Source organism: Urocampus carinirostris, chromosome 6, assembly GCF_059441175.1.
Source record: "Urocampus carinirostris isolate Australia breed hairy pipefish chromosome 6, RoL_Ucar_1.0, whole genome shotgun sequence".
NCBI lineage: Eukaryota > Metazoa > Chordata > Actinopteri > Syngnathiformes > Syngnathidae > Urocampus > Urocampus carinirostris.
Genome location: NC_142354.1, coordinates 18197287 through 18269375, shown reverse-complemented (window position 1 = coordinate 18269375; position 72089 = coordinate 18197287). Strand labels below are relative to the sequence as shown.

The following is a 72089-nucleotide window of genomic DNA, read 5'->3' as shown; positions in this document are numbered from 1 at the left end:
GTAGCGAGTGCAAAATATCCTGTAGCTTTCCTCTGAACATACCCTGAACCTCACACAAGATCTCTGGTCATTATTTTTTATCATATTCGCTTTATTTGTATTTCCCATCAGTATGTTAGGTACTTAAATTGTATATACAGTACATGCCAACCCAAATACAAAGCAGTCGATTATTTTTCTCGCACTCTATTACTACGCACGAAAAACACTGCGTTTCCAGAATATTAGAAAACAAAGATTGGCTTGTTTAAAACTGGAAGTGGCAAACTTTTAACAAACTGGAAATCGAATGCAATTGTTGGAGCGTTTTTTTATGCGCAAAGATTTAGAAGCTGTAGGCTAAATTGCTAGTTTCAAGTCCCACATTGTTATTGTATCCAGCATCTTTAATCCATCTTCAAAAATAGATGACCCTTTTTAAAATTAGTTACAGGGTTTGGTACGGGTCCTTAAAATGCTTGAAAATTCTGGTGTTTTAATGTTGTCTTTTCAAGGATTGAAAAGTACTTTCGGTTGAAGTGCTTGTTTATGCTTGAAATTGTTGCCGTGTTTCTCAACATATCTGTTTGAAAATGATACAGGCGCTGATCTCTGGTGGCTTTTTTTCCCCCATTGAATTTCTTCTGTCTGGATTAACGGCAGCCAACGTGAGTTTGAATGGCGCTGTACTATGAAGCGTCATCGCACCCCCTTACGGGGCACGTGCAGGTGCATGCTACACCTAAACAGGGCATTGTGAAATGTGTATTAGTGTAATGATGGGCAGCATGGCTGCGCAGTTGTTTGTCCGTGTGCGGCACAGTTCTGAGGTCATGAGATCAAACCCTGTGTTGAGTTTGCATGTTCTCCCCGTGCGTGGGTTTCCTCCGGGCACTCCGGTTTCCTCCCACGTTCCAAAAACATGCATGTTAGGTTAATTGGCCGGTCCAAATTGTCCCTAGGTGTAAATGAGCGAGCGAATAGTCTGTCCCTGTGTGCCCTGCGACTTGCTAGCAACCAGTTCAGGGTGTCCCCTACCCACAGCCTGAGGATGGCTGGGATAGGCTCCAGCAAGCGGGGCAGATAATGGATGGATGGATGCAATGATTATGAACATTTGTTATGGACCATTCAGAGAATTAAGGCAGTGTTTCCAAGTGGTACATTTCCTGCAACAAAAAACTTCATTTTTACCCAACACCTAAATAGGAAGGGTTTATATTTGCGATTTACTCAAGATCTCAAAATGATAAATGCCCATGCAAGATTAAAAATCTCATTTGTAAATCGCATATATATATTTGTGGCTCTGCAAAATACACAATTCACATCAGTTTTTTTTAATGGTACTGGAGAAACCAGAAAATTGGCTTTGAAAGTCCTTGAATAGTGCTTGAATTTGGCCATGAAAAAGGTGTATGAACCCTGTAGTTAGTGAAATGAAACTAGATCTGCTAGCTTTTTAATGCTAACCCTAAAAGTGAATTTAAACATGGCGGGGATAATCTTTTTAGTTTATCCAAGTGGTCAAATTTCCATTTTTGCTCTCAGTTATGAGAAAAGGTTGTTACACGGCTGTAGATGCTATTAACATGTGCTGATCCACCGTTAAAGCTCTGTTTTCTTGGGGCATTAGCAACAAGCAAATATTTTGCCTCCCGAACTCCAATTTCAATCGTGTTTCTTGCGTGAGGTTCAGTGTTTGCTATCAAAAACCAAACGAGTTTCGTCTATCGCTGGTTGTGAGCACGGTTGGTCTCAGCTGGCCTTCCAATCTTCGGAAAATACCGACTGTTTAACGTCTTTGTATCGAACTATTTTTACAAGACTTTTTGTGTAAAAGTAAAAATGATTTCTCGATAGACGATGCCACGGTCAACACGTTGTTGTCTTTGATACACTGCGTTACACCAGGATTAGTCTTTTTTTCGTAGAAAGACCTCAACTATTCTTTTGTACTTCTTCTGACGGAGGTCTGTCTTGTAATTGTATTTGTTCAATGACTGTCGCTTTTCCCAACTCAACTTTTTGTTCTTGTCTTATCAAAACAAAACCCTTACAAATTTCTCTTTGCATTTTGGTATTGGCAACATAGTTTAATTGGCCTATTTATTCAATGTTAAATAATTATATCGCGCTTTTTAAACTAACAAGGCTACCAAAGCGCTCTACTTTCAAGGAAGATAAACATTACCTTCCACTTGTTTCGAGATGGGAGAAGAACTATCCAAACGATTTCATTTTTACCCATTCGAGAGAATATAATCGAGCAGTTTTGTCTTGTTCAGTTTTCATTTGCTCTACGCTATTCCTGTGGCCTTTTAATGTAAATATACATACTATATTAATTGAACATGTTATGACTTTATATGCAAATGTTGTTCTACTACAGCACTAGAGTGGAAAATGGAACCCCAGACCCTTGAAAAACCCTTACTGGTGTCGGACTCTGTTTCAACAAGCAGCTTTCATTTTTTTGTAAAACGGTTGATTCCGAACTGCTTTTCTTGTGTTTTTCTTGTCTTTTCTTTTTTAAAATTTTATACAAAGTAACTAAAAAAACACGGACACATTGCCACATTGCGGGAACGGACGTTTCCATGTCTTCAACTTGTAGCCACATCTAGGTGTCAATGTGCTCAGGACGGGATGGACTATTAAGTGAATGATTTTTTTTAAAAAAGGGAAAAGGTTACCTCAATGAGGGAATTTTCAGGGATTTTCTTTCCGTTTTTTTGTTTTTTGTTTTTTTGGGGGGGACAATGCGTCTTTGAATCGTGTCGCGTTGAATGGTCGATTTGTATTGTGCTGTTTTTAACACAACATGCAAGGTGTGTGGGCGAAGACGGACTGGAAGGCACCTTGAAGGAAACAGCTTTGGCCCCATAGATTGTATTGTACAGTATACTCAAACCACACCACGCTTGTTTATACTGTAATAAATATTGACATATTTTTTCTTTACCGAATTGTTGGGCTCTTTTTTTCAAACAAGCTTCGAACAAAACTTACTTTGTCTTGTACCCTTATAAATGTTTTCATCGACTTCATATTGTGATTTAATTTCATTTATATTATGTACTAAGGCAGGAAGTGCTGTTTTGTCTGGTCATGCACAGTTAGATTTACAAATAAATGAAACTATATACCGAAACCATATACATCTAGTAGGAGATGGCTAGAGTCAAGAACACATTCACCAATCATTCATTCCCCATCGCTCTTCCCAACCTGACACCGAACATTAAGCCCACAGCACAACAAGGGGTGAATTGCTGTGCCATGCAATCGTTCATCAGCAGAGAGGCCCGGCAGCAAACCTTGGTGTGTCCCCCTTCCGCATGATGCCACCTCCGACTCTCCTGGCCCGAGCAGGCCAAGTTAGCCATTCACATTTATCCCTAGCACACATCCTTGCATCCATTAAATTAACTGGCAGACGAGCAAAGAATCAAAACCTCAGTACAGGGAAAAAAGAAACTCTGAGAAAGGGTCTCACAAGCGGTAATCCCCCTTCCAGGATGACCAGGCTGCAATAGATTTAGCACTGGGTAACGGTCCACAAAACAATAGGGAATATGTTGAAATTTGTCCAGAAAGTGTATGACAGCAACGACGCCTCAAGCCTGTAAAATGGTCCAAAAAGTCCATAACAGCAACGACACCGCTTCCTCTCTGCCGGCTGGTCGATGCAGGCGTTGACATGCTTCAGGTCCAGATGCTGATCCGCTGACTCATCTCAAATCATCCTCGGATCACCACCCGCCATGCAGTCGGAAAAAGACCGAAAAGAAAAGTGTGAGGTGGGCATCAATCATAAACTATTGAATAGAAGTGGGTCTTAAATCTAGATCTAAAAACCTCCACTGAGGTTGTAGATCTTATCTCCGGAGGCAGAGCATTCCACAGGACCGGGGCTCGGATGAAGAACTCTCTCGAGCCTGCAGACTTCTTCTTGGCCCTTGGAGTCACAAGTACACCGGCATTTCCCGAGCAGAGGCTTTGTGCAGGGACACGGGGCGAAATCAAATCTGAGAGATAAGAGGGCGCAAATCCATGCAAATATTACGTTAGTAAGAGAACCTTAAAGTCACATCTTAAGCGAACTAGGAGCCAGTGCAAGTTAGTCAAACTAGTAGCAATATGCACGTTTCACCCCCTCCATCAAACCACATTTGGGCCTTTCCTCTCATTCTATTTCCCACCACTTCTGTACTACACACTAGTCAAACGGCCTTCATACATTTTTTCCATTTGTCCAATTCATCTCAGAACATTTTCATCAACCCTCTCAGCCAGCTCTTCTAACCACACCTGTTCCTCTCCTTACTTCCTCATTCCTTAACCTATCCAGTCATGTCACTCCACACATACCACGCAAACATCTCATTTTAATGACATTTAATCTATCATCATCTAAATGGCAGAAACAGGAAGTACAGTATACACATGGTCATATAGAAACATTATTAATTTTCTTACCTTAACTTGTAAAATATGTCCAAGTGTTGCTTCTTTTGAATAAAGGCATTAATAGATAGCTATACTCCATTATGAAATAATCATTGTGCGGCTTGACTTAGAGTTAGTTTGCTAAAATACAAATTTTATTATTAGGGGCTCAGATGTGCTCAAAATTAGAGTCCTTGGTCTCACAATTGCCCTCTGAAATGAGGCAAGAGAATTGCATGTCTCACCCTGCAGATGCTCAGCACAGTAATACGTCACATACTAATTGTCTACTCATGACGAAACAAGAAACTTCTGCAAATTTGAAAAAATAAAATCCGAAAATTGTAAAAATTAAATGGTGAAAAAATAAGGACTGAATAATTAGAAGCATTTCATATTTGATCAAGATTTCAAACAAACATGAATTTAGAAGGGAGTGTCTAGTGCGAGTATTTAGTAAAAGCAGGCAAAATGCAATGGAAGCCAGAACCCAACATGTCTTTGTGCAGCCCTTAATTGCAGAGAACAATGCACAGACCACACTTACAATATACCTTGATCTAAAACCTACATGCGGGCAAGGAAAAAACTCAACAAACCTAGTAGGAGAGGTCGCTTTTCTGCACTATGTTTGGTTTCCTCTCTTTCTCTATCTCTCACCCTCGCTTGCCCTTACCTTAAAAGGTCATTCACATTCTGACTCCCCACACCTGGTGTCACTTGTCCTGATTAGCCTCCAATCACACCCCTCCCTCTTCACTATTTAAACACCCAGTCTCCTTGGCTCGGTGCTAGTTTGTGCCTACCTCGCCACATCCGAAACTCTCTTGTTACAGCCTTTTTGTTATTTCAGTGAGCTTATTACGAGTAATACCTGCTGAACACTTGGACTGTCACCTTTGCTGACTGAGTTTACCGGGAGCCAGACATCAGTAATTCATTAAAGTAATCGAGATAAGAAGTAACAAATACAAGAATTATTATCTCGGCATCAGATATTGATGGCATTAGGTGAATCTACAAATTGTTATTAATATGGAGAAAAGGTCTTCTAGTCTTATTTTTGTATTTTGTAACTGAAACAACTGATAATGATCAATTATGACACCTAGATTGTTGACAGTCACTCCGGGTGATTTTACATTTGTCAAGGTTCAGAGCAGTTATTGAGAATAAATCATTTTTAAATCATAAATAAATCAATATAAATCAATTTTTTTCCTGCGTTCAGGTGCCAAAAATTAAGTGATACCCACTTTTGAATGAAAAGCGGAATAATTCTGCCTTGTTTAGGTATGGTCTTCACTAATCCGCAAATTATATTTTAATTTCAACTGCTCATTCAAAGACATCATTGTTTTGTTATAACATACAGTAAATTTATTCATATGAGACTTTTCAAGGGAGCTCTGAAATGAAAAATACACATTAAGGCCTGAAGGGGTAAGTCAAAAACTATGTTCTTTGTTGACAATGGGTTGACTTATGAATTCAGCACAGGAAATGAGGAACAAACAGTCAAGTTGAGTCAGCAGTCCAACCCAGGACTCCTTAATTTAGTCATTGTTGGTCATCTTTCTTCCTGTTTGTGTGCTCACCCGAAGATATTTCGCAATCTATTTGGCCATGATTGCAATATAGGCGTTATAGTGGTTAGCGCGTCAGGGGCACAGTTCTGAGGTCATGGGATCAAATCCTCCTGTGCCGAGTTTGCATGCTCTCCCCGTGCTTGCCTGGGTTTCCTCTGGGCACTCCGGTTTCCTCCCACATTCAAAAAACATGCATGTCAGGTTAATTGGCCGGTCCAAATTATCCCGAGGTGTGACTGATCGAGTGAGTTGTCTGTCTCTGTGTGCCCTGCGACTGGCTGGCAACCAGTTGAGGGTGTCCCCTGCCCACCGCTCAAAGATAGCTGGGATGGGCTCCAGTGCCCCCGCGACCCTATTGAGGATCAGCGGTGCAAATAATGGACGAATGCGTATGTATATATATATATATATATATATATATATATATATATAATTACAGTGAAGAAAATAAGTATTTGAACACTATCTGTGTCTGAAATTATCATCGTAGGTGCATGTCCACTGTGAGACAGATAAACTAAAAAGAAAAATCCAGAAATAAAAATGCATGATTTTTTTTTAACGATTTATTCATGTGATATAGGTATTTAAACACCTGAGAAATTAATGTGAATATTTGGTACAATAACCTATCTTAGAATCACTGACACATCACGAGGTGATATCTTGCATGGGACTCTACTCAAATTGAGATTGATGTCATGTTTTAGCTTCCTCAATTTTCTAATGATTGCTTCAACAGCGGACCTTTTTTCAGTCATAATCAGTCATTGTCATTGAAGTTTTTTTGTTTTTTTTTCCAAATGTTTTGACATCGTTTAGTTCACGCTATTTACACTTTGACTTTGTTTTTCTAAATATTGTGCAATGGGAGGTATTATAGTAGTCATGTTGACTTTGCTCATGTTCTTTTCACATTGCAAAAATGAAAATAAGTCTACCCCCTGGTTGGAAAATGTCGCTTTTTTTTTAAATAATAAGATATTTTTACTTGAATTTAAAACTAAATTATACTCGCATTAAAAAAATGAATAATTATTTTAACCTTTTGTTAGAAAATGTCACTTATTTTTTTCTAATAATATGGTATTTTTACTTTAATTTAGAACAAAATTAATCTCACATTGAAAGAATGTTCATAGTCTTTCCCTATTTTCAACATTTGTTTGGGGACTTTTACAATATTTTAATGAACTTCACAACAAAAGGATACTCTGCAAAAAAATTAAACCCATTTTCACAAACTGTCGGTTTTTTTTCTAATTTTATGACATTTTACTTAATATTATGACATATTTTTTGATGTTTTCAGTTTTAATTTTACGATATATTTTTCACTGAAATTGTATACTTCCAGTAGATTTACTTTTTTTTTTTTCTTACCTGGGTGGAAAACATATCTTAAAGGGACAGTAGGCTACTAAATTTCATATTTAAAAAAATTAATTGAAAAAAGCGCATTTTGGAGCTTTCGCTCATTTAACGTTTTTATTTTTCATTTTAGTAAAAATTGTTTTAGTATGATCAAAATAATATGCTGCTGTTTTATGTTTCTCATTTTAAATATAGTTACTTCAATTTTTAACTAAATTGCGCTAATAATTATGCCAATTCTAGCATCAAAGGGACAGTGTGTAATATTTGTTGTGGCACGGGTTTCCATTCGCTTTGAATAATACAGTGCCATCTAGTGATGAAATAATTCGCACCGGGGGCTTTAAATAAAATGGTTTGAGTGTTGGCAAGGAAAAACGGCAAATGACGTGAAAATACATCGATGGCACTGAGTGAGCTCATGAAAAAATATGGACGAATAAGATTAGCACTTGCAGTCAAACAGGAAATGACTTTGATCCTCAACATCTTGTTTGCAGAGCGTAGAAGAGGATAAAGACCATAACGATGGCTGAGTGGTGACCTGATGGTTACCAGGCAACCCGACGACAAGGATGCTCCTTGAACCCCCCCCCCCCCTCCGCCGCCCCCGGCGCCATCACGCCTCATGTGACACAGGTAATGTCTTTGCCGCTTGATAAAGGATAATAAAAAGCGGGAATTAATTACGCCCGCGGGGAACGGGAACAGGCCAGGCGCCAAATCACAGGGATTCAACGTCGCCTCAGGGAAAACGGTTTGGTGATGTCAACATAGAAATGTGTTATGAATACCATTGGGATGAATTGAACCTAGTATTATGTAAGAATTTCTAGATATAAAGTCTAATGATTATCAAAAAAAATGCATGTCAAATTTTGTAATTTAATCACCAAGTGTTGAAATATTTATTTTCAATTGAAAGAATATAAGAGATATGTTTATTCCGCGTGTTACTGTTTTCAATATTGGACATTGGGTGATATAATTTTTGTAATTAATCATGCATTAACACCAAATATTGAGCATTGCAAAGAACCTTACGGTTGAGTATTTTTCTTACTTCAAAGAGTTTTGTCACCCTTTATGGAGGTGAGATGTTCAGAACTATCAACCTTTTGCCTGTGGAGTGAATCCACATCCTTCTGTTTGATGTTCCCTGTATACAAACGGATTATTAAAATGCGTGACTGAGTATGTTGTCATTATGAGTTTTCAGCTATATTAGTTCTATTAGTTAATCAGCACATTATTACATTGACAATCACATTATAAATTTAGTCGTTGTCTGTCCCTGTGTGCCCTGCGACTGGTTGGCAACCAGTTCAGGGTGTCCCCTGCCCACTGCCCGAAGATGGCTGGGATGGGCTCCAGAACTCCCGTGACCCGACTGAGGATAAGCGATGCAGATAATGGATGGATGGATGGAATATGTCTTCCTATTTATTTTTGGCATGGTTCTTTGTGATTATGCGTGTTGAAAGTGGCATTGCAACACTTACCAAGAATATTTTTTTGAGTAAAAGGAAATGCAAAGAGGAAGTGTGACTTTTATACCTTTACACGCTAGCAAATTATCAGTGAGTTAACATTTTGAACTCTAACATATGAAACATATGAACTCTAAAATGTTATATTATTCAACGTGCTACTTCCAAGGGAGCCAAATGAAAAGCAAAAGCACACTGAGAACTATCTTTTAATACCATCTGAAAAGAGGTCACACCATGTTAAACGGCACAATAACCCCTTAAAAGGAAAGGTTAATACACATTTCCATTCTGGAGCAGTTTAAAAACATCCCAGTATAAAATAAGACAAAAACAAAGACAGCAAAATAAAAACAAATATTATATTAGAAGAGAAAATAAACAAAATATTCTACCCATTCCTACATAGGACACACCTATTTTGAGAGCATTAAGCATGATTTGACCGCTTATTTGTTTTTTTTAATTAGCATTCGTTCCAATTTGATGAAATTGGCAATAAATAATAAAATAACAAAAACATGTCTGCATGTATATTTGTTAATAATTATAGAGAATGCATATATATATATATATATATATATATATATATATATATATATATAAAAATTTTTGGGGGGGGGGCAATCAATCAATCATTTGTCCTATAAATATGTCATGATTTGCCCATTGCCCTCACCTTTGCCCCCTGGTTTGGCTCCAGCTGCTGGTCATTTCCTGATTGGTTCCCCTTCTATTTAAACTCAATATTCTCATTCACTCCTGGTCAGTCCGTCAGCGAACCTCCGCACATGCAAGACAAGCACTTTTTGACTCTGGCTCCCATCTGTCCTGTCCCATCCTGTATCCTACTCGTCTGCCCCTGGCTTCCCGATTGTCTACGGCTACCTGACTTGATTCCTTCCTCCGACCATGCTTCGATATCCCATTCCGGCTACCTGACTTGATTCCCTTCTCCGACCACGCTCTGATCATCCGTCCCGGCTGCCCAACTTGTTTCCGTACACTGACCACGCGCCGATCTCCCGTCTCTGCTGCTCAACTCGATTCTGCCCTCCGATCTCGCTTCTCCTGCCCAGCGATCACAGAATCACTGGCGTTTGTTTTCCCGCGCCTTACTTCTCCGCTTCCTCAATAAAGCTTGATGTGAAACGCTACACGTTTGGGTCTACTGTTTGTTCTGGTTTTGACAATATGAACAAATAAAAAGACAAGTAAGCTTCTGCATGTATATTTATTAATGAATGAGTATGAAAAAAAACGGATTTTTCTGAATCTACCAATTAACCAATCAATTAATCAATCATTTATTCCTCTTGGTCGGGCCCCTCTGCAAAATCTTTAAACCAGTTAGTTAGTTCATAATTGAGATAAACTAGGGGGTGTCAAACTCTTTCGCTTGGGGGCCACATGGTAGAAAAACTATTCTCATGGGGGTTGGAAGAGTAAATTATTGGCATAAAAAGTGTGTCTTAGCTAGAGGGCTAGGGGTCTTTTTGGAGGCTCATAATTACATTATGATTCAGGGTGTTTAAATACAAAACATTTTTTTGTGATTCACTAAAATGCATTTTCTTGTAGTGTTCTCTATTGTGCATTTGGAAAAAAAAAAACATAAAAAAAAAAAAAAACTATTGAAATAATTTCCATTGTATGTGGTCAGGGTGGAGTAGTGCTTGGCTTTGGCAATATCCAGTGGACATATTTAAAACTGCATTGTTCAAAACTGCAAGTCATTGTTTGAAACTATGCAGTTGTTTTTTCTTGTGCTTCTCTCAGCATTGTCTTTCGGGTCACATAAAATGACGTACGTGGCAGGCCACATTTCGCCCGCGGGCCATAAATCTGACACACATGAGATAAGCAGTCATCATGTGTTCCTGTACAACTTTACAGAGGATTGACGTTTGAGTGACTGACATCACGTCTTAGAAAACGAGCGCACCCATTATAAAAGTGTGAAGATTGTGACACCAGGCACGCCCTATCGACAACGTCACGCAGGAAGCGTGTGGGTGTGAAAGACGTTTTGTGAATGATTGACTTTGGGCCCCGGTGTGCAAATGCACACTCGAGCGGCCTCTTATCTCATTGACCCTCTCATTGCTCGCTATCTCCGAGGCCAAAGTCGTATTTGCTCGCTTTGGGATCAGGCGTTTTGAATAAGCTCACAGCAGGAACTTCCTGCTGCATGACAAATAAGAAGTGTGATTTTTGTGACACCAAAATGAAATAGTATAGCGCAGTCCTAGGGACAATGAAACACTGCAGAACTACAGAACCCTCAAAAACTCCCAGGGACTCTGGTAGAGGACCTGAGGATGATACAGACGCCACCACACCAAGGGTGTATTAAATCAGTTCCTGGATCCCTTAACTGCCTGGGGCACCACTAAGGAGGCAACTCTGGATAGCTTTCTCCGCTGCTGATGGTTCCTGGCCTGGTTTAGGTTTGTGGCCAAGTTGGTAAAGTTCCTTGATGGTGTCTGAATATGTACACAGGCCCATCTTTTATTGCTCTCCTGAACCAATGGTCCGGGGTTCACTCTTGTTTTATTTTATGAAAAACTCCTCAACTGAACTGTCTCTTCAGCTCTCAAGTCAAGCCACATTTATTTGTATAGACCTTAACCACAATATGTCTGAAACGTCTGCACAGGCCACAATTACACCATCCCCTGATCTGAAACCGACATGCGGGCAAGGGAAAACCTAAACATGAGGGAAAACAAGAAACTTTGAGAAGGGGTCACAAAAGTAGTAGTCCCCCTTCCAGAATGACAAAATTGCAATATATTTGGCATTGGGTAAAAACACTAAACCTAGTGAACATCAATAAGAAAACATGTGTAGCATTTCCTAAAAAATCTGTGACAGCAACGACGCAGTTTCCCATCTCGACCAGCTGGTCCATACAGATGGTGACATGCTTCAGGACTAGGTTATGGCGCTTGTCCACTGGCTCACCCCGATACGTCCGAGTTCCTCATTTCACCATCAACCAGGCATCCGGTAAGGACAGGAAATGTAGGCAACAATCATAAGCCATCGAAAGAGCCTGGAGATTTCTTCTTGGTTCTTGGAGTAACAAGTAGACGAGCATTTTCCGAGCGGAGGCTCCGTGTAGGAACATAGAGGGAAATCAAATCAGAGAGATAAGGGGGCACAAGTCCATGCAAACATTTTGTATGTTAGTAAGAGAACCTTAAAGTCACATCTTAATCAGACCGGGAGCCAATGCAAGTTAGCCGATATTGGAGTACGATGGTTAAACTTTCTTGTCTTAGTCAAAAGACTCGCTGATGATGTGCTTCAGGAGAAGTGCTCTGCTCTTTGAGGATGTAGTCATAGTTAATCTGCGTTAAAGGAGTATAGGAATAACGCAACGATGTAGTAACGTACTATGTAGTAACGCACCATGTAGCAATGACAGTAGAATTACAAAATTGTATTAATAACCGTCACAGTGCTTTTTATGGAGAATAGATCATTGGTTACGTGCTAGTATCAACACTGGTCATTTTGGCACTCTCATTATTGCTCTATATACCTGAGTGTATATATTCTGAGGCATCTTTCTTTCATGTTTCTTTCAGATTGAAGCTAGTAGTTAGTGATCCAGTATTATACTTCATGGTCTCATTGTCACTGCTTTCTAGTTGTTGTTCGGTCCACGCTTGAGAATGCTTCACCTGTCGTCTTACTTTAGTGTTTTGATGTGGAAAAACTTGTTGTATTCCATCATATCCTTCTTCATTCCATGTTTTGTTCATTTAGATCAGGTTAGTGTTTCAACAATATGTACCAAGGATGTGTAGATGTGCCGGTTCACTGGTCAAGAGTCGTTGCGCTATTTGTTGCTTTAGCTGACACAAGACTGATGTGTTCATTCATTCACACTTATTTTTAAGCTCTTCAGGGTCCGCAATGACTGTAGTGAGATATGGTATACCCAAGACTCGTTGACATCTGATTCGAGCATCCGAAAAAAAAATCGTATTATTCCTTTGTTGAGTGTACAAAACTAAATGTTTTTTAAGGATGGTCACATGTTATCTGTGATGTTTCGAAGCATACTTTCCATATAGCTTTTGTCGTGCTAGGCCTAAACACACAGTCTCTTTCCTTTCTGTCCTACAAGAGGTGTCAAGAACCGGAACATGATCAGGACCCAAATGCGTGACATTTCTGACACAAGCTTTTATTATACGGGAAGTGGGGAGTCATGTACGTTAAGCAGCGGTCTGGCGTGGAAAGACAGGAAGCCAGAGACTGACAAGATCGATACCAATCGCCCAAGCAAATATCGAACAGATGGGGTGGATAACGGACAGGACGGGACAGACAGGATTGATATTAAACAGGATATTGAAATTAAATAGGACAAACTAGACGGGAACGAATACTGGAGAGAATAAATAACAGGGCAAAATGATGGGAACAAAACTGGAACCCGATATAAAATAGGACAAAATAAACGGTAACAATACCGGACATGAAAGGCCAAAGGGAAACAGGACCAAGTCGGAACCCACGTCTTGCGGGGCAGAGGTTCGTTGACGGACTGACAAAAGAAAAGTGAGAGCACTGAGCTTAAATAGTCGAGCCGCAGCTGGCGCCACAGGTGCGGGGCCAATTGGGAGCCATGGCAACCAAGACAAGAGGTCCTCCTTTGCCTCCTTGTTTTCTGGCATAACGATACAGAAACATGATCGTAGAGAAAGGATGAGTTGCACATTGAAGGCTAATATAGCGCAACATTTAGCAAAGTTTATAGGTTACGAGCTGGGCGAATGGAGGGATTAAGAAAGGGAAGACCGGCAAATCCAGCACACTGAGAACTAGGACTAAACAAAAACTAGAGAATTGACTATGCATAAATAACAAAAGGACTATTTTAGCAACGTAAACTACAAATACAGTTTATTAGATTAGACAAATCCAATACATACAGATTCCTGTTCAACACGAACTTACTTAACAGCAAAAACTTTCTGGAATTCAAGTCAATCTAATGGCTTCCTGGCTCTTTGAGCATTTACTCATGCAGACCAGTAAAACGGAACCATGTGCAGGGCAATTGATTACATGCGTAACTGAGATGAAGGCACCTCCACATGGGTTGCAATCACAAGTCAAAAGTAGGTGAACCGTGCTTGATTGTTAGCTGAAACCAGAGCTTTTCTGATGTCATCTTCAAAAGACAGAATTCTCAAAATGGCTGACCCATAGACGGATAAAAACAGTTGTGTTTTTTTAACTTCTAGTGTATTTGAAAACCAGATTTATTTGTGGGAACAAATCCCTACCCCCAAAAAAACAGCTTGAAGAGGGATGGGCTCTGCCAGGCTGCACTTGCCCAAGACATACCACGGACAGTGGTGCTCCGATGACCCTGGCGGCTATAACGATAAACCACATACTCAGATATCATTATTCAGAATACCATGTCTGCTGGGGAACAATGAAACATATATTTTGCTCAGGAAATTAAATCTAATTAAAAAAAGACGTACCATAAATTCCAGATTACAGAGCGCACCTGATCCAAAAGCCGCATGCTCAAATTTATGAATGAAACTCAATTTTGTCTTTGCACTAAACAAAGGCTTAAACTGTCAGAAATATTAACAAATTCACGTCCATGTTTTACATTTTAGGGCCGGTGCAAACTAGGCACCAACCGAGTGGGTGATTTAGCCCACGCCTCTTGCTACGAAACTCCAACGGCACCATGCCCCCGCACATTTGAAATAAGTTAAGTTGTTTACATCACGTGTTTTTGGATCATGTGACCATTCACCATACCGATTACATAGACAAGCATATATTTACTGCTGCACCGTAAAAAAGGCAAATGAGGGCTGCATAGCGTAAAATGTGAGCATCATCGAGGACTTTTCTCACCCCAGCCACCACTTCTTCGACCTGCTGCCTTCCGGCAGACGCTACAGGTCACACAAAACAAAAACAAACAGACTCAGGGATAGTTTCCTCCCCAGAGCCATCACCACCCTTAACACACACTGCACAAAAAACTGAAACTCTTGCAAACACACTACCTCATACAGATGTAAAATTGTATTTATACCTATGCTTACTTTGCACAATGTTGCCTATTTATCACTACCGCATATTGCACTAATACGATCCCAAAACTGTAAGTAAACGCCCAATGTAAACACATTCTGCCTCTACATGCCCACACCTTCTTGTGTAAACATTGTGTAAATTATCCTTTATCTTTTGTTTGTTTTTTCATCCTCACAGTAAAATGTGAACCTGGAGTGCCACGTCCAATTTCGTTGTCACAATATGTTCAACCCATTTTGTAACAATGATAATAAAGGTATACTCTATTCTAATTCTAGACGACAGTTCCAGTGACAGTGTGGAGAATAGCGCCAGATTGCATCCCAAACTTGGTTTTTGTCCTGTTGTCATTGGTGGTTGCTGCGGTTGTTGTTGTTGTTGAGTCACTCAACCGCCTGAGGATAATCATCTCTCTTATGTGGGAGGCTTCTTAGTTCCTGAAGGAGAAGTTAGCGTTGTTAACTGGCATTCTTGAGTGCGGGGCACCAGAGCCCATTCTTCTTCACCACAAAGACGGCACAGATCATCTTCGCACGTCCCTGTCAAATGTTGACATTTTCGGAGGGAGGCATGGTGGCCGGACCATCGTATGAGGATGGTTGCTGTGGTGAGGGACCACATTGCATTCGCTTGTCATCAATCCTGGAAGATTAAAGGAAACAGCAGTGACGTGACAATGATGACAATGATGGCAATGATACAGAAAGGGAAGAACAGGTTTTCTGTCGATAACTTGTACTGATGTTGAATTTAGATGAATAAATTAAGAACTTAGTTTGTGAAAAATATTGTATGTTGTAAATATTCAATAAAGTAATGTTAAACTTCCCGTTTTCCTCCTGTTATGTATTATATATACAATGTTGACAAAAAAAATAATTTCCTCTCAAGGGTGTCATAAATGTTTCCCGACGTCACCGAGGTGTTTTTTTTTTTTAACTCGGGCAATGTGGAAAAGAGCAGCTTGCCATATTCCTAAGTGCAGCCACACAAAAAATAACAACCTGCACCGTATTTAAAGCCACAGTGTTTAAAACTTTGCAAAATAGTAGCGTCTTGTATTCCAGAAATTACTGTAAAAGGTAAAGACCAAACGTTTTTCAATGCCATCAAGACTAAGAAAAACTTAATCAAATTAACAGGAAAGATTCAAGCTGAGAACTACTTTTTGCTACCTATTAGTCTGAAGGGCACCTTGTCTGATTTACATTTTTAAAAATAAAATTGTATCTTGTACTACTTTTTGTTACTATGGTAATAACAGGTTAATCATTGAAAATAAAAATGAGAAAGGCAGAGGAAGAGAAAGAGAGATAGAAAGAGTGAGACAGAAAAAGACAAGAGCGAAGGAAAGAGGAAGGGAAAGCGCAAAAATAGGCAAAAGAGATAGAAAGAAAAAAGAGAGAAATGAAAAAAAATTAAAAAGAAAGAAAAGTAGAGAGAGAGAGAGAGAGAGAGAGAGAGAGCAAACAAAAACCGGGGGAAAGAGCAAACATGGGCAAAAAAGAGAGAAAAAGAAAAAGAGAAATGAAAAACAATCAATAAAAAGTGAAGAGAAATAGAAAGAAAAGGAGAGAGATAGAATGAAAGAAAAAAAGAGAAAGAAAAAATGTAAATAAAATATAAGAATTTGAAAATTACTAGAAAATCACAACGACTGGTTAGAGTATTTTCAAAACAGGTCCACGGGCACATTAGCTGTCCTCAGGGGGCACCCGGGTGCCTGCGGGGACCAGGTTGGAGACCCCCGATCTAGGTCAATGCAGTTTCCCAAAATGACTGACCTGGGTGCAACTTTAACCTCCAATGTCCTTTGATTTAATTTTTTCACCTCGCACGCAACACCCCCCGCCCCACAAAACAACTATACGACATACAAGCCGTTTCATTGGCTGGGTCACATTGGATAAGTTCTGAGAAGTTTCCTGTGTTTTCTTGACATGCCCGCAAAAATGAACGGTCCAGAGTAAACGTATCATAAATCCTCGAAACACATTTAAGATTTACATTCATATTCCGGCATTTTGTACATTTGGGTTATTATCTAGACTGTTCGGTTGCTGCACTTGCTCACCCTCTTTATTCCTGTCACAGTTATTTCAGCCCATCCTGCTGAGCCAGGGCAACGATTCTGCTTCCTTCCTGTTGCCACGGCAACGAGCCAGGATAGCATCAGACAGAATGGGCCGCAAAAAGTATTTTTATCTCCGTCTCGCCCGTGGCTCTGCCTCGTACAGCGGCGAGGGGCTTCGGGTATTTTTTAGTAAGTGTTCACGCTTTCATGCTGGGGGCAGAAAGTCGCCTTCCCAAATAGAAGTTGTTCAGACTATTGGGAATATAACTAAAATGATGTCGTCGATATCTTTCCAATAACTACAGACGCTGCCCTACTTACAAACGATCGTTCGTAAGTTGAATTTGTTCGTGAATTGCTTCAGTGTTATACTTTATATGTTTAAGGTTTGTACAAGTATGTTTAAGGCTTTTATAAGTAACCTGTATTGTTTTGTACTGAAAAATAAACATTTTATGAAATAATATGCTCTATAAAGATAAATAACGTCAAGTTTAACTTGCTTTTGGAAGAAGGGCTTCAAGAGTTAGGCTACTTCCTCTTCCGTGGTAAAAAGTGGACGAAAAAAAGCGTTCCGACCATTTTCTCAACCGCATCAAGCAATCTTATTCCACTTTCGTTTCAAATGAAACGGCTCGCCTCTTCTCAAGTCAAGTCATTTTTATTTGTACGGTATAGCCCTTAATCACAAAGAGTCTCAAAGGGCTTCACAGGTTATTACACAGACTATTTTTTCAGACTATTATTACATTATCCCCTGATCTGGAAGGAAAAACTCAAAAACCTCAACATGAGGAAAATGAAGAAACCTTGAGAAGGGACCGCACATGTGGCATCCCCCTTTCAGGATTACCAGACAGCAAAGGATGTTGCAATCACAAATAATACAGAGATATTGTCCACAAAAAGTATAGGTTATTCATATGCTATAGAGTAGAAGTGTGTTTTAAGATTAGATTTAAACATTTCCACTGAGGTTGCAGATCAGATCTCAGGGGGAAGAGCATTCCACAGCACCGATGCCCGGATGGAGAACGCTCTCGAACCAGCGGAACACTTCTTGGCTCTTGGGATCACCAGAAGACCGGCGCTCTCAGAACGAAGGCTTCGGACCGGAATATAAGGGGAAATCAGATCTGAAAGATATGAGGGAGCAAGTCGATGTATGATTTTGTATAATACTAAGAGAACCTTGAAATCACATCTTAGGCTAACAGGGAGCCAATGCAGGTTAGCCAAAATCGGTGCGATGTGATCGGACTTTTTTGTCCTAGTTAAAAGCCTCGCTACAGCTACCAGCTGAAGACTTCATTCTGGACTTCGGGAGACCGGAGAGTAGTGCATTACAGTAATCGAGACGGGAGGTAACAAACGCGTGAATATAATCTCCGCATCCGACTGAGACAGTATAGGACAAATTTTAGCAATGTTCTTCTTTACACTTTACACCAACCATATTGAATGGATGCATGAGATATTAAATAATAAAAATGTCAAAGTTCTTAGCACGCTGGAAATACAGTATACAATGTTTACACACGAACTAGGAAGAGCAAGCCAGATTTTCTTTTCGGAGTGGATGCTGGGTGACCTCTCACAATGCCACATAACGACAGTGGCAGCAAAAAGCACTAGAGGAATGTCTGGAACTCTGAAAAAGGTCCACACAATACAAAATCTAACTTACAGCAATATCCGGATATTTTTCAACATCCCGAAAAAAATGTTCTTATCTACCGTTTTTCGTAACTCGAATGTTCGTAATTAGGAGAGCGTCTGTATGATGGCATAAGTCAGGGGTTTAAAAGTTGAATGGACCTAGAGCCGAAAAAACATTTGACGAATTGCCGATGGCCAGACTGATTGTTGAAAATGAAGTAAGTTGTCAATGCTAGTTACTAATGTGCAATGCTAGCGACCCCTAAAGCACTGCTAGACAATACTAAAGCCTACATCTTACTACTAATGCTAAACATGAGCTCAGTTCAGGCTGTTCACGATTCATAGATCCCTTAACCGCCAGCGTCGTAGGGACATCACTTCCTGTGGTGTGTCTTGGGCAAGTACAACCTGGTGGCGCCATTCCATCTCTAGGCCTTTTGAGGCCTTCGAATAGTACTTGTTTCCATGGATACCAGTAGCATGAGAAGCCTTCTGATCTGACTCAGATACAGCATCTTCATCATCTGGTGTTTTGGTGTAAAGCGTCCTCCTGCTCTTCAGAGATGATCACATCGTTTAATACACATTGCAACAATGACAATAGCCAAAAACAAAGAAAAATAACAATAAAAATTAAAAAAAAGGATTTATTTACAGCACATTCATTTTCAATTTTTCCATGTTTACGGGTCATCCTGCAATCCCTTCTCAAGGTTACTTCATTTTCCTCAGATTGAGGTTTTTCCTTGCCCTCATGTAGGTTTTGGATCAGGGGATGGTGTAATAATGGTCTGTGGTTTGCAATAGTCTGTGGTCCGTGCAGCCCATGACTTGACTTGACTTTTCACTCGTCCAATAGCAGCAAACTTGTAAGTATCCAAAACAAATCAGAGACCGGAGAAAATATTCTCACGGGCCACATCCAACCCACATTACTTGACTTTGACTAAGTCATAATCATAGAACCAAGCAACAAATTATCTCCAATATACAAAGTAAAAACTTAATTTGGGACCAGATGAAGGACTTTTGTTCTGTGAACAAACTCTGTATCATCCTTAAAAGTATGTTTTTCTTTTTCCATTTCTTGCTTTGATCAAATAAGTGATAACAGGCAAAAAAACAAGATGAATTTGAGAAACCTGAGAAGTGATACACAGTATCATATACTGTAGCTTCCGTTGGCAGAACAATCAAGGCCAAGTCCAGTTGCCTAAATCGGGTGGAATTTGCGGATGATTTCACAAACACCTCTATAATCCTTTTCCTCTTTGTCCAAAACTGTGACAAGCCTTCTTCCTCCTCTGGCCTGAATGTGAGCCAGCATGCCAACTCTTTGTGCGAAGGCATGCGCCGGGACGCAATAGCGTTACGTAACACGCCGTGATTCTCCTCAGAGCCGACCTGACACGAACAAGTATAAGAATGCATGATAATCCATCTGCTCACATTGATTTGATTCTGCATTTCAGTTCTGTCCCACTTATGTTCCGAATGAGATATCAAACGGGAGAATTATCAGGTCTCTTTGACCAGTTCTTGCGATATGTGTTGCTTCACATTTCCGGTGCGTCAACTCCTTTTTCCGTATTGTTGCGCAACTTCCACACACGCTCGGCTCGAATTGCCCCCGCATTCCCAAAAAAGTAAGGAGAAATGTAGTTGTGTTTTGGATAGCTACCCTGGCATCAACATCCAAGCCTGTGCAAGAGTTGGGATTCTTGAAAGATAGTGAAGTCCTGGTGCTTTTGAAGAATTAGAAGGTCTCTATGGCTTGGGTGGGCTTCTTATTGACCCCCTGTGTTCAACCCCCAAGAGACTAATCCTTAAACAACTCTTCTTGCTTTCACTAACGCAAGTAAAAGTTGAAGAACCGTGACCCTTTGTTGGTCTATTGTGGATGACTGTGACGTCCAGGAATGTGTATCACGTGACGATTCTTTGGAGATGCCTTGAGGAACATCTTGTTTCAATTTTCAAGGAACCGTACAATATCTGAGGTCTAATGAGATTTCTAAATCAGGGTTTTATTTTGGGTGGCCTCTTTATGGCATGGGAGGGTTTGGTTTCTTCTGCATGAATGTTGTTGTTTTTTTTGCTGATTTGTTTCATCCATCCAAGTATCTGTTTACTTGTCAAAGGACCGTTTTTACTGACCCACAAAGATACAAAGTATGTGCTCAGTCTGTAAATTTTTACCAAAGTTTGAATGCAAAACAACCCAATTGCCAGAATGTCCACAATACCGAGGCTCTCCTCGTGTTTAGTCAAAGATACGGATTCTTTGAGTTGCAAACTTTGTTTGTGTTATAAAGCAGCATGACCGTCACTTGACACCAAACCCTCAAGTTCAGTGACTCCCAGACGGTCAACGAATCAAAGTCATAGAGTGGGAAGATAATCCCTCCACAGTACCCACTCTTATTAGAAAAGCAGACACCAGTCTGTGAAAAAGGGGATTGAATCCTCCACTTTTGGCTTTAACCAAACATTCGTGATTGGGTTCTCAGGAGTGTCAACTTTTTTGGGACTGCAAGGAAAGCTGACCTTCCCGAAAATGTCCCACACACCCCCATTCAAAAAGTGATGACATTTTAACTTAGCCATCCACTGTCTTCCGCTTATCCGGGGTCAGGTCGCGGGGGCAGCAGCCTTAATGGGGAAGCCCAGATGTCCTTATCCCCAGCCACTTCCTCCAGCTCATCCAACGGGATCCTGAGGCGTTCCCAGGCCAGCCTAGAGACATAGTCTCTCCAGCGTGTCCTGGTTCGCCCCCGGGGCCTCCTGTCGGTGGGACATGCCCGGAACACCTCCTGAGGGAGGCGTCCAGGGGGCATCCATATCAGATGCCCGAGGCACTTCAACTGGCTCCTCTGAACTCTACATAGAGTCCCCCCCGGATAACTGAGCTTCTCACCTTATCTCTAAGGGAGAGCCCAGACACCCGAGGGAGGAAACTCATTTCAGCCACTTGTATCCGGGATCGTGTTCTTTCAGTCATAACCCAAAGTTCATGACTACAGGTGAGGGTAGGAACGTAGATCGTCCGGCAGATCGAGAGCTTTGCCTTTCGGCTCAGCTCCCTCTTCACCATGACGGACGGTACAGGGCCCGAATGATGGCAGACGCTGCACCGACCCGTCTGTCGATCTCACGTTCCACCCTACCCTCACTGGTGAACAAGACCCCAAGATACTTGAACTACTCCACTTGGGGCAAGTTCTCAATCCCGACGCGGAGGTAGCAAACCACCCGTTCCGCCTGAGTACCACCGTCTCTGACTTAGAGGTGCTGTTCCTTTTAACTTCTCTCTTTAATGAAACACATGCTGGAACATTGTTCCTCTACCATTTTTCATTGACGTGTCCCCAATCAAATATTCTGGGAGCCCAGTACCACCCTAATAAATGGTAATAACTTAGGTTATCATCAAGTATTTTTATAAAAGGTTACAGTGACTGGATATCAAACTTGTGTAAACATATACTAAAAAAACATAAAACAATCAATTTTCTTTTGAATCCACATCTGGAGACATTCGGCAATTTTTCACTCATCCCAATTTGTAGATATGAACCTCAGATAGACATTAGTCCAGATGTGGACACAGAGTATGACGGATTATTCTTTATAAAGGCTGTGGCTTTGTTCATGGTGAATACAAATGTTCTTGTAGAAGTTTTTGTTGGGTAATTCTAAGTCAGGGGTCTCCAACATAGTGCCCCCTGAGAACAGTAGAAATGCCCGCGGACCTGTTCTGCAAATAGCTCACCATTAGTGGGTAATTGTGATATTCTAGACAAATGTATTTTGGGTGGTTGACAGAGTATGTTTAACTCTACTTCCTGGTAATTGTAACTGCTAATTAGTGTCAAAATATAGCTCTCAGCTTGAGAAAAAGTTTGGAGACCTCTGTTGTAAGTTAAAGCTTGAAAGCTGCTTTCCTTCTGAATTTTCGTATAGCTTTAACTCAGTTAAATCCTTATATCTAGACTAGACTTGTTACGAAATTCAAACTTTTTCATCCCTGTAGCTGTAGTTTAGACACTCTAGCTGTTTTAAATAGTAGAAAATGTTGAACTGTAGGGGCAGCACGGCGGCGCAGTGATTAGCGCGTGTGCGGCACAGTTCCAAGGTCTTGGGAACCTCCTGTGTGGGTTCAAATCCAGCTACCGGACTTCCTGTGCGGAGTTTGTATGTTCTCCCAGTGCTTGCGTGGGTTTCCTCCTGGCACTCCGGTTTCCTCCCACATTCTAAAGACATGCATTTCAGGTGGATTGGCCGGTCCAAATTGTCCCTTGGTGTGAATGAGCGAGCGAGTTGTGTGTCCCTGTGTGCCCTGCGATTGGCTGGCAACCAGTTCAGGGTGTCCCCTGCCTACTGCCCGATGATTGCTGGGATGGGCTCCAGCACCCCCGCGACCCTACTGAGGATAAGCGCTGCAGCTAATGAGATGAGATGAGATGTTGAACTGTATTTAGGTCATTCATTCTTTAGTTACAGCTTTAACGTAGCCTTAACTCAGTTTAACTCGGAATTACAGCTGTATTTGCCCAAGACACACCACAGGAGATCCTTCAAGGACCCAGGCGGTTCAGGGATCCGTGAACAATATACTTTTAACTGTTTTTTACTAGGTAAATAGAACGTTATTTCACGTTTAATTTTTCTGACTTTACTAGATTTTTTTAAGTGTTTTAAAATTATTGAAAACATTTAAAAAACAAAGTAGGCGACTTCTCCGTCTTGGACAGTATCAAAGTTTTACCGTAACCGCCTACATTATAAGAAAAAGCAGAAAGTGTGAAGATTCTGGAGAGTTGATGAGAAACCACTTCCCCCTTTTGCAAAAGACGAGGACTTACTCTGGTTGTGTTCTATTCTCCTTCTGTATTTGTCGATAACTTCATTGGGATAACAAGATAACTTTAACCCTTGTGTGGATTGGTATACAAAGTGATTTTCTCTAGGTTTTTCCAAACTATTCCCTGAGTACATTTTTTTTAATGATGACTTTGGCATTTTTTATCCTTTTTCTCAGTCAAGAACTCTGCTTTTTTCCTGGTAAGGACATTTCATTATTGTTGATTTTATTTACATGGTTGGCACCTTTTTCATTCGGTTTGCATGTGAAAGAGTGACTGTAATAATCTATTATGTTTTTCTGTGATCTGTTCTTTGTTGACGGCACCTGGGTGAGGGTTGTCAGGCCGCATCCTCCGAAACAGGAACCCCACACAGGGCGCGTTAGGGGGCGGCAACTACAGTGTCGTGACAAACGATGTGCCCCCTTCCTGATTTATGTGTTTTTTTTATATTTGTTACTTACAAAGGTTTCAGATAATCAAATCAATTTGAACCAATTTCACGCAGAGACAACCTGGGAAAATGCAAAATGCACTTTTGAATTGTTGATTCCGTGTTTTAAGGCAATATGAGAAAAAGTAATTGCTCCCTGGACCTGATAATGAGTCGAGCCACCTTTTGGCAGTGATAACAGAAATCAAACATTTACAATAAGTTGTAATAGGTCTTTCACATGCTGTGGAGGAACCTTGGCCCTTGCAAAATGGTTTCAAATTTGCCACATTAAAGGGTTTCCTAGCATAAATTTAAAATGATATCACACCACAACATATCATTTGGATTTAAATCTGGACTTTGACTTGCCCATCCCAAAACCTTCATTTTGTCTTCAGAGATTAACTTGCTGGTGTGTTGCGGATTATTATCCTGCTGCACTCAAGAGCGCTTGAGTTTGAGGGCACAAACTGATGGCCAGATGTTCTCCATCAGGATCTTCTGGTATACACCAGAATTCATTATTCCATCAACCACAGAAAGTTGTCCTCGTCCTGAGGCAGCAAAACAGCCCCAGACCAACACACTGCCACTACTATGCTGTTGTCAAATGCTGTGCCACTTTTATGCCAGGTTTAACGGGCTGCCCCCCTTCCAAAAAGTTAGTCAAGTCAAGTCATGTTTATTTGTATAGCACTTAATCACAAAGAGTCTGAAAGGGCTGCACAGATCAAATACTATTGCAAACTACAGACTATTATGACACCATCCTCTTATATTGTCAACACAAAATATAGGTTATTCATAGGCTATAGATTAGAAGTGTGTTTTAAGCTTAGATTTAAACATTTCCACTGAGGTTGCAGATTGAATCTCAGGGGAAAGAGCATTTCACAGCACCGCGGCCCGGATGGAGAACACTTTCGAACATGCACATCTCTTCTTGGCTATTGGGATCACTAGTAGACCAGCGTTTTCAGAGCCAAGGCTGCGGACGGGAACATAGGGGGAAGTTCAGTTTCACTCCTCAAAATATTACTCCAAAAGTCTTGAGGATAATCAAGATGTTTTTTGACAAATGTGAGTAATAAATATGCAAAAACACATAATTCAGGAAAAGGGCAATTACTTTTTTACGGCACTCTATTTAGTCAGACCCGACCCATCGTACCCAGTCCTGACCAGCTCTGGAATTTTGTTGCGGTGAATGGTAAATACAGTGACAGGTGAAATATGGAAACAAAGTTATCGTTTGAATATGACTGGAAATTGTTGAAAGTATCGCTGCTGCCACTCTAAAACAGCCAATTAGCCGACACTACTTGTTAGATAGATTTCAAGCATTTATGTATATATTTTTTCATGTAGTACTACTCCTAGTTTCCTGTCTCGGCAGCGAGGGGCAAGACCATCAGCCATCCCGTTTCAGTGCTGCAGCCTCCGTGAAAAATGTCTTGTTTTTTCTCCTCTCTATCACTTTGTCATGCGCACAAGGGATGGGATAACTTAAGTCTGTTGTGATTGTACAGGCTTGTGTATTTTTCGTCAGTATAGAACATTATGTTTTTTTTGAGAATGTTTTTGTCACACTCCTGTGAACGAAAATGTAATTAAGATTGACTGCTGTCCTAGTTTCTTAAGATTGACGGCTGCTGACACAGTCTGCAGATGAATGTCTTAATCACGGCACGATGCGTTAATTTTCTGTACTAGACATTTCCCTGCTGGTTCAGCCAAGCGCATTCCCTTGGCCGTGGTTTCACTAGACATTGGTCGGGGACAGTGGGAATCTCATTCATCCATATATGCGCTTCACTAATTAGATGACAAGGGATTTTGCTTGTAAAGGGAATCAGAGTTACTCACGTGTCATTGAATTTCTTCACTTTGACATTTCGACCGCTGGGCAGAATTCCTATCCCATCAACACTTGCCCGCATCCCTCTATGCATTGTTTTAATAAAACAGTCAGATTTCCTTGGACGGAACCAGTTCAAAGCCTGCTGCCAGCCCCATAGTATTGTAAGCCACAGTGTGTAAAAAGTAGCAGCTTCAAACCACTCGAAGATCTCCTCCATTTCTGGATACTGTCCAAGACGTTTTCTTTTTTTGTTTTCTCCAGGCATAGTTCTTTCCAAAAGCAATTTTATAAATAAATCAAAAATCAAAATCAAGCACTGTAAATTCTGTTCTTATGTTTGCCCCATTGATTTAGTTGGTTTGTTGTTTCTGTATAAGCCATGCCTACCCATCCCATGCGCTGCCTACCATTCGCTACTAGTCACAAACAACCAAATATCCGCATATAAGCTGATTACTTTATTGCATACTTGTAAATTTTACTTTGATATGAATACATACGGTAGGATGAATATCTACATGAGGAGAAATTCAGCGTTGTGGTACTCTGTGTCATGACCAGAACGGAAACAGGACCCACTTGCTTGACGTTTACCACAAGTTTTGTTGAAAGAGAGAGGAAGGGCTGCGCCCACGATCCGGTGTTCGCTGGACACGGGAAGCAAGTCGCTCTCCTACTCGGATTGTGATCCAAACACGGAAATAGATCTTACGTAGCGAGCGATGGCAGTGTCAGGGGCGGAAAACTGGTTGTTAGCCGGGCCTAGGAGAGCAAAACGTAAGTCGGGACAGTAGAGCAGACGTGGTCAGGATCAGAACGGGTTGTAGCAGGAGACAGACAGAAGCAAAAACGGGAGAGGCGGGAGTCAGGGTCAAAAAAGGCTTGCCTTGTGTAAACAAAGGTTTGCAGACTGACAAAAGGAGAGTGACAGGACTGGGTTTAAATAGCAGGGAAGCCAATATGTCAACGAGCCGCAGTTGGCGCCACACGGGCGGGGCCAATTGGGCGCCATGGCAACCGGGACACTCGCTTGAGATGATGCCACCGTAACTGTATTTGGTTGCACTTCATAGGTACATATAAACATGCCCTTGCATAGTCATCTACATATCTAGGGTTGTGTGTGACATTATGAGTGATGCAAAATTACTTGCCAGTCAGGAAATTCTTAACAGGTTACAGTACTCCGAGCATGTCAAGAATCCAGGCCATAAAAATAAGTAATACATTCAATACCAAACATTTAAACAAAACAAAGGCTAAAAATGTGGAGGTGACATTTTCCTACTGATCTGGCTCGCCTGAGAACAGAAAGTCTGGATCCGGCCCCAGAGGCCAACTGAGTTTGACATCCCGGCAGTACTCCTTACCGAAAAAAAAGGAACCTGTTCCTTCATAATGTGTTCGTCCTAACTCCACCTTATTCAACATCTCAGTACTTTTTAATTCCATTTTTGGATGGGCGTCGCACCCCACTTATCGACTTTAGTCACAAAATCTTTCGAGCTGCAGTTCACGTCGGAACCACCCACACTGAACGTCAAAGGCGTCCTCAGAATTAACAAATCCGACAACCTGGTGCTCACATGCAGGTAACGCATATTCACTTTTCCAAGTCCTCTCTTTAGAGTCACCTAACAAAACAAATTGATTCTCCCACAGTGGACAACAAACCTTGAGTTGGACCGTCCCCCCCACCAGCACTCGTTTTTCCTTCCGTAATTGTAGCAAGGCAGGAGTAATTTGTTCAGAGTTGCGGGTCCCCGATGCCTCAGCCGTGGAAACGGGAGAGTACTGGTGCTACTACAGTGACGTCCAAGCTGAAGATAACAGAACATCGACAATGGTTTACGTTTTTGTTCAAGGTATGATCATCGGTTTAACACTGGCCTCGGGTACTTGGTTGTAACATTTGAGAACATGTATATGGTTGCAGATGACAAGCTGCCGTTTGTTCCCTCTGAGACAGAAGTTCATGTGGTGTCCATTCAGTCAGACGAACCTGTCGTCATACCATGTCGTGGATCAATGGAGAACCTCAACGTCACACTTTTTTCTGTGTGGATCATTTTTCATTTGACTTTTAAAACTGACTCTTACCTTTATTATTTTCTTCAATAACTTCAGATGGCAATTCGCACAAATACAGTATTTTCAAGACTAAAAGCAGTGTCTGAAATAACGTCTGCTCGGACGCCCGGGGCGTGCATCTTTTACGTCGGGCGTACGACTTACACAACATCTCTGCCCGGGTGGCCGACAACTTTTTCAAGAAAAAAAAAAAAATTTTGTTTTTATTTTTTCATTTTTTTCAAATCAAACATTTGCTTATTCCGATTTTGAAATCTTCGTTCAGTTTGGAAATTTCGGAATTTCGGTTCGTTAGGCAATTTCCATACCTGGCAGCCAATCAGAAGCCTGCATCGAATAACTTCGTGCTTCCGGACTTTCCCGAGCCTTATAAGGTCGTGCATTTGCATATCATTTTCCAGAGTAGACGCACAAAGAACACAACAAAGATTGATAAGTGGTTAGGAATCAAGTCAAAAACTCAGATTCAAAAGATTCAAAAGAAGCAAACAAAATTGATGACCCTACAAAACGTAAACATACATTAAAAGCGTCGTGGCTTGTAGCAGATGACGCAACGCAAACATTGCATGAATGAAGATGAGTAAATACAGGTACATACTGATGGCAGATGGAAAACAGCGATGTCATATCCATGCAATGAATGTTATAAGTAGATTTATAATAAACTTAATTTTAAAGAGTTGTTCTGTAATATATTTTGATTATCAATCCCTAATACTTTGCAACAATGTTTTTTTTTTGTTTGTTTTTTTTTGCGATTAGTTCGGGCAGGCAACTTTATGGCTGGGCAGGCAACTTTTCAGAGTTGTCTGTCCTGTTGTCCGGTAACTTTTGGTCATGAGTTTCACACTGCTATAAGGTGCACCTAAAAACCCTGAATTGGCCAGAAATGTAAAAGTGAGCCTCATTACCTGGTGCGCCTTATATACCGCAAAATGAGGTGGATACAATTGGAAATGCATGCTACTAATTAAGGTTTAATGGTATACTCCCGTACTTGGACAATGGTTGATCGAATGGAAAATATCGTTGAGCATTTTTCGCAAAGTATATTTATTAACGGGAATTCGAGCTGGGTCGGTGTAGGTGTCAACACTTAACCAATAGGCGACCAGTGGTACTGATGACGGTCAAAAAGGCATTCGCTTTTATCTCACTGACACATTATTTTTACTCCTGGTGTCAGAAACAAATGTTAGAGAATGGAGAAACAGAAATTTCATCCTGAATAATACAAAAAATTCAATGTCCAGTTCATCAACATATGCACCAAAGAGTTGTTGCCCTCGTCGTGCTTTTTTGCGATTAGTTATATATTTCAGGACAACTTTCTGTTTTTTCCCTTTTCAAACATTGTTTGCCACCAGAATTGGTGAAAATAGTGTGATAATAAAATGTATTGCCCTTTCAAAAGTTATTTGTACCACTAGTGGGATAGTTATAAGGTTTTGGTATTCTCATTTAGCTTTTAACCCGACCTCTGTTTACTGGTCCTCAGCAGTGTTATTTGCTGGACTTTCCTGAAAAAAACTGGTCCCAACGTTTGCTTTTGTTGGCTTTTGATAGTCTGTCAGAAATGGGAAAGGCAGACATCACCATAATCAGCGATAGCCCGACCTATCAACGCTTTTTCTGGATGGTTCCTTTCCACAAATTCTGAGACTCCATAGAATTTTGCCAAAATGTCTTTAATTTGGGCTGTTGGAATGATGGCTGATTCCTCCTCTTTGTTATCTCTGAACTCCTCCTGCATGGTCATGTGTGTTTTCATACCTTTCTATTATCTCTTGCTTTGTTTCAATGGCCAGACAAAGTCTCTTCCTCTTCTTTTGTAAATGGGTCGTGGCAAGGTTGGCACTAGTCTGATTCGTCATTAGATAGACAATGAGTTGATTCCCTCGTCGTGCTTTTTTGCATTTATTTTGATCTTTCAGGATTTCTTTCTGTTCTCTCTTCTCTAACAATCGTTTCTGGCGCTGAAGTAAAACATAGTGTAATAATGATGTAAGTAAAATCGAATGTTTTCAATGGGGTTTAAGTCAGGACTTTGGGAAGGACATTCTGAAACCTTAAAATTCTAGCCTGATGTCAAATGAGCTCAGCATGGATCACACAAAACACCTTTTCTGGTTGAGTGAATGACATAAATGGGTCTGGAAATAAATAGAAGAAATGGAAAATAAAATAATCTTCAATCAAGATTTCTCTTATCGTACTACAATTCCTAGTTAAGGAGATATGGGGACAAATGTGCCTAGGACTTTTGGAACGCCCTCACCTATTCTTTTGTCTGTCAGTATCCAGACAAGGAGTTCTATCCAGAGGAAAATGCCAGCCGGTGGGATGCCAGGACCGGATTTACAATTTCCAGTCATCTGATAAAGTTCAGCAATTTAGTGCAGTGCGAGACACGCATCGGCAACAAGAAGTTTACATCCCCTACCTACCTGTTGGTCGTTTTCGGTAAGAAGAGAACAATGGAAGCGACAAGCCAGCTGACTGTTATCTGCCCTCTTCTTTAGCATACAAGATATACAACGTCACCCTGAAACCCCAAGAAGTTAGACTATTGGTCAGGGAACGTCTGAGGCTAACTTGTATTGCCCACACTGAACTCTATGTACACGTTTTTTTTGAATGGACGCGTGCAGGCAAAAACTTGGTGAGCCCCTCAACTCCCATGTTTCTTGTACAATGCCTTGCAAAAGCACCGGCCACCCAAGTACTTTTCAACATATTATCGTATTCCAGGCTTTAAAATTATAGCCAACAGCCCTCAAAATATTTTTTATGAATCAACAACCTGTGAGACACAATCGTGACACAACAATACTGTTGCTAGGCACTGTACGTGAACGACTATGATGGTATTGGCCTATGTTAACCCAATGTCTGTTCATCAGTTGGCGGATGAACGTTGGAAGCCAGTTAGTGAGAAAGGAATAAAAATGTTGCATGATTCTCTGCAAATATCTAACACGCTGGTGGCGGACAACATAACCTTGGAAGACATCGGTGAAATCACCTGCACGGCCTCCAGTGGAACCATGGAGCAAAGCGCAACAGCTTTCCTCAAAGTCTACGGTATGTGTTTTTTATAACAGGATTGAAAAAAATTCCTGGACTAAATTTGAGACCTTTCCCAGAAAAGCCATTTATTGACATGGAGGATTCATGGACCGAAGTCAAGGAGGTGAATGTGGGATCTTTGTCTTCAACTTCAATAAATGTTAATTACACAGCTTACCCTGAACCAAACTTTGAATGGTAAGACAAAATTGTTTTTGAATAACATTTTTCGGTTCATGCGTTTTGTGTCACGTTTGTGGAAGTGGACCCAAATGCGCGTCTTTTCTACTAAGGGTGGGCAATACTGGGACTTTTGGTATCTGTTCGAATCAAGTAAAGACTGGTTCGTATTGATCAATACCGATCTGATGCCGGTACCTTTTGTGAAATGTCATGATCATTAGAAAGTTGAATTCCTCATCCTTTCAGTTTGATTATAATTACTAGAAACACAGCGCAAAATGTTAGTGTCAAGAACCAGAACAGGATCAGGACCCAAACGCGTGACGTTCTCACACAAGCGTTTTATTTTATGGGATATAGGGATTCATGCACGTTAGACAGCGGTCTGGCGTGGAAAGACAGGAAACCAGAGACCGACGAGACCGATTCCAATTGCCCGAGTTGATATCGGACAGATGGGGTCGATACCGGACAGGACAGGAAAGACAGACAGGATAGATAATGAAACAAGATATTGAAAATAAACAGGACAAACAAGACGGAAACGAGACGGAAACGAGAGCTGGAGAGAATAATAAACAGGACAAAAATAAACGGTTAAACGTTGGTATTTACGGACTCGAAATACCAACAGGAAAACAGGACCGAGTCAGAACCCATGTCTAGCAGAGCAGAGGTTCGTTTACGAACTGACAAAGTAAGAGAGAGCGCACTGAGCTTAAAAAGACGGAAAGCCAATCTGTTAATGAGCCGCAGCTGGCGCCACACGGGCGGGGCCAATTGGGCGCCATGGCAACCGTGACAGTTAGTCTTTGAGAATGTTTTATTTTCTAATTAATTGACTAAAATGCTAGCTTTAACAGTACAAAAATAAACAAAAAAGGTTTCTATTACAACAGTTTCAGAACAAAATTCAAGAGAGTCAAACCAAAAAAAGCAACAATGTAACAAAAATATAAATATCAAAAAGTCAATGTGAAATACATCTTCCATCGTACAATATTTTGAAAACAAAGTCAAAGTGCAAATAGTTTAAACGATATAATGTAAAAAGCGTATAAAAATACTTTTGACTAGTACAGGCCCATACGACATATAGTCTTGAGTTTGTACTGAGAATATTTGTCCATGCAGGTTGAAAAACGGCAGCCCACTGAAAAAAAGCTACCGGATCAAGCAAAAAAGCAACAGCCTGATCTTTCACACCGTCACCGAAAGCGATGCAGGGAATTACACGATTATTCTAAGCAACAAACTCACCAAAAACGAGCGAAGGCGATCTTTCCAGCTGTTGGTCAATGGTACGTCATCATCACAATTGTATTTTGAATTTTCCTACTGCACGTTGCCAATAAATCAGACGACACTGATGAGGCCAAAAGACAAACCATATGGTGTTTAGTGAACAGAAACCCCACAAAAACATAGGATAATCCTGGACTTCAGGGAGGCCTGAGCAGAACTAGCCCCACTTCCCATCAACAGAGACAGCATGGAAAGAGTCTACCCAGCTTATTTCTTGACGTGTATATCTACAAGGACTTCTACTGGTTGCCCAACACAGCGGAAGGCCCAGCAGAGACTCCATTTCCTGAGAGTGTACAGGAAAAACAACCTGAAGGAACCATCCTAACAAACTGCAGGGTACGCAGGATGCTATGCAGCAGACAGTAAAGCACTACAGAGGATTATAAACATGGCCTAAAAGATCACCGACTGCCCACTGCCCAGCCTGGAGGATATTGACAGCTCTAGCTACCTCAGCAGAGCTAAACATATCCTGATAGACTCATTATGACCCAACAACTTCCTTTTTGTACTGTTACCATCGGGCCGACGGTTCACATCACACATGCCTCAAATGAACAGACTAAGGAATAGTTTCGACCCCAAAATTATCAACACACTAAAGCACAGTTTTGGAACACGGTTTCAAGTGCAATATCCTGGTTTCAAGTGCAATATCCTGTCCTTAAGTGCAATATCCCAGTGATGTATAGTTTGCATTTGATATGTGAATGCTTGATATTAGAGAGGAATACTTCATATTTTTCTATTTTTATTTTTTATATTGTATATTTTGCTAACTGGAGTGCAACGCTAATTTCCTTGAAGCAACACAATAATAGAGGTGATTCTGATTCTGATGTCCATGATCATACTTTTCTCCCATTTTAGTCCCTCCTCAAATTATGGAAAAGGAGGTGGCGATGGACTTGGGTGTTTTTTTATATGATAGCAGCCCTACACTGAAATGCACTGCCCGAGGAATTCCTACACCGCACATTCAGTGGCAATGGATGTCCACAGATGACTGTTTAGAGGCCTTTAGGTGAGTATGCTTCAAAGGTATTCCCAATTTCTTGAACATGCAAAATGTGAGAAAATACTCCATGCTGTTTGCGTAAAATCTATACATATTCAATTGGTATATTGCAATTATTTTCTTATTTAAAGAGAGAATTGTACTTATTTCCGTTTTTTTTCCCACTTCCAAAATACAGATCAGTCAATTACCCATAGCCTATGCTAATTATCAAAACGTTTAATTTACACAAATTAAATTGTTTCTATTTGCATATAAAACAAGTCAAGAATATAAAAAATACAAAGAAGAAATGTATACAAATTACCCTCTGATATGCTTTGTTGATCGTCTTACCAGGTATATCGGATCACTCCTTTTTGACATACAGATATTTTTATAGTTTCCTTTACTTTTTAAATTGCATTTTGTCATTGCTGTTTACTCTAATTTGCTTTGGTTTTTTTTTCATAACACAGGCAGGGCCTACCAAAGACCGAGGCGCAAATAGCTCACTGCAAAGCTTGGCGTGATATCCACAATGGCACAGCACACAACCCGGTGAAAGAATATTTTGCTGTTGTCAAACGTGACCAGAAGGTACACTCAATTTACTTTTTCACCTGCTTAGGTTTAGTGTGATACAGATAACAACCGAAAACATAATTATGCACACACACGTGTATATATATATATATATATATATATATATATATATACTGGACTGTCTTAGAAAATTAGAATATTGTGATAAAGTTCTTTATTTTCTGTAATGCAATTAAAAAAACAAAAATGTCATACATTCTCGATTCATTACACATCAACTGAACTATTTCAAGCCTTTTATTATTTGAGTATTGCTGAATTTGGCTTACAGCTTAAGAAAACTCAAAAATCCTATCTCAAAATATTAGAATATCATGAAAAAGTATACAAGTAGGCTATTCAACTAATCACCTGAATCATCTAATTAACTCGAAACACCTTGCGAGGGTTTCCTGAGCCTTAAAAACACTCAGCTTGGTTCAGTAAACTAAATCACTGCTGATCTGACTGCTGTCCAGAGGACCATCATTGATACCCTCCATTAGGAGGATAAGACACAAAAAGAAATTTCTCAAAGAGCAGGCTGTTCACAGAGTGCAGTTTCAAAGCATATCCACAAAAAGTCTGTTGGAAGGGAAAAATGTGGCCGGAAACGCTGCACAACCAAGAGAGATGACCGCAGCCTTAACAAAATTGTGAAGAAGAGCCGCTTCCAGAATTTGAGGGAGCTTCAAAGACAGTGGGCTGAAGCTGGAGTCCAGGTATCAAAAGCCACAGTTCACAGACGTGTCCGGGAAATGGGCTACAATAGCCGTATTCCCATGGTCAAGCCACTTCTGAACTCAAGACAACGGAAGAAGCGTCTGACTTGGGCTATGGAGAAGAAGCACTGGACAGTTGCAGAGTGGTCCAAAGTTCTCTTTTCAGACGAAAGCAAGTTTTGCATTTCATTTGGAAGTCAAGGCGCCAGAGTCTGGAGAAAGGCTGGAGAAGAGCAAAATCCAAGTTGCTTGAAATCCAGTGTGAAGTTCCCACAGTCAACAATGGTTTGGGGAGCCATGTCAGCTGCTGGTGTTGGTCCACTGTGTTTCATCAAGTCCAGAGTAAATGCAACTGTGTACCAAGAGATTTTAGAGCACTACATGCTTCCATCTGCTGAAAAGCTCTATGGAGATGAGTATTTCATTTTCCAGCATGATCTGGCACCTGCCCACAGTGCCAAAACCACCAGTAACTGGTGCACTGACCATGGCATCACTGTCCTTGATTGGCCTGCTAATTCCCCTGACCTGAACCCCATCGAGAATTTGTGGGGTATAGTTAAGAAGAAGATGAAAGACACCAGACCTACAAATGCAAATGAGCTGAAGGCCGCTATCGAAGCATCCTGGGCATCAATAACACCTCAGCAATGCCACAGGCTGATTGCCTCCATGCCACGCCGGATTGATGCAGTAATCCGTGCAAAAGGATTCCCAACCAAGTACTGAGTGCATCAATGGACATTTTCAAATGTTTGATTTAGTTTTGCTGTTATAAAATTATTTTTTTTACTTGGTCTGAGGAAGTATTCTAATATTTTGAGATAGGATTTTTGAGTTTTTTTCAGCTGTAAGCCAAAATCAGCAATATTCAAATAATAAAAGGCTTGAAATAGTTCAGTTGATGTGTAATGAATCCAGAATGTATGACATTTTTGTTTTTTTAATTGCATTACAGAAAATAAAGAACTTTATCACAATATTCTAATTTTCTGAGACAGTCCAGTATATACAGTGGCTTGCAAAACTATTTGCCCCCCCCCTTGAACTTTGTGACCTTTTGCCACATGTCAGACTTCAAACATCAAGATATAAAACTGTAATCTCTTGTGAAGCATCAACAATAAGTGGGACACAATCGTGAAGTGGAACACACTTTATTTAATATTTTAAACGTTTTTAACAAATAAAAAACGAAAAAGTGGGTGTACAAAATTATTCAGCCCCTTTACTTTCAGTGCAGCAAACTCTGTCCAGAAGTCTAGTGAGGATCTCTGAAAAATTCTATGTTGATCTAAATGACTAACGATGATAAATAGAATCCACCTGTGTGTAATCAAGTCTCTGTATAAATGCACCTGCACTGTGATAGTCTCAGATTTCTGTTTAAAGCGTGGAGAGCGCCATAAAGAACGAGGAACACACCAGGCAGGTCCGAGATACTGTTGTGGAGAAGTTTAAAGCTGGATTTGGATACAAAAAAAATCCCATGCTTTAAACATCCCAAGGAGCACTGTGCAAGCAATAATATTGAAATGAAAGGAGTATCAGACCACTGAAAATCTACCAAGATCGTGCTGTCCCCCTAAACTTTCAGCTCTTACAAGGAGAAAACTGATCAGAGAAGCAGCCAAGAGGCCCTTGATCACTCTGGATGAACTGCAGAGGTATACAGCTAAGGTGGGAGAATCTGTCCGTAGGACAACAATTAGTCGTATACTGCACAAATCTGGCCTTTATGGAAGAGAGGCAAGAAGGAAGCTATTTCTTAAAGGCCACAATAACAATGTTTGTGACCTTTTGCCACATGTCAGACTTCAAACATCAAGATATAAAACTGTAATCTCTTGTGAAGCATCAACAATAAGTGACTTTGTGTTCAAGGACCATTACATTATGTGCCCATAAGCAAAAAACTTTGGTTGACACTGGGGCCACAGAACACCATACAAGAAGAAATCCTTTTTTTTTTTTTTGTCTAACAGAAAATCGTGAGCTTCTTGAAGTTTCAGAGAGCAAGGGTGCAAGCCCTGTACCGATGCATGGGTACCAACAAGGTTGGAATGGATTCGCACATTATTTTTTTCCACGTGACACGTGAGTATGCCTGTAGTGCCATTATTATTGTTGCATGTTGATAGATACCGCCGTACTTCTATCTTCTTCAATGTCCAGATGACTTGGAGCTGAGCGTGTCTCCTTCCAATGAACCCCTGGAAGAGGAGAATGTGACTCTAAGCTGCAAGGCGGATGGGCTGATCTACGGCAACCTGACCTGGTTTTATGTGTCCCAAACATCGGAGTGGGAACGAAGGGAAGCGATGGAACCGTGTGGCTCATTGACTTTGCCACTTACCCGTCTGCTATTGCGCAGTGATGCTGTGAGAGGTGAAGGAAGCACCAACATAAGTTTGGAGTTATTGCTGCCCAATGCTTCCCGCCAGGATGATGGGCTCTACGTCTGCCAGGTGGAGAACCTCAAGACCAGACAGAAGACTTGTCTGCTACGTCACCTGTTTCTAAGAGGTGAAACAAGACTTTTTGGGGTTGGTTTACAGATCCTATAATAGCCAGGGTTGTTGGGGAACCACCTCCTCTGGTGTGTCTTGGGAACCTACAGCCTGGCGGCGAAAACCTTCTTCAGGCCATTTTTTTGGGTAGGAGTTTGCTACGTATGAAACAAGTGGTACAATTTTCTATGTTTAGTAGCAGGAGAAGCCTCCTGATCTGACTCAGATACAGCACCTCTATCATCTGGTAGTCGTTGTTTGCCGGACCTTGGCATTGAGGGCAGCGGTGTGTGACAATCCTGATACTAGATCCTAAATCACAAGGCAGAAATACTTTTTACCGAAATTTTGAATATCACCTTATACAAAATGCATTTCATTACCGTACGTCCTTTGCTTTTGTGACAGAATTTATCAGTACATTCGAAGGTTGTCGATGACTCAAGCCACCACTTCAAGGCAATTTTCCTGCCAGAGAATTCGTGAAAAGGAATGAATATTAAATTCTTGATGCCATCATGTAATTTCTCAAACATGTTGAGAGAGCTTTGTTCTGATTAGGGACAAGAAAGCCACCACCCATGATCCCGATTTCCTGTGTTGTACCCCACTCTTGTAAATACTCATTTGGGAAAATGGATCGTGGCCATAATGGTGCATTTTCCATTTGGACGGGCCAGAACAGCACACATACAGAAAAAAGTGCCTTCTGACGGTCCACGCTTGCAGCAATATGGGATTGGGGATAATGGATCATAGCCACAACCTTGATTTCATTTGAGGCAGGCCACAACAGCACAACCACTGACAAAAGTACCTTCTGATGGCGCCTTCATGCAGCAATACGGGATTGGGGATAATGGATCGCAGCCACAACCTTGCACTTCTTTTGAGGCAGGGCCAGAATGGCACACCTACCAACAAAAGGGCCTACTGCTGTTCCCTGCTTGCAGCAAAATGGGATAAGGGATAATGTTTTTTTTATATCCGTCCAGAATATGCAACAACTTTTGTAAAACTCTTTGTTGCAGGTCTCGAGGCTCCAAGATTCATCAACAATCTCACCGACCAAAAAGTAACCACAGGCGGCACCGTTAAGTTCATGTGCGACGTCACCGGCACGCCAGAGCCGACGGTGATGTGGACCAAAAACAACCGCTCAGTGAAAGAGGGATCCGGTAAGCAGTGATAGGCGTGTTACTGCAAGCAGTATTTAGTTACTGTTACTTTTTTAAAAAGTGATTCAGTTACCCGCCAGATTACTGACACCAAAAAATAGTGTGTTAATGTGAAAGTAACTAGATAAATCTTGAAAGCTTGCAAACGAACACTGAGCCGAGACACTTTTCGAGTTTGTTTCCGGGCTTCAAACACTTCAAAGATCTGTTTATATGCCGTATTTGCAGGTTTAGCTTTAGATGCAATTTCCAATCAAGTCAAGTGATGTATCCTTTTTCAATCTTCACATTTTTCCATGCGTCCAGGTTGCTTGTTTCTTCAGCTGCCTTTATCACTTTGAATTGAAGTCACAGACTAATAAAAATATCAAAATCCAGCACCCTTTTATCATAAATTCTGTTTGTTGTTCCTGTATAAGCGACGCCCCCCTCTGCATGTGCAGCCCATCATCGCTACTGGTGACACACAACCAAGTATGTGCTTCTAAGCTGACCCCCTGATTTCAGTATTTTATTTTATAATTATCAGTTCGGCTTAGATTCAAGTATATACAGGTGGGAGAATATCTCTATGGGGAGAAATTCAGCGTTTTCACAATCTTTGCATGAGATGGTGCCACCATAACTGTATTCATTTTTACTTGGTTGATCAAAATAAACATGTCCACCCTTTAATGATATGTAGCTTGCGGATCGAAAGTTGTATGCGGCAATGTGAGTATTCTGCAACCAGACGACCCTATAACTTATGGTTTGCATTTAATAAGTAGTGGAATTATGTAGTTACTACAGTAGAATAATAAAATACTGATTACTAGCGAGCTATAGCACTTGCTACCAAGGAAAGTAATCGCGTTCCAGGAACGCGTTCCTTTGTAACACGTTAGTCCCAACACTGCCAGTAAGACATGCTTTCTATTTGAACCTGTGATTTCTTTTAGTCTTTTGGACTGATATTACCTTGGTCACTTCTTTAAGGAGTAATCCTGAGCCAGGGTGCTCACTTGCTGACTATTGAACGTGTCAAGAAGGATGACCGCGGATTGTACAGCTGCTCGGCTTGCAACAGCCGTGGATGCGACACCTTGCATGCTCTCCTGACTACTGAAGGTCAGTATTTATGGAAGGAACCATAGCATATTAAAATTAAAAATAGCTTGCACGAAGTGAAAATAAATAAAGTGGAAAAAAAGGCTTAAAGGAGCACAGCTTGATATTTGAGCTATAGATGTCACTGTACTGTGTAGTGCAAATGAAAAGGAGTGCCACAACACACAAGAATGATTGCAAACAATGGAAAATCGAAGTGACCAGCCTTTTGCTAGGTTTTTGGAGGTACTTGTAGAAGCAAGATGACAGCTCTCTCTAGGTTAGCCTCATGTTGTGTAAAATAAATACGGTCAGGAATCCATTTGGGTGGTGCGGATGCAAAGTGTAGAAACACTGGTTAGTACTGCAAACAGTGGTCTTTTATCTAGGCAGGGTTCGGTACACAGGATAGCAGGTAGCAAGCATCACCTGTGGTCTGAGATTCAAGCGAGGGGATGGTATTCCAGTCAGTCCAAATAGCAAGGGTTACAGTCCAAGATTTCATCAGGCGGTACTCGTGATCCCGAGGAGCAGGCATAGGTTCGGTACAGTGGAATATTGCAAGACGATGAGACAAGAGTGCTTGGGATGTGACATGGAAGACAACCAACTAGCACAGAGCCAAGGAGGCAGAGGGTTTAAGTCATGATAGGAGGAAAATCAAAACAAGTGACCGCAGCTGTGAGGGGAAAAATTAAACGGGAAAGAGATGATGGAGAAAGAGGAAGAGGAGAGAGAATGAACTTGTTTGCAGGATTGTGACAAAATACACATTTCTTCACCTACAAAAACATTCTAAAAAGCACGTTTAGATGATAGTTCATGTCTTATTTAGTCATTATTCAAATGAATATAGTATTTTTAATTATTCACGTTTTTAAACACTATAATACAAATTATTCTTTGATGAAAATAAACCCCACAATAATATGAGTAAATTAATACATATATTAATATTTTATTGTATTTCCTAAATAATAACACTAGAAATAACATTAGCAACAACAACAATAATAATAATAATTCAAAAGGGCAAATTAAAGATAATTGTTATCAGTAAAATAAATATTTTCTATTGTAATAAGAAAAACAGTTTATGATATAAAGAACTGATACCCCAGCCCGTAATATTTAGACATTTAACCAAATTTAAAACAATTCCATTAAATTATTTTTATATCAGAATTCCAGTGTAAAATCTGTAAGGATTAATTAACAAAATAAACAGAAAACAAAAACAATCAGATGGATAGATAGACAGACAGACAGACAGACCGATAAACGGATGGATGGATAGATAGACAGACAGACAGACAGACAGACCGATAAACGGATGGATGGATGGATAGATAGATAGATAGATAGATAGATGGATAGATATACGGATAGATAGATGGATGGATGGATAGATAGATGGACGGACCTATGGATAGATGGATGGACGGATAGATAGATGGACGTATAGATAGATGGATGTATAGATAGATAGATGGACGTATAGATAGATGATAGATGGATGTATGGATAGATGAACGGACGGATGAATGGACGGACAGACAGATGGATAGATGGATGAACGGATAGATGGACGGACAAATTGATATAGATAGATAGATGGAAGGATGGATGGATGGATAGATAGATGGACAGATGGACGGACGGATGGATGGATAGAAAGATAGATGGACGGATGGACAGATAGATAGACAGAAGGATGGACAGATAGATGGACGGATAGATAGATAGACGGACGGACAGATAGATGGACGGATAAATAGATAGACAGACAGACCGACAGACTCCCAAAAGGATGAAGATGACACACTTTACAGGCTTTTTTTCCTACTGAACAAAACCTGATAATGTTTTAAATAGATGAACTCAAAGGGTCTGGAATTTTCCTATTCCTCACATTTATTGACATACTTTCCACTACGTTTTCTATGTGGTTTCAGGTGCAGAGGACGTGGAAACGATTATTATTATCAGCTTGGTGATCATCGGCCTGTTGTTCCTCATACTTAGCGTCTTCCTCGCCCTCAAGAGAAATAGAGTTAGAACGTATTCCTCAACATCTTTCACGATCAAATTGGATAGCTTTCTGAAATGCTCACATCCACTTTTGAAACCATCTATTGCATTAAGAAATATGTAACACATTTGTAGGTGGACATTTTTGTATTGTTCACATGTCTGAAGCACTACAGAAATTTAGTAAATATCTCAAAATCGTTTCTGATACTGAACGTCCCTTGCGCTAATCGAAAGCTCTCACATGAAATTACGATTCCTCTTCCCATCCATGTACACAGAAAACACACCTCCGAAATGCTGTTATATGCATTGGTCTGTCTCGTCTATGTTACTAAAAAGCTCTTAAACAGAAAAAGTTGGGGGGTTTTCCCCTTACAAACGTACACTATCGAATTACTCATACGTAAACCGTCACCTTAACTCTCGCTCCACTTTCAAGTGATAAAGTACGAAAGGTCTTTAAAGAGACATTGTGAATTATTTAGCACCTCTTGATGCATTCATTAAAAAAAACTATTATTATAAATAATAACATAAAATACATACATTATACTACAAAGATGCATCTTAAAAATTGTGGAACAAGAAATTAGTATTTACTTTCCATAAAAGGGGGTTATCCTGGAGAGTGCTGACGTGATTGTCCGACATCTTACTGCTACGGGTACCCAAACACCTCAAAAACACTAGGCAAAAAAATGAGATGATTAATGATGCGATTTGGTCACTTCTCTGTAGTTTGTATTCTTCCTTGAGCTTGATAGCCCTCCTTTTAGGTTGCACTACACATATAGCAAAATCTAGTGGTCAAATATTACACAATGTCCTTTTAATTTTTTCTCACACTGTATGCACAGTTAAAATAATGTCTCACACAATTCTACCAAACTACAGAAACACTACTGAAACACTCTCATGTCAAATAAGTGACCTTCTTTTGCAAAAAAAAAATATTTGGTGTTGATGCACACAGCTGAAATTGTCCCCTTATAACGTGTGGAAATACATTACATATCAAAACACTGTGAGGGAGTTTCAGTTTTATGCATGACTTCATTTCAGCTGTGGTGATTGTTTTACTTTGAATCTATCACTGTTTATTTCAGCCCAAATTTAAGAAGAGCTACCTTGGCTCCATCATGGACTCAGACAATGTGCCTATGGAGGAAATATGCGAGAGGCTTATTTACGATGCAAATAAGTGGGAATTTCCTCAAAGCAGGCTGACACTTGGTATATAAATTTCTATTATCTACCTGATTTTTTGTACACTATAATGTTAGTGTGTTTCCCTTCCTGTTTTTAAAACCTAGCTTGGTTTCTTAACTGTGTTTTTAAATTGGAAGACATGAAGTTTTGTTTTGGTAGAATATGAGTTGGTATACATTTTCAAAATTCCAAATCTGTGTTAAAAGCCCTGTCCTGGGCCCTTTTTATCAAAACATCATAGGGTACATGAAGCAGATCTCTCCTAAAAGAGTGTGGTAATCAAAGAACAGCAACATTATTAGCTTATAATGACATCAATGCATAATAGTAAAAAATTAACTGGCATTCTATGCAATTTCCTTTGTCTACGATTAAAAACAGAAACAAGCAGAAGAAACTTCTTTTTGTCAGTTATTCACTAAGCTTTTTGTCAACCATGAGAGTATTCTTGAACGCATTGGTCCATCAAATACTTTGGCGTTTGAAGGTGTTCCGTTGGGAAGAGGCGAGTTTGGCGTGGTTGTGGAAGCCACTGCCTTTGGCATCGAGGAAGTAACTGCCAGTACCACTGTTGCTGTCAAGATGCTTAAAAGTGAGTTGTGATTTCGCCTATACTAGTGTATGCGAGTGGATAAGAGTCAAACCTCTGTCAAATCGGACGTGGCAGAGGGAGCCACGTCAGTCGACTACCAAGCTTTGATGTCGGAGTTGAAGATCCTCATTCACATGGTGTCGTGATTACCTAACCGGAGTCACCTGAGGTAATCAGCTGGTGTGCTGGAACGCGATCTCTTGATTGGTGGAAGTCTACTACATAAGCTGTCAGCGTCCAGAGATGGACGTTCGAGTGTCTTCCTCATTTCCTGAGTGAACCTCCAACATTCAAGGTACCACAAGCCCATGTATATTCCAAGTCTGATTCTCGTTGCCTGACCCTTGTCTGTTAAAAGTTTTCGATCTACTCTTCCGTCCCGGCCACCGACTTACCTGCTACGTTTCGCCACGCGTTTTCACCACGGAGTTGCCATATCGTCCCAAGAGGCTTTCCACTGCCAAGGCTCGACGTCCCAAGCCTGCTCCACCGAATCTTGTCACAATAAATCCTTTAACTGACGCTATTGGATCCGAGTCCTTGTTCTGTTCCATGACAGAACACTCGAACCAAAGCATGGATCCAGCGACAGTTCGTCCCACCTCTGAGAGATGCGGAAATGCCGAACAGGAATCCGCGCTACAGCGCCTACAACACACCGAAGGCGCAATACAACAAATCGTCCACGACGTATCCACACTAGTCCGGCAAGTACAACGTCACCAAGATTTTTTTGAACAGTGCGAAGCTTCCCCGGCAACACGAGCACGAGATCCAGTTCCGCCCCTTTCTGATCAGGTCGGCAGTGTTGAACCACGAGTAGGTTCGCCAGAGAGATTCAGTGGAGAGCCCGCCCAGATCCGCCCCTTTCTTATAAATTGCCGACTAATTTTTGATCTACAACCGCGAGCCTTTGTGAACGAAAAGGCGAAGGTGGCTTTTGTGATAAATCATCTGACTGGCAGAGCCCGCCTTTGGGGAACGGCAGAATACGAACGAGGGGCGACAGCATGCACCTCTTTTAATTTGCTTAGCCAGGAAATGATTAAAGTTTTTGATTCTGGAGCCTCATCAGTCGATGCTGCTCGTTCAATCTTGAACATTCGCCAGGGGAGACGCTCCATTGCCGACTATGCCATTGACTTTCGCACACTAGCAGCCCAGAGTCACTGGAACGAAGAGGCGCTGGTCGACGCCTACCTCCATAGCTTGTCCGGTTATATCAAAGACGAATTGGTTTCCCACGCTCCTCCGGTAACTCTTGACAATGCTATCGAACTGACCGCCCGGATCGACCGTAGGGTTCAGGCAAGACGCAGAGAGAGAGAAGATCCCAGACAACCCATCACCCGGCAAAGTCAAGACATTAGTAACATACCGAACCCCCCAACCAATTCTACCGCACCTCATGAGATGATGGAGGTGGACCGCACCTTTCTCTCCGTCGAAGAACGCCAGCGAAGGCGTACCGAACGGCTATGTTATTACTGCGGCGGCCAGGGACATAGGGTGGTCAATTGCCCGTTAAAAGCAAACGCTCGTCGGATATAGGGGACATCCGATTGAGCTCAGCTTTATTATCGTCCCCCAAGACTGATAGACCTGTTCTCCGGGCAAATCTCATTATTTCCGGTACATCTCAACCCTTCCATGCCCTCATCGATTCTGGCGCCGAAACAAATATCCTGGATTTGTCACTCGCACACAAGATGGGGATACCTGTTGAAACCCTTCCCAACCCGGTATCAGCTCGGGCTTTGGATGGCCACCTATTAGGCACCGTATCTCAAATAACGGAACCCATTGAACTACAGTTGTCTGGAAATCACAGAGAGAAGATCCGATTTCACTTACTTCACTCCCCTAACCAACCCCTTGTCCTGGGTCATCCTTGGTTGGTGCAACACAACCCCCATTTCGACTGGCGCACTGGGTCGATACTTGAATGGGGCATGTACTGTCACCAAACCTGTCTGCAAGCCGCTCCTTACCCAAATCATCCTGTTTCCACGAGGGCTCCACCCAATCTGTCCAAGGTCCCAGCCTGTTACCACCACCTACGGGAGGTCTTCAGTAAAGCTAAGGCCTCTTCCTTGCCCCCTCATAGACCTTATGACTGCGCAATTGATCTCCTGCCGGGGTCTGCTCCTCCTCGGGGCCGCCTCTACTCCTTGTCCATTCCCGAGAGGAAGGCCATGGAGGAGTACATTTCCGATGCCTTGGCGGCTGGTATCATTCGACCCTCCTCTTCTCCTGCTGGGGCGGGGTTCTTCTTTGTGGGAAAAAAGGACGGGTCACTCCGGCCCTGTATAGATTATCGGGGCCTTAATGAAATCACGGTTAAAAATCGCTATCCCTTGCCTCTGCTTGCCTCTGCATTTGAGCTTCTACAGGGGGCCACGGTCTTCACTAAACTTGATCTGCGCAACGCCTACCACTTAGTCCGAATCCGGGAGGGTGATGAATGGAAGACGGCATTCAACACACCCAACGGTCACTACGAGTATCTGGTAATGCCGTTCGGATTAACCAATGCTCCAGCTGTTTTCCAATCTTTGGTAAATGACATTTTACGAGATGTGCTTAATCGTTTTGTTTTTGTGTATCTGGACGATATCTTGATTTTCTCAAAGTCCCTCGATGAACACCGAAAACATGTCCAGCTGGTTCTCCGTCGTCTCCTAGAGAACTCTTTATTTGTTAAGGCAGAGAAGTGCGAGTTTCACGCCAAGACAGTCTCGTTCCTGGGCTACATCGTGGCGGAGGGGACCCTTCAGATGGATCCTGCCAAGGTATCAGCAGTCACCTCTTGGCCTGTCCCTGAGTCTCGGAAAAAACTCCAACAATTCCTTGGTTTTGCCAATTTCTACCGGAGGTTCATCAGGAACTACAGTTCGGTGGCAGCTCCCCTCACGCTTCTTACCAGTCCTAGAGAGCCATTTCGGTGGTCTTCCGAGGCTAATGCAGCTTTCAACCGTCTAAAAACCCATTTCTCTACGGCCCCCATACTCCAGGTACCGGACCCTGCACGCCAACTGGTAGTGGAGGTGGACGCCTCAGATGTGGGAGTGGGTGCTGTCCTGTCCCAGCGGTCGGACAAGGACCAGAAAATGCACCCGTGCGCCTTCTTTTCCCGGCGGTTGTCCCCGGCCGAACGCAACTACGACGTGGGGGATCGTGAGTTGTTGGCCGTCAAGCTAGCCCTGGAGGAATGGCGGCATTGGTTGGAGGGGGTAACGGTGCCGTTCATAGTTTGGACTGACCACAAGAACTTAGAATATATTAGATCGGCCAAGCGGCTCAATCCTCGCCAGTCACGTTGGGCCCTGTTTTTCACCCGCTTTAACTTCACTCTGTCCTACAGACCCGGATCTCGGAATGTGAAACCCGACGCGCTGTCCCGACAATTCCAGAGTTCCAATGACACACCTCAGGGTCCCGCAACGGTCCTTCCAGCTTCCTGTATGGTGGCAGCAGTCTCCTGGGATATCGAGTCCCGAGTCAGAGAGGCGATACCCGATCAGGCGGGTCCCAGCTCCTGTCCCGAGGGTCGACTATTCGTCTCCGAACCCTTACGGTCCGAGGTCCTCCAATGGGGGCACAATTCTCACTTTTCTTGCCATCCGGGGTCGGCTCGGACTCACAGTTTCTTGTCCCGACGCTTCTGGTGGCCTACCATGGCCAAGGACGTTAGGGAATACGTCTCCGCCTGTCAAGTGTGCGCCCAGAACAAAACATCCCACCAACGTCCGGCCGGTCTGTTACATCCACTTCCGGTTCCCCGCCGCCCATGGTCCCACATCTCCTTGGACTTTGTGACGGGGTTGCCAGTATCCGAGGGGATGACGACTGTACTAACTATCGTGGACCGGTTCAGTAAGATGGTCCATTTCGTGGCACTACCGAAGCTCCCCTCCGCCAAGGAAACTGCATTGATAGTCCAGCAGCATGTGTTCCGCCTCCATGGCATCCCTCTGGACATTGTTTCTGACCGTGGTCCCCAGTTCTCATCCGCGTTTTGGAAGGAGTTCTGTCGTCTGTTGGGTGCCTCTGTCAGCCTCTCATCAGGGTTCCACCCTCAATCCAATGGTCAGTCTGAACGAGTGAACCAAGATTTGGAAACGGCACTTCGCTGCATGGTCTCTAGTGAACCGTTGTCCTGGGCTCGGCAATTGGCATGGGTGGAATATGCTCACAATTCCTTGGTTAGCTCATCCACTGGAATGTCCCCCTTCCAGTGTGTGTATGGGTACCAACCCCCTATGTTCCCTAGTCAAGAAGAGGAAGTAAACTGCCCGTCAGCTACGGCGAATGCACGTCGCTGTCGGCGAACTTGGGCTCGTGCTCGGGCCACACTCCTTCGGGCAAGCAAGACTCATGCCGTTGGGGCTAACCGACGGAGGAGTCCTGCTCCGAAGTACCAGGTGGGCCAGAAGGTGTGGCTCGCATCAGCTGATCTTCCACTGAAGGTTGAGTCGAGGAAACTGGCTCCTCGGTATCTTGGCCCGTTTCCTATAGTAAAAATTATCAACTCCTCAGCAGTCCGTCTCCGTCTACCAAGATCTATGAGAGTGCACCCCACGTTTCATGTTTCCCGAATCAAGCCCGTCAGCCAGAGTCCGTTGGCACCCATTCCACCTCCTCCCCCAGCTCCACGCTCCTTGGACGGGGAGCCTATCTATACAGTGCGCCGCCTGCTCCGCTCCCGACGCAGGGGTCGGGGCTTCCAGTACTTGGTCGATTGGGAGGGATATGGTCCGGAGGAGAGATCATGGATTCCCAGCAGGCAGATCCTGGACCGATCTCTTGTGGCAGAATTCCATCAACTGCATCCTGACCAACCAGCACCACGCCGTGGTCGTCGTCGGAGGTCCGACGCTGCTGCTCTTCCACCGGCAGACCCACCCGCTACCACCCCTTCAGATGCGGACGAAGGGGCCTCTATCCACTCGGAAGAATTCTGAGGGTTCATCGGACGACCTCTGGGCCCTCGATTTTTGGATTATTGGTGATGTATTTTGGGTTTTGGGGAATTATTTGTAACTGGCCTGTGATTTTTTTTTTTTTTTTTCCCTTGGATTACCGGTGTTGCCATGTGACGTGTTTGGATTTATTTTTATTTTTCCCTGGGGGACTTCTGGAGCCGTCCCTTGAGGGGGGGGTTCTGTCGTGATTACCTAACCGGAGTCACCTGAGGTAATCAGCTGGTGTGCTGGAACGCGATCTCTTGATTGGTGGAAGTCTACTACATAAGCTGTCAGCGTCCAGAGATGGACGTTCGAGTGTCTTCCTCATTTCCTGAGTGAACCTCCAACATTCAAGGTACCACAAGCCCATGTATATTCCAAGTCTGATTCTCGTTGCCTGACCCTTGTCTGTTAAAAGTTTTCGATCTACTCTTCCGTCCCGGCCACCGACTTACCTGCTACGTTTCGCCACGCGTTTTCACCACGGAGTTGCCATATCGTCCCAAGAGGCTTTCCACTGCCAAGGCTCGACGTCCCAAGCCTGCTCCACCGAATCTTGTCACAATAAATCCTTTAACTGACGCTATTGGATCCGAGTCCTTGTTCTGTTCCATGACACATGGGACATCACCTTAATGTTGTCAACCTTCTGGGAGCTTGTACTAAACCTGGGGGTGAGATTGACAACATAGGTGTGGTTTACTGTGATATCGCACTCCAATTGCGTGAATATTTTTTAGGCCCTCTCATGGTCATCATGGAGTATTGCAAACATGGAAACCTCTCCAGGTACCTAAAGAGCAAACGCGGAGAATACCATCCATACAAGGTAGCTGGGTCCACAATCTCCCACGATAAGTTCATATTCATTTTTTTCCCTGTGCTCTACAGAGGAAGAGAACAGACAGCCAAGGGTGGACTTGTAAAGAAGATAGCACGGCCAGTTGTGATCCCAGCGTGGGGGAGATTGCAAAGCCAGACACCTACACAAAGACGCCCAGCAGAGCTTCAGGCAGCCACATGAACCCTTGGGCTGGTCAGTAATTCCAATTTGACTCCACCTTATATCTGGATTTTGTCAGGGACTACGTTTACATGCAGGTAACAATCCAATTGGAAACTAACTTAGATTTTTGAATAGGTCACACACATAGAGACGGAGTAATTTTTCCGCATTTGCATAAAATCCGATTGAAAAGGTGACGTCATTCACAAAAGAGATGTTGTTTCAGGTTTCAACTATTGGCATTAAATAAGGGATGATCTCATTCATGTCACTCACCAAATCCAACAAAGTATCATGTTTGCTTCTAATGATTTCCAAATTGCTGTGTGTTCACAAAAGTGGCTCGGCTGCTGAGTGGTTAGCGCGTCCGCGGCACAGTTCTGAGGTCATGGCTCTAAATCCAGCTACCAGCCTTCCTGTGCAGAGTTTGCATGTTCTGCCTGTACTTGCGTGGGTTTTCTTCCCTGCTATACGGTTTCCTCCACATTCCAAAAAACATGCATGTCAGGTTAATTGGCCAGTCCAGATTTTCCCCAGGTGTGAATGAGCGAGTGAGTTGTCAGTCTCTGTGTGCCCTGCAATTGGTTGGCAACCAGTTCAGGCTCTCCCCTGCCCACTGCTTCGAAGATAGCTGAGATGGGCTCCAGCACCCACGCGACCCTACTGAGGATAAGCAAATAGTGGATGGATGGATGTGTGTTTACAATATGTGCTCATACGTGGCCAGTCAAAAGCATGAACTATTTATGGATGGGTACAACGTTAGCATCCACTCTATGTAGATGAATACACCTTTGGCATTTTGGCCGTGGGGGCAGAAAATAAAAAAAGAAATGTCCAGAAGATAGGGTACCATATTTTCACGACAATAAGGCGCAAATAGGTCTCAGTTTCTTATCTCATATGCAGAGCGGCAGACATAGGATAGCTCGGTGGCCTTAGGGTTGGGCGCCTGCTCCCGAAAATGAGAGATCACAGGTTGAAGCCTTGGCCGAGTCAAGACTTACAACATATTTGGGTGAAATCTGATTTTTTTTGGAGGGATCGTTCACATTTCCAACTAAATGTCACATCTATGGATTTTCTGTAAATTTTAAGCACGCCCCGTTTGATTGCCATCATATCCCGCATGCGCAAAAGGACACGTGATGTCACACGCAAGACACCCACAAGTGCTCAGGAATGCTAATGTCACAGCCTATCTAACAATTTGAAAGTTATTGTGCTACTGGGGGCTGAAGAGAGTTGCCCCCCTCCCAAATATGAATTACATCCAAAACCTCACTTCACTTCCATTTAATTTTTTCAATGAACATGGAAACCGAGCAGCCGCCACGAGTGAATTGAAAATCAATGAATCAAAGGTTCGCAAGTTGGAGGAAGCAGAAAAACCAACTCCAACAAGTTTTTATTCGTGTTTTTCACTTTGTAATCAATATTTAAACTACGACCAAACTCAGTTTTGCTATCGCTATATTTTTTAATATGCACACTTGTATGCTTGTCTGTGTTGTGCCGGGCAGGGGCACTTCTGGTAGTGTTCAATTCGGAAATAGAAGCAGCCACAGAGATTGCACCCTTTCACACGGTGATATAAGCTGATATTCATATGAGGCTTTTTAGCGAGTAAACGGAGATTGCGTGTATCACTCGTCTCTTTACTACAATTACCGCACTGCTTTGGGGCTTAAAAATACTCAGTATGAGGAAAAACTCAAACGCATATACAGTACATGTTCAAGTGATTGGAAAATGAAAAGACCAACTCACCTTTTGCAATCTAAAAAACTTGCAGTCGGACAAAGACCTAAATTGAATTATTGTCAAGTCAAGTCATGTTTATTTGTATAGCCCTTAATCACAAAGAGTCTCAAAAGGCTGCACAGACCACAGATTATTGCAAACCACAGACTATATTTACACCATCCCCTGATCTAAAACCTACATGAGGGCAAAGAAAAACTCAAAACCTCAACATGAGGTAAATGAAGCAACCTTGAGAAGGGACCGCACATGAAGTAATCCCCCTTCCAGAATGACCAGGCTGCAACGGTTGTTGCGATAACAACTAATATGCAGATTTTGTCAACGTGAAATGTAATTCATTTATTAGCGATAGAATAGAAGCTTGTTTTAAGCCTAGATTTAAACAGTTCCACTGAGGTTGCAGATTGAATTTCAGCATTCCACAGCACCGGGGCCTGAATGGAGAACGCTCTCAAATCTGTGAATCTCTTCTTGGCTCTTGGGATCACCAGTAGACCAGCATTTTCAGAGCGAAGGACCAGAACATAGAGGGAAATTAAATCTGAAAGATATGAGGGAGCAAGTCAGTGCATGATTTTGTATACTACCAACAGAACCTTAAAATCACATCTTGAACTAACAGAGAGCCAATGCAGGTTAGCTAAAACCGGGGTAATGTGATCAATCTTAGTTAAAAGCCTCGCTGCAACATTTTGTACCAGCTGCAGGCTCTTGATTTTGGATTGTGTGTGTTTACGTGGCTTCACATAATCTAAATACTGGCAATATTACATTTCAAATCCAAAATTGTCCTGCCTGCATGTACCTAAACCTATTACTAACATATACTACGTGAAGCAGAAATCACAGATGATGACCTCCTGACCATGGAGGACCTGATTAGTTACAGTTTCCAGGTGGCCAAAGGCATGGAATTCCTCTCCTCGCGCAAGGTGATATAGCTCCTAACTAGTGACTTTCATATAAATCCAGTCAACCAAGATATGAAATTTCACGGTGTTTTCAGTGCATCCACAGAGATCTTGCTGCCAGGAACATCCTGCTTGCTGAGAACAACGTGGTAAAGATTTGCGACTTTGGCCTAGCCAGGGATATTTACAAAGACCTGAACTACGTCCGCAAGGGAGATGTGAGTTCTTCTTAAAAAAAAAAAAAAACATCCTTGGATGTCAGTAGCTGTCAAGCTTGCGCTCCAGTTAGCAGGCTACTGATTGCATTTAAATGCTGACTCTGGAAACAAGCTCCTGCTGTTTGCAACTATCTTAGTCAGCGGGGATGTCTTTTAAAATGCAATAGCTGGTAGAGCATACCCCCAAAAAGTCAGTGGCAAAATAAACAAAATATGTCTGCGGTTTTCCCCACAGGCACGGCTCCCTTTGAAGTGGATGGCTCCAGAAACTATCTTCGACCGGGTGCACACCATCCAGAGTGATGTCTGGTCTTTTGGAGTTCTTCTCTGGGAGATCTTCTCACTGGGTAAACCAAGTTAGACACTCTTGGTTTTTGTGATGTAATGTGGAATAAGACATTCAAGTCTATTGAAACTTTGTATTATTAACATGAACTTAAAAATTGATCAAATATAAATGACCTTGACCAGCACAGAGTTTAGTTGAGGTATCTTAGCAGACACATGCAAATTGCTACAGTTTTATCATTGTTTGTTGTGCCGCTATGGATATAACCACAGTCCACTTCAGACTATATCACAGCTGTGAGATTGCGGCTCCTTTCTACTCTGTCAAAATTGGCACACGAGAGGCTTAAAGTACTTATTCTACGTGTCCATGACAATACATTTATGCTGTTTTTACAATTTAGCCCCTGAAAAGGAGATTGTTGGGACACCAATTTGTTATTTTATCGCACATTTTTTTTCTTTTTGTTGTTTGTTTACTACTATGAACTGATGACATTATTGTCACTATCGGCTGATCAGCTTGCTGTTATTCGATTCCACTCCCTGTCTCCCTTGCAAGTTTAAAATAAATTGATGTCTGCACTCCAAATTCTTAGTTTCTAATTAACAATAAACTTATCAAGACATAGTTGATTTGCATTTAGCTCTCAATGCTAATCAAACAAGTTGCAGATAGTAATTAGCTAGTTTATTTGTGTATATAGTAGTAGTGTCAGTCAAACATTTTATTAACATCTTTTGGATGAACCCTTTCTTATTTGTCAAATCAATTAGTGCTTGCTCATCATTGTGCTAAAGTTTAATGCACTTGCGGCCAATTAAAGTAGCAAATTTCAACCTGCAAGTTTCATAACTGTTCAAAGCTCAAGTATGGCTGATGCAAAAGCATTCTTCTTTTACTGATGTTACCCCTAGCATTAGCGACTAGCGACACTAAAATTAAAGGCTAGCATGAATAGTTGCTAAGTGGGTAGTGGGCAGCACTTGGATTGCTTTTTTAAAACTGAAGTTACTCTTCCACTACGTGAATGAACAGTATGAATGTCTAGTGTTAGCATCCAGCAACTAAAAGGCATTCAGATGGCCATGAAATGCATTTAAATACTGCCGGGCATTTCAATCTGGCAGGAAATATTTCATTTGAGCTTTAAACCCTAAACAAACAGGAATATCTAAACATAATAGCCTTTCTATTGATCCATAAAATATGAAGTAAATTAAACATGATAGGTGTTAAAGACATACAATAACTACTTAAGTGTTTTTCACATACACTACATGATCGTATGACTTAACCGAAGTAGAAGTATGTGTATCGTTTGGCAGCAGAAATAAGTGAAAAACCCAAACTTGTGTCCTGATTCTAGGAGCATCACCCTATCCTGGTATGTCCATTGATGAGACATTCTGCCAAAAGCTAAAAGAAGGCGTGAGGATGAGATCACCAGAATACGCCACCCCTGAGATGTGAGTGAAAAGAAGATTGTGATTGCCAGCTAGCATTTATTGTTAATAGAATCCCACTAAAAAAACCTTTGCATTGGCAGATACCAGATGATGTTGGACTGCTGGTTGGACTGCCCAACAGACAGGCCAACCTTCACGAGATTGGTGGAGCATCTGGGCAATCTGTTGCAGGCTATTGCTAATCAGGTAATCATATTCACTGAAACGCAATATGATAATCCCTTAACCACTGGCGTCATAGGGGCACCATTTCCTGTGGTGTGTCTTGGACAAGTACATCTGTTTATTATCATCTACCTTAAGATGCTCTCTTGTACAGGACGGCAAGGACTACATCTCCATGCTCGCAGGAGGTGATGTAGCAGAAGCTCCAGGAGACGCCGTGCCTCAGAGTACAGAAATACGTGAAGCGCCACAGGACTATAACTCTCTGTAACGTCAAGTCAAGTCCTGTTTATTTGTGACGTCCTTTATCACAAGCAGTCTCAAAAAGGTGTACAGACCACAGATTATTACAAACTGCAGACTATCATTATTACACCATCCCCTGATCTAAAACCTACATGAGGGCAAGGTAACACTCAAAAAACCTCAGCATGAGGAAAATGAAGAAACTTTGAGAAGGGACCTCACATGAGGGAATCCCCCTTCCATGATGACCAGGTTGTAGTTGATATTTCAATAACAAATAATACGCAAATTTTGTCAACATGAAATATAGGTCATTCATAAGCTATAGAATAGAAGTGTGTTTTAAGCCTAGATTTAAACATTTTCCACTGAGGTTGCAGATCGAATCTCAGGGGGAAGAGTATTCCACAGAACCGGGGCCCGAATGGAGACTGCTCTCGGTTCTCTTCTTGGCTCTCGGGATCACTAGTAGACCAGCATTCTCAGAGCAGAGCTTCTTGACTGGAACATAGGGGGAAATTAAATCTGAAAGATATGAGGGAGCAAGTCCATGCATGATTTTGTATACAACCAACAGAACCTTAAAATCACATCTTAACCTATGTTTTAATAATGCCTACTTCAAATGTTCCGTACCTACGGCTCCATTTTATAACATTCAGAAGTTTCTTTGGGATCCAGGGAGGGAGAACTGTGCAGCCATCAGAAGACTTTTGACAACATCCCAATGAAAGTAAGCACTATGACAGTGAATTTCTTCAAATCTCCATCCATCCATTCATTGTCTTCCGCTTATCCGAGGTCGGGTCGCGGGTGCAGCAGCGTTAAAAGGGAGGTCTTCAAATCTTTTATACATTAATTTTTGGAACAGTACATCTGAGAATCATAGAATACAATAATTGCTGTGATTTTTTTTTAAAAGAAAACATTCTGAAGTTATTCGATTGAATACATACTAATATTTACGGAAATTATGTTAAATCTTCATAGAATAATATCAGAATTTGCAACCAACAGAAATGTATTATCGAAGGGTCAAATTAATGAAGCAAAAAGATCCAGTACACAGTTCCTAAGGACAGACTTTAGATAGGACAGGTCTACTTCAAACTAAAGTGCAAAAACGTTAACACTCTGCTTTGAACTGGGACAGGAGAATGGAGCTTTGATCGGGGATTGATACAGGAAACAGGTCGGGATCAAAACGGGAGCCAGTGTCAAAAGGGCTTGCCTTGCATGCGCTGATGTTCGCAGACGGACTGACAAGGAGTGAACGAGAATGACGTGTTTGAATAAGAGGAGTACTAATTAGGGAACGAGTGGCAGCTGGGGCTGAATGAGTGAGGGCAGGTGAGGGCAATTGGCAAATCATGACATATATTTGTGCAGAGAAACAAAAGTTCAGCATTAAAATACAAAGAAGATTTACCTTCATTTTTATGCTGATGGAGAAGAAGACTCGTTGCACATAAAGATACAACACTTTTATAATTTACTAGGATGAATAAACTGTTGTATTGGCCAGTGGTTTATAGTAAAATTATCAAATTATATACAATTAACTTGCAGGTTATCTTTTAGTATATTGAAAAGGGAGTAGTGTCGGGGGATTATTTTCTTGTTATTTAATTTCATAAGTTATCTTAATTGTTATGCTTCTGAAATATTTTTCCAGTAAAAGTACAACTGTGATTGATTAATAATTAAACCAATGTGTAAAATGTTTTCTGTTATTTCCACCCTGTTTTGTAAATGTATTGAACGTGCAATTTTGTGGGATAATGGTTTACAGTTCTAGAGGTCCGGGTTTGAGTCCACCTCCTAGTCTTGCTGTGTGTTTTGTGTTTAATGTTTGTATCAAATTTTCAGCCCTAATACGTTTGTCGAAATCACAAACCATGACCCAGTCAGGTAACTAGTTACCTTCTCTATAACTGAAACTCTCACCTAACCACAAACTGAAATGCAATCCCATACGCAATCTCCAGTGGCTGGGAACAATATATTTTTAAAGGGACAATGTGTAATATCTGGTTCCTCCTAAAGGTAAAAAATATCCTTCATTAAAAAACAGTACTGATTTGAATAATAGGCAAAACACATGAACAATACTCATAGGTCCAGAAATATGTATTTTGTAACAGTACTACACTCAAGTCTGTCTCATTTTCTCTCTCTCTCTCTCTCTCTCTCTCTCTCTCTCTCTCTCTCTCTCTCTCTCTCTCTCTCTCTCTCTCTCTCTCTCTCTCTCTCTCTCTCTCTCTCTCCTGGGCTCTAGCTCTCGTTTTGATTTCCCTCTCATCAGAACTCTTCCTCATAACTATTCCAACACTTATAGTAATGAGCACAAATCAACAAACTATCATATAAACATGTATATTTTCTCATAGGTCAAAAAATGAGCATTTATCTTATAACATAATTTAACTAAAGAGACAGACATAATTGGCCCCTATCTTGCTGCTAACAGAACAAAAAAAAAGTCAAATAGGCTGGGCCACAAATAAAAATTGTTCTTTTTGTCACTTTGAATCTCCGTCATTTGTATTGTTTCTTGTGCTTATTAGCACTTTTTTTTAATCGCACTAGGCCAAACTGCGATATCTAAAGCTCAAATGATACACACTGTCATTTTAATGTTCGCTTTTTCCTCATCAAAGCGACACTAGATTACCACGTGGGCTTTGTCAATTCAGGTCCGCACGCGTGGTTTCGAACGCCAATCATATCCGAAAATGTTCAATCTTTTCGTTTTATTGACTACAATCCGAAAAACTCGGGTGTCTTAATCGTCATGAATTTCCCTTTGAACGTAGCGTCGACTGCATGTCAAGGGCTCAATTACGCGCTTCGAAATCAGCGGGGAGCATAGCTTGCAATAATCGCCAATGTTCTAAGCACATTGACATCTCATTAGCATGTCACCGAGTGTTCCGGTTGCGTCCCTGCGCCCATCTCACACCTCATTTTGTTTTGTGCTCTTCACTTACACCTAAATAGCCTCCTCGCTTGCCCCCTCGCCGCTACCCGTCTCCCCTCATTACGGTCCATTATCAGTGGGGAGAATCCGGAATGTCAACAAGCAGTTGTCTGCAGGAGATACATGATAGCGTTTGCGTGTGTTCGTGTTTGCTGGTGCACTTAATGAGCAACGCATTAACAAATCCCACGGCCAGTCGGTGTCCATGGTGCTTATTGCAAAAAATAAATTCCCAGCCCGCCTTCGCCACATCTCACGTACATGCGCGAATACACAACGGAAATTATGTGACGCTGCCAACTGGGTTACGGGTCTCAAAACTGACAAATGTAGTTCACATAGTTCGTACAACCTTTTCATGGCCAAATTCAAGCACTTTTCAACCACTTTCAAGGCTAATTTTTCAATTTTCCCAGTGCCTTCAAAGGCAGAAATCCGGCACGGATAAAAATAAGCTATCTTGCTGCTAGCGCATGCAGTATATTTTGTGCTAGTTTGAGATTTTCCTATCTATGATCTACGATATTTTTTTATATGAATGGGCTGCTTTAAACTGAGAGAAATTCTTCCCTTCTGCTTCCACAAATCATACGCATTTGGCTACATGACACTTGTTTACAAACAAGTAAAAGGCTCTAAAGTTGTTGAGTACTGATTAAATCCAATATGGATGTGCTGACCTGTCAATTATTGAATGGGATTAGGTTCCCCCAGTTGTTATTTTAGGTATCACAGCTACAGTTTAACACATCCTGTATTTTGCATGAACCATTTCCTGTTGCAACCAGCCATGTTGGAAGCAGTCTGTATGTTCTCTGTCTGAATTTCAGTTATTTTAACCTTGGAGTGGAACCAACTGTAAATTCTTGCTGTTGTTATAGTTGTTTTATATCTTTGTTGTGTTTATTGTGGTGATAAAAACCCTTCCTTTTAAATATAAAAAAGCTCGTTTATAGGGGTTAACTATGCTAACTACGAAGCTTTAACTCTGCTAATTAGCTAAACTGTTGAGGCATTTAGCCTTTAGTTAAGCTAATTTGCATGATACTTAGTGTGCTTTGTGTGAAACGTTGTCTATTAATGCAATTTGTCCTACTTACTGTCACTATGTAAATATTCAATACTTCAAAATATGCTAGAGGTTTAGTTTTGTCTTAATTACCTGATTACCCTACCTGATTTAGAACGTATGTTTATAACCGTAAAGGAAGTTAGTGAATATAAAGAAAATTAGATTTTAAGTAGTGTGTTGTAAGTCTTGTATTTCATTTGACATTTTGTATTGTGTGTTGTAGAAATTGGAGGTCCGATAATCGAGAGAAAGTCTTCTCATAAGTGGATAAAAGAAATAGACAGGAGCCCGCTTCGTTATGGAGGGAGATGTCACTTTATTGATGCGTCAATAAAGATCTCACAGAGCTAGGAACATGACAATGTATTTAAAGCTGGTAGTGACGATTAGGCTTCGATTGAGTACACCCCAAAAGGCGGTCCTGTATCACGTATCAAGTACAGAGCGTCCCGTCCCTTGCACGCTATCTTCAAGGAAACTTAATGTCTGCCAAGAGTATCTTCAAGGATGTCTACCCAGCCTTTTCCCACAGCCGTTTCCCACACCCGTAAGCAGTCCTTCCAAATTTCTACATGTAAGCAAGTCTATTCTACATTTCTACCTGTAAGCAAGTCTATTCTACATTTGCAAGTGTATTTGCCACAACATATCCCCCCTTTTTTTTTTTTTTTTTTTTCTTCTTCTGTTACCTTATCCCCCCTTCTGGGAGTTCATACTCCCACTTTGAACAGAAATTAAAATCAAAAATGAATACAGAGTAGTGGTAAAGTATTACAAATCATAGACATCAATACACGGACAGAGTTTACGCAAATCGAAAATAAAATAAAATTCTGGCGGTCAGCCTGCTGTGATCATTCTAACTTTCATTGTTCATGTTTCATTTACAAAAACCCCCAACACTCCAAACATCTGACCCATGCACTAACCCCCCCTTCATTTATCTTTATCCGTACACACTGGATTATACACGCGGACCGTCGACGGTTGATCGGTACGTGATAAAGGTAAATGAATAAATGAACTGATAAGTGAGTGATAACAAATTTCGGTAACAGTCGTCGATACATTCCAAGATGAGTGCATGACTGGATAGTGATATCCACATTGGCCTTTGGCCTGACCCCCGTGAACAATTTGAAGACCATGCATTGTCGTATTCGTCAACGGGTGTCGTGAAGTCAGATGTTGGAGTGAGTGTTCATCCCAGCAGGCATCACGCTCAGTTTCCATGCAGCCAAAAACCCGGAAGCGACGATGCATCCTGACCATCCCAGACAGCAGCTTGCTCCCCGGCAGTGTGACATACCAACAAAAGAATCACAATCAGAAATATATTTCGTTGCTGTTATTCCTAGTGCTATATAGTGTGTTGCGTGTTTAACAATAGTGCTAATTGATATCGTATTCAGTCCAGATCATCATATGTGTCTCTTTCCGCAGATGCTCCATTTTTTATTATAATGTAGACTGACTATTAACGTTGCCAGATAAAATTCAAGGCGTTGAATTTAGTTGAGTCATCTGTTCTTCCTCACTAAGGAATAGGCTTGGATACTTAATCACTAACCGTGCTCATTGAGCTTCTGCCACCCTAGTATTAGCCACTACTGTCATTTGTTCTCCAAAAGTCTTAAGAATTCCTCTTTCAAGAATAGGTATGGCACAACAAACACATAATTATTACGACAGTTAGTACAAGAATTTCCCCCTTCGCTAACATACCACCCCAGTACCCAAATGTAGACGAGAACCAATCAAAAGAGATACTGTTCCTTTCAGTATTTACTGTCACTTCATTGCTCAACTCACGAATCTTTGACAGTGCTTTTGTGAAGCTTCCTGCTTCGGATGTATTTAAAGGTATATAAGTACAGCATTCCTCCTATATCATATGACACACGCCTCCTTTACTGGCTCTCCTACTGCACTGAAGGCCTCGTTAATGTAATTAATAAAACGTCGTTGGTTGTAATAAATCAATAAATGTAATTAATCCATTCTGCGTTCTTTTTCGGAGTTATCCAGATAAATATCGATTCTAATCCAGACTTAATTTCATTCCTAGCTTTAAATTCTTCTGGAATTCCTCTCGGTTGTCTGATGGTATCTAGATATACACGTCTACCCGGAATATATGTTCTCTTTACTGCGGCCAATTGTCAACAAAAATATTTCATTTAATTACTTTTTCCCCTTTTCATTTCTTTCTTTTGTCACTTGCATGTCCCCCTCTTCTCTTTCCCTCAATGCCTACTATCTCTTCCCCTTTTTACCTTCTTTTACTAACTTTTATCTTTCTGTATTTGTAACTTCCTTACTTGCTCTGCCAACAATCAATTTTCTACATAACTTTCCCTTCTCCTACGCCCTCTAACACATGCTTTTTAGCCCACTAGTTTAATGGGAAATTGACATATAACCATCTCACTTATTTATTTATTTATTTATTTATTTATTTATTCCAAACCAATTCAATCTACTATCTTAGCTTCACCTACTTAATGTGAAAATGACGTGCATTGATCTACAACGATTCTTCTTACTCATTTGTATTCCACTCAATGAATATTTCCTCCATATTCAATGAAAAGAAAGTATTTACTCACGCTTTTCCACTATTCTCGTACAACAATGCTTCCATCTCAAATTACTCCATCCCAATTCACTCAATTGGATTTTTCCTCGTCTCCACATTCCTTAATTTTCCAATTTTGAACTGAAAACCGGAATAGGTTAACTTTTTTCTTTTTGTTATTATCCTATCCTTTCTTGGTGTTATTCTGGCATTAACATAATCTAAAGCACCTAAAATAACCAAACATAATTTTTCTAGACTTTTCACCCCTAAATTCATCGTTTTCCAACTGAAAAAACATTTATTTTTCTGGGAACTCCATAGGCTCTCGGACGTTATGTTGCACACCCTTAGCGTCAAAACGATTTCTTAAAAAAAACGAACGTTTTCGATTCCTAACGAGACGTGCTATCGGTTCTATCTAAAACAATACATTTTAAACCGTCTTCCTCTTCAAAAACGTTTTTCTCGTCTCAATGAGTACTGTATTGTTCCCTTTTTCCTTTTCCCTCGATATTTTTCTGTTAATCCTATCAGTTACGTGGGCCGATTAAACGCTGGACAACCATATAGACAAGAAAGATAAGAATACAGGAAAGAATACAAACACTTACAACATTGAACAAACATAAAACATATGACAAGACAGATGGCCCACAAAAATTTAAGTTAATTAGTCAAATTAAGTCAGTGCACATTGAGACCATGCGCCTACACAACTACCGAGTTAGGGTTATGGTTCTCCTCTTCTACACAATTTCCCGAATTTTACGTACTGGCCGTGCACTCATTTTTGGCCGTCGGCGTTGTAACCTCACTCTTCAGTGCTGTCGCCGTGGGTGTAGGTTTTTCTGGACTTTGGTGTGTCGGTACCCTTCTCGCCTGTATCGTCACATTAAGGTTTAGCATATTATCCGTCACTTTAGTCTGTACTGTCGTTAACACATTTGGTTTTCGGTAGTCCATCGGCACTCCGACTGGTTGCACGTTTTTATATTTATTTTAAGTGAAAATCAAAATCCCTACTATAAGATGCCCTATCCATTTTGAGCATTCTATCCCAAAATTCTAACTAGAAGATAAACAATTTATTTTTTAAATTGTCAGTTCTAAATTTCAAATTTTGCTTTTTCACTAAATACAGTCACTGGGTCAGTTTAACCATTATCCCTGTCAGAATCATTTACCCTGAGTTGAGTGTTTGAGTGTTCTCTTTTGTAGATTGATCACATCCGAGAAAAAATTTGTATGCACTTTTTATTTGCATTTTCTTTTGATTTTCAATGTGTTATCTTGCTGTTGGCCATTCCCCTCGAGGCAGATGACCAGGATAGATTGTTAAATTGTCAATTTAACCCAAGCAAAGACGTTTTTATTGTTATGATTCACTCTTTGTTTTGCCTTTTATAAAAATCATAACCTATATATGATCTCTTCAGTAAGTAAACTTGTTCAAAATAACAGTATTTTGCAAAGAAAGCAGGTATTTCACGCTCAAAGTGAATGATTTTGCCAAAAATGAAAAATACCATCCCAAAATGTTCTCAATGTGGGCGATTTGCTAATGGTGAATGGTTATCTTAATTGATTTTTGTTAATCAATTTGACAAACATTGTAAATTTTGTAATATTACAACATTTCTTCTGTGTAATATTTTTCTATCCGTCCAAATTTCGTAATTTGAATCTCAAAAAACAGTTATATGGAGAGCTTATTCAGAAGACAATTTTTCATCAATTTCGGAAAAAACTAGGTTTTAACTTATTTTTACGGAATGTCTCAACTTCCCCCCTGAGTTAAAACCTAAGTTCACAATCTATGTCTCTCTTTCGTTTGACTCATCCCATAATACTCGGAATTTCATTAATTCAAAACTTGTCTTCTATCGCAATCGCACTATTTATACACGTCCTTCTACTCAATCAAGGAAGCAAGGTTTAGGGCGCTCTAAGGAGAGGGATGACTGAGTATGGGCGCCAAGAGTGGACTGAGAGTGTGATCCTGGCCACTGTGTTGTGCGGTGCAGAGACGATTCAGTTTTATTAAGACGACAGCAGTGTGCGTGTGTGTGTGTCGTCGTATCGATACTAATAACTAAATGGAGTGGAATGGAACTATGATGACTATAACATGAAACCAAACGAGACGTCACGCTCTATAGAGAATTTATCGACCTATTTCATCATCGCCTACAATCAGCTCAAAATTTTTTTCCAACATTCTGCTTCTTAAAAAGAACCTAAAAAGAAATCCGTCATTAAAAGCGCAATTAACCACCAGTCCATCGTCCCAAAAACAATGGTTCTAAGTCAAGGGTGGGCAAACTTTTGGCGTCACGAGCCTGGGGACACACCCAGTTTTTCTCATTTACAGTTATGATGTTATATTTCATTATATTTATTTCATGTTTATCTATTTTGTGTATATGTATGAACCCCTACTGAACACCAGCATACCTTCAGGGCAATTGCAGTTGATTCAACAAGGTTCGTTTGCTTTCGGAACGGACTAATCCCGTTTCAATCCAATTGATTCAAATTGATAATGTGTTTCGATTTACAATAGTTTCATCATTCCATATTTACTGCTAGAACCAATTAAACTTATAAGTAGAGGTACAACTGTGTTATTGTAGTTGTGCACGTATGTAGTATTTCTGTCATGTCCAGCATGGTCGCTGTGGCGACCGTCTAATTTGCGTGTGTCCTTCTTAAGGGCTTGCCCGTTCTGAGTAAAAGCCTGTTTTATGAGTATTCCTAGTCTGAGTTCCTGTTTGCCTGTAGGCCAGTTGCTGTTTTGTTTTTTCCCTAAGCGTTGGACAATTTTGCTGAATAAAGTAACTGGTCGTTAAGCGATTGAGTTCTGGTCCGCTCTGCACTTAACTCAACCATCCCTGCAGTAGTATCTTATAATATTTACAAAATAAGATTCTGTAATATTTTCGAAGTCTGTTGTAGTATTTTTGAAGGATTTTTTTTTTTTTTTTTTTAGTAGCGCTAGTATTAATGCTGTTGTAGTTTTGTAGCAGTATTCTTGCAGAATTTCTGTAGTTGGTCTTTTTAGAATTATAGCCGTACCATATACTATGTCCCGTTTTCCAAGCTCTATATTCCGTTTTCTAGTAATTTCATAGAATTTCTGTAGTAGGATTTACATTATCGTAATACTTTACCATCCCATTTCTTGTTCTCCTTTGGTTTACTGCACATGAATGGCTGGATTAAACCCTAGAGGTTTAATTCTGACCCAATTGTGGAAAAATGTATTTGATAATGTCACTTCCGGCGCCGTCACGAATGGCAGCCACTCCAGCAGCTCCCGTGTTATTTTCGCTACTTTTGTGATTTATTTATTTGTTTACTTATTTTTGCTTACTTTATCAGTGCCTTGCAACACTTGGATTACTTTCTATCCTATGGATATGGGTTTCATCTCGCAAAAATACGTACATTAAACAACACCACCTACATTGGACATTACCGAATCTTACTGCAATATGTATTCTGTGTAGCACTATTTAGTTACTCTATATAACATGCTAAAGTGGGCATTTGCACGTCACACTGGGTATTTGTATATTGTATTCTTTTGGCTTTATTATTGTATTGTTCTCAGCTCAGGGATGCTGCTGGAAATGTGAATTTCCCTCAGGGGATGAGTAAAGTATCTATCTATCTATCTATCTGATTAATTCGTTCACCCCTGTGCTCAGCATCTTTTTCTATAACAAAATTTTATGTATTGCGTGGTACGTATCTTCTTATTCTAAAGCAAAACAACATGTTATGTCTATGTTTATTTGCCTTCAATTAGATATTGATCCTTTTAATAATTTCCTTTTATTTTCATAGCTTATCTATAAAATACTGTTATATGTTTTGCACAATGCTGACATTTTTTTTTTTTTTGCACTACATGACTATTTTTCACCAAATGCATATTTACACAAACCTCAACTGTATGTAACATTTTAAATGCACATTCTTGTGTAAATATTGTATTAATTATAACTATAACCTCATCTCTTCCGATCCTTTACCTAACTCTGAAGATGGAGTGTCATGCCAAATTTAATTGTCAGTTACAATATGTGAACCCGTTTTGTAACTATGTCCGTAAAGGTATATTCCATTCCATCATAAATGGTCTGGATTTATATAGTGCTTTTCAAGACCCTGGGGAACTCCAAAAACACCACCTAATGTGTTGTTTTTCATACTTTTGTCTCAAGTTTTTCATACCCAATTTTCAGCAAATTATCCTTATTTAAATAACTTATGTTGTATGTCTGTCTTAGTGTTTCTTTTTCCCTTTCTTTCAGAAATAAAGCAAAACAATATACTAGGTAAACTTTTTTGTGTAATTCAGGGGCACTTAGAGTCTCGTTAAGTTTTATCGTGCTTACGTATTGAGATGTTTTAGTAAATTAGCCAGTTCATTCAATTTCTAAATTTTTCTCTAAATTTAAGTACTAGTAGACATTAATTATCTTAGTTTAATTAATTTCCATTCATTTCCCATGCAGTTATATTTTTAAATCACCATGATATGTCTCGAAATCCACTAATCCGTTATTTTTAATTCTTTTAATCCTTTCCAGGGTTGATCAATCTTTTTCTCATTGTCTTCCAAAAAAAAAATGCTCTTTTCCATAGACAATGTTTCATTTTAACTTAACCAAACCATAAGTCAGCTATTGTTTCACATTTATTAATCATTTGTCAAACGTAACACTCATTCTAAAAAATTCAGTGTGGAATCAATTGTCCTAAAAAACTGCCAACTCGAACTCAATGTCAAAAATTTCTAATTGTCTTTTCATCCCTCTGTAATCATAATCTCTTATTGTTGATTCGATATAAAGCAATACATACTCGTCACTCATGAATTATCTTTTTGACTCGTATTTATTTTATATTATTATCATAATCTTTTATTCCGCGCAACAATCTTCGTTTTTATGCAATTGTCTTAGTCCCCTTTGTTTTTCTTTTTCTTTCCTTTTTAAAAGAAATATTCCATTCAGTGACTGAAATAGCTTCAGCTACGTTATTAATGATTTCTAGTCTCGAATTTTCTTCCCTGGTGGTAATATGTCGTCATTTTCAAACTTCTTTCAATTTTTGATAATTCGAAATCATTCATACCACTAGTAATCTATTATTGAATATGAGAAAAACTAAGGAAACAATCTTTTTATGTATTACGCCTCTTTTGAATTTGTCCATTTATAACCAACGAAAAGATGGACACTGAAATTATGGACGGTTTCCAGTCGTCTTCTTTGTTTTACTCGCCCTTGCTTTATTAGGAGCATAACTACACGTCTTAAAAATTCTTACCCTTTTGCCATTTGCATATTCAACGAGAGATGATTAGTTTTGTTATTTAAACATTCTTTCTTTTTAAACTATTCTGTATAATTATCTTGTATTATACACTCAGTGTTTTCATTTCACCATGTACCTGTGTCCCAGATGCATCATTCATGCTGGGGACGCAAACTTTTCCTTTAAATTGTCATTATCATTTAATTCCTCTATAACAAAGATTCAACGCATTACATCATCGTTACTTTGGTCTTGCTGTATGAGATTTTATTTTTCTGCACGCCGACCTTAGCTAATGAGATCTCGTCGCTTCGAGATTACGTCATTGCTGTTGGTAATTGGTTAAGTCAGTCTTTTTCATTGGACAAAACTGCTTTTTTCTCAATTTATTGAAGAGAGCCAGCTCATAAATGCCCTTCTTGTACTTAACTTGGTATTTAGTTCTGTAGTTATTTATTTTTAATTGATGTAGTGTACTATGTCTCTGTTTCAAAGTACTATATTGAATCGTTAGTTTTGTGATACTGTTTAGTATACCTCTAGGGCACAGGTGTCAAAGAGGCTGCAGGTTGAAATATGAAACCCAGGTGCCTTGAACAAAGACACTGTTCTGTATTTCTTTCGCTTTCTCTCTCTCTTTTCCACCCCTTTTCTCCCACTCTGTCTCTGTCTCTTTCACTCTCTGTGTCTCTCTTTTTCTCTTTCTTTGTTATTTTGTCTCTTTCTCTCTCTCTCTTTTTAACTTCTTTTGCTCTAACTTCATTTTTTCCTTTCCTCTCTTTTCTCTTTCTTTGTTATTTTGTCTCTTTCTCTCTCTCTCTCTTTTTAACTTCTTTTGCTCTAACTTCATTTTTTCCTTTCCTCTCTTTTCTCTTTCTTCCTACCCTTCACGCTTTCTTTTCTCTCCTTCTGTCTTTCTATTTCTCTTTGGATTTCTTTCTTTCTCCCCCTTTCTTTTCCCCCTCTCTCATGACTTTTTATCTCTTTTGTTTCTCACGCTCTCTCCCTCTCTCCTTTTCCTTCCCTCTTTCTCTTTTATTTCTCTCTCTTTTTCTTTCTCTTGAATCTACCAGTCAGGCCCCCGACAGAATGTTTGTTCTATCGTGTGGCCCCCGAGTTCAAATGACTTTGACACCCTTGCTCTAGGGGCATTTCTCTATTACCGTATTACTGTCGTAGTATTTTTACGGTACTTTCATTTAGCGATTTTAATTTTCACTGTGTGACGTTTTGAGTGTCGAGCGACTTAGAATTCGACTCCCTCCCGCCGTCACTTATGAGTGCTGAGGCTCATTTTGTCTGTCATTTTGTCTCAAATTATTGATTCAAAACCTGATGCAAGCCAAGTTATTTTGTGAAAATGTCAAAAATTCCTACAACTGAAGATACTTACGTATTAACTTTTAGCACAGGCGCTGGGCAATGGAGTAAAAGTGCGCATGTCCTGTTTATAGTTCCTAACACTTACCCAATCAAAACGTTTGAGTTTCTTTGCTACAGCTTCTGGATAAAACGTTCGTTCTCGGTTAAGGTTTTTTCCTGCGAGTTTTTATTAGAAATGTCTTGATAGTGAACCTAAATCGTTTAATTAGCTTTCTTATAAAGTATTTTTAGCAATTTACATCCAAAACAGGGACCGCTGGTGTGACTACGTGACTGTAAACTAGAGTAATAATTAGAAGAAAATAGTGCTTCTTTGGGCACTGTGACTCTCCTTATTTATCCTGTTCAGCACTTTTACTTCGGTTGCACTCCACAGTGCAAAGACATCTTGGGGTCAATGTATACACACTGTCCCTTTAAAAGATTTCGAGTGCATGTTTCTTATGGCACCATATTTTAAACATTATATTTTACACATTTTCGTCATATCTCACATTTTTTCTCTTTTCCTGTAATATTTTTGATTTTGGTACTTTCGAGCTTCCATACCTCAGGGCCAGTGAGCCCTTCATGAGGTAAAATGTACTTGTACTTCCCAAATCCTCAACCGTTTTGGCATGTTATACAGTAGTGTCACACTTAACCGGGCCGCTGTCTCTAGGATGCGTCATGGTCTGCAACTGCAGCGTCGCTTTTTGGATCTCCGGTTGCACTTTCGGAACCACAATTTCCATTCGCCGCTGCGATCTCTCGAGCTCTGCTCCTTGTAACAATCATATCAGACAATTTATTATCACACACAGCTTTGTCATCCACATTTTGTTTTCCTAATTTTAACGTTACTGCCCTGTTGATCTTGCTTGGTCTCGTTGACGGTGGCAGCGTGAGCCGTGGTACCGCGGTTCAGATGGTACCATGTTGAGCTACCCTCGACCTGGACTGCGGCCAGCGTTGCCCTCACGACGGTGTACGGTCCCTCACGCCTCGGATGGTTCCTCTTTCGTCGAAACCTTGATGTAGACGAGATCCCCTGGGACGTCTTTTCAAATGGTTGTTCGACCCTGGACTCTTGTCTCTTAACCAGCCAGTAGATGACAGCCGTCAATTTTCTCATACTGTCTCTTAGTTCAGTTTGTAGTTGCTCAAGTGGCGGCCCCTTATAGGGACCTCCTAGATGCGGTGCTGGTCTGCCTGTTAGCATTTCATGCGGTGTTAAATGCGTGATCCAATGAGTTTGCATGCGATAACTCATCAGCGCTAACTGTAGCGCATCCCCTCAGTCGAGCCTAGTACTCACAAAGATCTTGTTTATCTTTGATTTTAATATTCCATTTACTCTTTTCCACCATCCCTTGACTTTGTTGATAAACCTCACCGAACCGTTGTTTAATGTGTAGTTTTTGTAAGATGCCCTTCACGACCTTTTGAACAAATGTTATCCGAGCTTATTTCTGACGGTATGCCAAATCGCGGAATAACTTCTTTAATCAAAAACCTAATTACTGTTCCCGCACCTAGATCTTTTGATGGCACTGCTCCTATTATTCCTACTACTCCTATTATTATTATTCTCTCCGTCTACCGTGGCCTGTATCTGATATAAAGTCAAAGGTATTCCCCTGTTACCTATTCTCCTTAATAATCCTCCTGATGCTCCTGCATCTGGAGACACATCACCGTTTACCTGGAAAGCAGATTCAAAATACAATTTTAGCAGTATTTCTGTGTTAAAAATAAAATAATTCACAATCCAAACGTATCAATATTCCTCAGATTTGTAAACACTACGTCAATCAACAAGATTCTAGCGTGATTCAATGCAGACTCGTGTTGTTCGTTATCACCGCCTCGTCGACGGCCTTGGCCGTCTGGCTCAGTCCATCGTGACGTTCCACTCGTAATCCGCCGCTGGAATGTGACCATGAGCTTTATCAGTGCCACACTGACCTTGGTGCCCAGTTGTCTACCTCTTTCTCCTCGAAACTGGCTGCAATCAGTTCAGATTGCCCCCCGCTCACTGTTTGAGGACAGCCTGGATGTGCTCCAGTGTCCCCACGACCCTGCTGTAGACAAGCGGCGCAGACAACGGATGAGTGAACGTCTTTGTTTGTTTTTTGCCATCTTCAGCCCTTTTCAACAGTCCGTCTGACTTCTGAATCCTGTTAAATCGGTTATGTTTACAAACTCGGATGTTTAGTCTAGGTTAAATGACCATGAAGAGATCACCTAAGCAATTAAATTCTTAAATTTGTCATGGTCTTCCTCAAGATCGAGTAATCTGCCCCTCATTGTCTTTTGAAAATGCTTGCCAAATTGTTTCCTCAATTTACCCAAACTATACTTATCACGTTTATCGGAACAAGATCCCACAAATCAAAAGGCCACACGCAAACGGAGCACTTGACGAATTAAGTAATCCCTCCACTTTTTTTTTTTTTTTTCCATACAGTAAAGGAGCGAAAGACGGGGGAAAGACGGGGGTGGGGTGGGGGCAGGATAACCCACAAAAAGCAAGAAGCAGTCACTCCATCATTCATCCATGCGTCCTTAACTCCCCTCCCAACGCCAAACAACACAAAAAAACAAAAAACAGTTAAGTATAAATCACCCGCGCACACTCACTCAGGCGGCCGGGGGAGAAACCGAACCGAACAGAACACACATCCACATACAGAGAGACACACGCACAATTAACGCCAGCTGGCACACACACCAACATTCCCGAATGAGACATCTCCCAGACTGAAAACATGTCAGCAATTCTCACACATTCTGTGTATCGCTTGTTTCTATGCGAATATATCTTAATAATACAACATCTGATTACTGCTCATTTTTCTAACGCCGGTATAACCTTTTAGATTGTAGAAAATGGCGAGGTTCCATGCACCACACTTTTTCCTAAGTGCAAGGTTACATATCCCTCCCAAATCATCAATCGACTAGGGAAACACATAAAACATGCCCCGTATTAACCATATATAGATCGTTCACTCTCGAACTGTCACTTCAGCAAATGACGACGTCTTATCACAGCTTTACACAGATCTCAAGACAATCATAAATATACAAATACCGACGCCGCTGCACCATTTTATCCAGGTAAAATTAGCCTTTTTTCCTTTTTCAAGCAGCCTACGTCCCAAAACAAACAGGAATCTTTGAGCACCGAACTCCCGGGACAAAAAAATAAATAAATAAATAAATCTCAACTCAGTTTACATATCTCATCCGTCCGAACTTGGGCCAGATTATAGACGGAAAATTCCACGTGCACGCATTTTCATAATTTAGCTCCGACGTCACAGGCTCCCGTCCTCCCACGAATCTCCACAAGCAAACCGAAGTAAGGAGAGAAAAAAAAATCTTCCTTACCTCAACCGCTCATTCGAGACCGTTCCACTGAGAAGTCTTTTCCCTTTTCTTTTTTACTTAATTAGTGCCAATCCACGTTGCGGCGCCAAATGTTGTAGAAATTGGAGGTCCGATAATCGAGAGAAAGTCTTCTCATAAGTGGATAAAAGAAATAGACAGGAGCCCGCTTCGTTATGGAGGGAGATGTCACTTTATTGATGCGTCAATAAAGATCTCACAGAGCTAGGAACATGACAATGTATTTAAAGCTGGTAGTGACGATTAGGCTTCGATTGAGTACACCCCAAAAGGCGGTCCTGTATCACGTATCAAGTACAGAGCGTCCCGTCCCTTGCACGCTATCTTCAAGGAAACTTAATGTCTGCCAAGAGTATCTTCAAGGATGTCTACCCAGCCTTTTCCCACAGCCGTTTCCCACACCCGTAAGCAGTCCTTCCAAATTTCTACATGTAAGCAAGTCTATTCTACATTTCTACCTGTAAGCAAGTCTATTCTACATTTGCAAGTGTATTTGCCACAACAGTGTATCTTTTAAGACCAGAAGATTTCAGTAAAGCCTGGAATCAAGCCTCGGTCTTTGTTGTTGTTCGCTATCTGTCGTCAATACCCCAGACATATTGTCCAGGATGGAATAACGGAAGACAAAAAAAGAAAGCACTGTATGTAAAAAAAAAAAAAAAAGAGTTAGTTTTGGACTCATTTTAATGATACTGTTCTGGCAAGATAGAGGGGAGGACGCAGCCATTATTCAATCGACCCAAATTGAAGACATTTTAGCAAAATTCTATGAATCTCAGAATTTGTAGGAACAAATCACCTGGAAAAAGTGTTGGCAAGTTGGGTTATCACTACATCATTGAATCAGTTTTTCAAGAAACGTGAGGCAA

General features: G+C 40.9%; 2 protein-coding genes across 2 annotated transcripts in view; both read left to right on the top strand.

Moving 5' to 3' along the window:
- Positions 1 to 2943, top strand: part of dusp7 (dual specificity phosphatase 7) — a 21094-nt gene extending 18151 nt beyond the window's left edge. The window contains exon 3 of the mRNA XM_088338118.1: positions 1 to 2943. This exon is cut by the window's left edge and continues 1697 nt beyond it. The gene's annotated coding sequence lies outside the window, so the exon portion shown is untranslated.
- Positions 2944 to 23579: 20636 nt separating this feature from the next.
- On the top strand, positions 23580 to 56208 carry LOC148363981 (vascular endothelial growth factor receptor 2-like). Its single transcript, XM_088338117.1, has 28 exons — positions 23580 to 23777; positions 27365 to 27467; positions 27538 to 27740; positions 27812 to 27933; positions 30267 to 30432; positions 30492 to 30651; positions 30902 to 31053; positions 31116 to 31236; positions 32356 to 32522; positions 33400 to 33553; positions 34006 to 34126; positions 36819 to 36930; positions 37009 to 37359; positions 38375 to 38521; positions 39500 to 39631; positions 41566 to 41663; positions 42751 to 42877; positions 43341 to 43445; positions 43521 to 43579; positions 49032 to 49086; positions 49153 to 49241; positions 49304 to 49448; positions 52026 to 52117; positions 52192 to 52314; positions 52550 to 52661; positions 53973 to 54072; positions 54153 to 54258; positions 54392 to 56208. The coding sequence occupies exons 1-28, from the start codon at positions 23720 to 23722 to the stop codon at positions 54506 to 54508; spliced, it is 3597 nt and encodes a 1198-aa protein (XP_088194243.1). The 5' UTR covers positions 23580 to 23719; the 3' UTR covers positions 54509 to 56208.
- The last annotated feature ends 15881 nt before the right edge of the window (positions 56209 to 72089 follow it).

Excerpts from the sequence above, each read along its gene's own strand:
- LOC148363981 (XM_088338117.1), top strand. The coding sequence starts at position 23,720 with ATGATGACTTTGGCATTTTTTATCCTTTTTCTCAGTCAAGAACTCTGC. Across the intron at positions 36,931-37,008 it reads TATTTTTTTCCACGTGACAC|ATGACTTGGAGCTGAGCGTG; the intron begins GTGAGTATGCCT and ends TTCAATGTCCAG. Across the intron at positions 52,662-53,972 it reads CTGGGAGATCTTCTCACTGG|GAGCATCACCCTATCCTGGT; the intron begins GTAAACCAAGTT and ends TCCTGATTCTAG.